This window comes from Arvicola amphibius, chromosome 5, assembly GCF_903992535.2.
Source record: "Arvicola amphibius chromosome 5, mArvAmp1.2, whole genome shotgun sequence".
NCBI classification, from domain to species: Eukaryota; Metazoa; Chordata; class Mammalia; order Rodentia; family Cricetidae; genus Arvicola; species Arvicola amphibius.
In genome coordinates this window covers 37728187-37800275 of record NC_052051.1, presented here as the reverse complement: position 1 = coordinate 37800275, position 72089 = coordinate 37728187, and the positions used below count along the sequence as shown (strand labels likewise).

At 40.0% G+C, this 72089-nt stretch overlaps 2 pseudogenes; one reads left to right on the top strand and one right to left on the bottom strand.

Annotated features, from left to right (window-relative positions):
* Window positions 1–22339: 22339 nt before the first annotated feature.
* LOC119815183 lies at window positions 22340–62554 on the bottom strand (annotated as a pseudogene).
* Window positions 62555–63159: 605 nt separating this feature from the next.
* Window positions 63160–64229, top strand: LOC119815182 (annotated as a pseudogene).
* Window positions 64230–72089: the final 7860 nt, after the last annotated feature.

The following is a 72089-nucleotide window of genomic DNA, read 5'->3' as shown; positions in this document are numbered from 1 at the left end:
ATTCTTCTTCTTCTTCTTCTTCTTCTTCTTCTTCTTCTTCTTCTTCTTCTTCTTCTTCTTCTTCTTCTTCATTTTTTTGAGACAACTTTTAATTAAACCAGTCACCACAATGTGTCTTTACACAGTGTACATAGATGCCATAACACTCCACAGCTATACCCCAATGACAATGGATGTTGGAGTTCGGATTTGACCTATTAGTCTTGGTCACAAGTGCCTTCACCTGAAGACCCATCCCACTGCCCTTGCTGTATACCATTAAATGTTAAGTGGAGTTCATATTGTCAGAGGAATTTGACAGTTTCATGGAGTTGTCTTTGGGAATCAGTAAACTGTCTTTTAGCATCTCTAACAAGAGTAAAGCCAGAGCTGTAGGATCCGGCATGGTTCTGCCTGGAGGTGAGCAGTACATGGTACCTTGCTTTGTATTACACTACTGTGCAGCTTTCATATTTCAACATTTTGATTAAAACCCCCTTTCCTTCCCTTATCCACAATATAAACCCAAATCACAGTATTTTATTTTCCAACAATGACTGTAGACATCATTGTTTGGTAAGACTGACAGATTTTCCTTATCGTTTGTTTGATTAAAGACCCAGAAACTTTCAGGCATCCTGCTGATGGCTTCTTCCCACGTCTGAATGGAAAAACAAAACAAAAGGCTCTAAGTGCCAAGGAGTAGGCAGGTGTGTTTATACTGATTCTATCTATAGCTGCTGTTTACTCTGCTCTTAGAGGACGGGCTTGTTCATGCTGTGAACTTCAAGATTTCAGAACTTTTTGATGATATTAGCTCAAAATGCTCTTTTTCTGTCTCAAGTCTTCCCGACTTTGCCTGCTTGGAACCTGAGACAATCATGTTTCTGGGAATTAAGTGTCCCATGTGGGAACAAGTTAGAGACCTGATTTTCCCTGCAGACTATGTAGTTGCTAGCAGAAGAAGGAAGCCATGCTCAAAAACAACCTCACTGGTCTGAGTCTGGCATTTGGTGTCTCAGATCTGATATTGGCTGAATCTAGCTAGCTTTCTGAGATTGGGGATGTGTTTGTTGGCAGTTGATGCCCAGCTGGGGAACCGCTTGCCTCACAGGGCCCTGCTGGGATAGCTGCTCTCCCCACATTTCTCATGAACTTCCAATGGAAGCATCACAGAGAGAGAACAAGTCACTGGTTTTTCAGGCTCTTACTTGCTTCTAAGTTGCTGTTCTTCCACTGGCCAAAACAAGAAGCACAGCCAAGACCAGGGTTTTAGTAGGTCATTACCAAAGCCATGGGAGCAGTGGGAAACCTGGACTATTATTGTGATAAGTGTATTATAAATATGAGAGTGAAAAGTGATGATTTATATGAGAGCAATAGGGGCACCATTATTCTTCTTGTCACTGATGAAAATGTGACAGCATTCTAAAAACAAAGACTGGGCACACACTCAGACTAAGCGCAGCTACACTGTGTGTGTTGGGAGGAGGTGACGTTTTTCATTCTTTTGGAGACCTTTGAAATCCCTTCCCTTAGATCTCATGGAAAGTGAAAGAGGATAATCTTAATGACACTGCCAACTGGGAAATCTTTCTGCAAATAAACACTGCTCTCATTTTCGACATCTCAAATCTGACATAAGAGCTGCCTGTATTCTGAGGTTGGAATTCATTTTTGGAAAGCTGATAATTTTTTCCCCTTTGACAGAAGCCAAGAAAAAGTATTTATTTTCAAGATATGAGTTACATACCTTCTTCTTTCCCCAATCCACGTAGGTTTTTCTTTTTTATAAATTAAAAATATTTTTTCCATAGACCCATGTTCAAACGAAAGTAAAAAATATTATATCATGAAGCAATGCTGACTTCATACATGTTCATTTTGAATACAGTTACTGAAAGTAGCTTTATATTAAAATATTAACAGAGACACTCATGGAGACGAGGACCCTCATGCCCTCATCTATAGAGCCTGTGACCCTCTGGAGTGCCTTCCTCTTGTGTCGATGATGTGTAGAAAGTGTCAGTTCCTCTTTCCCTTACCTATCCAAGGGAGTCTCCCAGGTACAAGATAATGTCAGAAGGTCTCTGATAACAACTTGGCCACTGATCTGTATTTGTATCTTACGTGGAAGAGTCTGTTTAAACCATGAGAAAGAAATTAAAAATAATTTCATGATTAAATCCCTTGGACCCTGCAAAGAATCTAACAAAATGCTGTGTTTTCTCTTTGTTGATGTACAGCCTGAATTCCTTGGAATTCTCCTTTTTCCTTAACTGCCATTCTTCAAATTAAAACTTTTGCATGAAAAGTTATACATGCTTCCAGTTTTTATTTTTGTTAACACTGGACCAAAGCCTCTCACATCCCATATAATATAGAAAACATCTTTTTTTTAAAAAAAAAAAAAATAGGGTTTCAGCCTGTAGTCCTGGCTGGCCTCAAATTCACAGAGATCTATCTGCTTCTGCTTTCCAGTGCTGGGGTTAAAGGTGTGTACTACCACACCTGGCAAGCAACTTAAATATAAAAATATAAAAATGATGAAGGCAGAAGTAAGTGAGGCTCCATGTAACTTTTTAATAGATAGTAATTAGTAGTTTAAAATATAATGATCAAAAAAGCACATTTTTTTTTCTAATGACACAGTGCCATGGACGAATTCTCTGTCCATTCTTTTAGTTATTTGTTATGTCCCTAATAAAACAACAGAATATTGAGAGTGGCAAAGCTAGCTAAAGCCACCAAATGTCAGAGCTGAGTGCAGCTGAACTTACTGAAGGAAGCTGTGCTGTATTTCTTGATGCTTACAATGAGTGTATCTCTTGGAGGGATCCCAGCAGTGTGCACTGAAGGTTAACCTTGACTCCCCCATACCTACTACATCCAGACCTTCATTTTAGCAAAACCTGGGATACTGGGATATACACATTCATCTGTGAGAAGTATTGGCATAATTATATTATGAATTTGCTAGTGTATCTAAATTTAATAAATCATTGATGTGACTGCTCTTATTTGTAGAGTACTTTAGCAATAGCCATAAGTCTGTAATCGTCTCTGAGTTTAAATGTTGATATCTATTAGTTGGGGAGATAGAACTTTCAGGCGTAATGATTAAATACTGGAGAGACAAGAGCATCTCTAGGGTAAAGTTCTTTGAAACAGAGATTGTAAGCATTAGGTCTTATTGTTTTATCAGAGAAGTGCTTGGATCTTTGTATCTCAGCTAGTACAAGTTTTCAGTAGTAAGAAAGCTATGAAGTCTCAAAACAACCTTCCCTCATGCTGCTACACACATCCAACTCTCTGTCCTCTATAAAGGCATTCAAGAGCACTGTAGCACCTACTGTACATTCTCTTTGTTGAAGGAAATACTGCATACAATCTGATCCTTCCTATTAATGGTGGCTCACCCATCACTACAAAGGCTCTTAATGACTGGTACTCACTTTCCTTTAAGATTTTTCCCCCAAATTGTGGTCCTCTCTCTGGCAGAAGTATCACCTTGCCTGGGAACCTGCTGTAGATGCAGGACGTCCAGCCTTCCTAGAAGCCTGCTCTATGCAAGGGTTTCTTTTTTGTTCCCACAAGATGCGGCGTGGATACACACGCACACGCAAGGTTTGCACAAGCAGCACACAACACACGGGATTCGAACTCGTGGACACACGCACGCACGATCGCAAGCGCCCTACACGATGAGCCACCGCGTGGCTCGCTTGCAAGGGTTTCTTAACCTAAGAAGCTGCCCTGGTTAGTTTTCCGTCAACTTGACACAAACTAGAGTTTTCTGAGAAAACAAATCTCATTTCAGAAAATAGCTCTATCAGATGGCTTGTAGGCAAGTCTGTGGAGACATGTTTTTGATTAGTGCTTGAGATGGGAGGTCCCAGACCACTGTGTGTAGGGGTGTTGCCACCGCTGGGCAGGTGATCCTGTTTGTTTAAGAAAGCAAACTGAGCAAGCAGAGGTACACTCCAGTAGGCAGCGCTCATATGCTTCAGTTTCTGCCTCCAGATTCCTACCTTGAGTTTCTGCCCTGACTTCCTTTCATAATGTAATGTGATCAGAACATGTAAGTCAAATAAAACCTTTCCTCTGCAGGTTGGTTGTGGTCTTTGTGTTTTATCACAGCAATAGAAAGCAAGCTAAGAGAACTGCACAATGGACTTCCCTGGGGAGCTTTGAAAGGTGTCAATGACAAGGATCAGTAAGCCAATTCAGTTGGTCTTTGGTTGTGGCTTTAGGAGTCTCTATTTAAAGCTCTAGTTGATACTCTGATTGGAGGTGCAAAATGAGATAGTGAATCAAAAGTTTTTATAAGTATTTGTCATTTGAAACTATCATTTGAATATGACAGGATGCTGTGGAATAATTCTTCTGTACACTGTGTGAATATATGTCACTATGACTGATTTAATAAGCAAGCTGACTGACCAATAGCTGAACAGGATAAAGTTAGGCAGGAAAGCCAACCCGAGAATGATGAGATGAGGAAGGGTGAAGTCACATGGCTTGCAAGCGAGATGGAGAATAAGTGGGACACACAAAATGGGATAGAGGTAAAAGTCACGAGTCTCAGGGCAGCACATAGATGAACAGAAATGGGTAAGTTGTAAGAGCTAGTTAGTAATATGCCTGAGTTATTGGTCGAGCATTTATAATTTATATTAAACCTCCTACAACAGAAATAATTTTAAAAGTGGTGGAAGAGCCAAGTGGACTCAGTGCAGCTGTAACTAGCAGGCTTTAGGAAGTGTTAGTCCTGAAACTCAGTGTTGTCACATGTGTTTCCGTGATAAAGAGCAAAACAACTCCTGTCTTCCCTGACACTCTGGGGAATATTGCAGGTGGTTGGTTGGTATCGCGAAAACTAAGTACTAAAGGTTAGTGAGTGCCTGGGTTCAACCAGGAAAAGCATTGTAGTAGTGAAGCATCCATTGGTCAGGTGCCCAGATAAAATCCCAGAGACCTTGCTAAATTCAAAGTTTAGATAAACAGTAGCTTCCCTGTGGTTTGATTATTTGTATTTGCTTATCTTTTAACCTTAGAGTGAGCTCTGACATTCCTTATGAGACTCAGGAGCTGAGGACCTTATGAGAACGTTAGTTTTAAATAGGCACAACTCTTGGAAAGAGTGTTCTCAGACTGAGAAAAGACGCCTGTGTACAGTGGTCCGACTCAGAGCTTCCCCTTATTATTCATTTTCTCATTTCTCTGGGTCTCTCTACCTTTCTTCCCTGCCAGCCTTTGTCTTTCCTTTGACTTTTAAAGTGAACTTGACTTTATGTTTGTGCTTTGCTCAGTGTCCTTCAGTTTCTGGAAAATCCTCTCGCTTTTAAAGTAAGTTCACATTCCCTGGTGTTTATGAAAAGGCTCTTATTTATTTATCATCTTTTAGTACTCTACAGCATTGAGGATACATCCATAAATTTACATCTCTAAAATGTTCTTATTCTTCTTTATAACCATGATAGATGGTTTCCTGGGGCAAGAAATGGAGTGAGCCCAGGGTAGTGGTGAGAAAATATGGGGGTGGAGATGAAAAACAACAGCAAAATGAAAACAAGAATTTTGTGTGGAAACCCGCCCCCACTAACTCTCTCTCCTTCTGCCTGCTACAAAGAGCCCTTTGCAGATGGTGGTGAATAGGCCGGGAGCTCCCTCAAAACCACTGAGTCTGTTTATGCATGTTATTTTCTTTTAATAGTGCCTGAACGCCTTCTGAAACATTTTTTAAGTGCTGCCTCATTCCATGCCCAAGTTTGGGTGGTCACGGAGGTATAGAAAGAGCTAAAGCCAGGCCCAGAATGGTCTCTTTTTTTTTTTGGTAGTGTCATGAGCAAGAATATAAAAGAGAGGAACAGGACAGTCCAGGATCTCAGGTTCACTTTTAGAACAGGGTCATCAATAGCTGAGACTTGTCCAAGTGTCAGGTCTCATCCCAGATGAGTAAATGGGCATCTCTGAGAAGGAGAATGTAACAAGCCTGCCAGGAGATGCCTGCCCAGGCAGAAGTCTGAGAACCGCTGGAACAACTTTACCTTCCCTCCTTCAATTAGGATGCCTTTCATCTTCTTCCCAGGGCTGCTCTTCTGGGGGACGTGGACATGTGAGTGTGTAGGCTGGACTGTCAACATGAGACGGGAGCAAGAAGTCCACTCTACCTTGAAATCTTTTACTTTGGATAGTAAAGTTGGAAATGGGATTGCTGATGAATACTCAAGTGTCCCCTGCCCCGTAACTCATGCCGATGTTGACTATTCTCCACTCCTGACTGGCTGAGTGGATCTTTGTGATTGTGGACAGTTGGATTGATTCAGATCCTGTACCATGTTATCTTGGCTGTCTAATTCCTTTAATAGCCCACTTCTGTATCTGACATAATGTTTTCTCAACTATCAGGTAAAACCTTGGGCATATATTTACTGACCACTAGTTTCTAACAACCAAATGGCTAAGACTGTCATTAGAGTGAAAATCTCTATGGGGTTTTCTCTCCTTTCCTGGAGATGCCTACCAGATGTTCTCACACATGCCTTAATTAATGATTTCCTTTGGTTTTGTGACTATAAAAGTTCATTAACCATCTTTGTGTTGGACACATGGCATTTGAGCAACCAGAATCCATACTCTCTATTCCAGATGAAGTGGATAAAGGCCATTAAAATTCAGGTAAGGGATTAGATAACATGGCACCAAAATGGATATTCAGAATGAATTGGCGAAGATGACAGATAATGATATTGGGGAGCGATGAATAAATAATCAGTGTAAGCATTATGTAACTTGTTATAGAACCATGCTAGAATGATGCCATTTTTATATGCTTTTGTATAAATGTCACTGAGAGAGGGAAGCACACTTTCACGCTGTGTATATGTAGTATGTTATGCCTGCCTGAGGCTCTGCATATCTTTTCTAATATCCTAGCCATTTGCAGCTCTCTGTCCCTGGCCCCAGAGCTCAGACCTGTCACGTGGGTCACTCCTATTTGGCAAAGAATAAACTCTTTCATATTTCCTCTGAGATGAAAACTATGATTTGAGTTGGTGGTAAAGGCAAAAGGAACAACAGCACATCAATATAACTAAGATGTGTTTTGTCAACTTCACAAAGCCGACAGTCAAACAGAGAAAATACTTTCCATCAGCTAGTCACTTCTAAATCCAGACTCCAAATTCAATTAGTGTTATTTCTAAAGGAGTCACATATATGCCCAGTAGTAGTTAGTTTACTTAGAGTGAAAATGTAACATCCATTCTTCTAAGTGTGATTCAAACTACTGCCCCCCTGACTGGGACAATACTATTCAGGTGGTATCAAGAATGATCATCACCCATGAGTATTCCTGCTAGTCCCAGTAGGTCAACTATTAACCTGGTTATGGTTAGAACCTAGGACTGGACAGAGAGCTTTAAGAACTACAAGCACTTGACTTCCAGTCCTGTGCCCTCAGAGATCCTGATATAGTAGAGGCTAGAGTAGCCCATGCTTCAAGACTAGTATGAACAACCCTGGATTCTAAGGTGGAGCCAGGACCATGAACTACTGTCTCATCTAGTTCATCACTAGCATCCTTATGCTTTGAATCTAGTGGATCGGATCTTAGTCTTGGAAGTAAACTAGAATCACCTGCGAGTTCTTCAAATCACAGCAATGCTCAGATTCTGTGGTAGCTTGGGTTATTGAGACAAAATGCCAGAAACCATAAACTGGAGAAGAGGAAAGTTTGATGAGTTTGATTTGGGGATGGTATCAGATATTTTTGTTTATGGTTGGTTACACTCACTAGCTGTGTGGAACCATACACCATGGAGAGATTATGGCGTGGTGTTGGATTACACAATTCACAGTATTCAGGAGATGAGACATGAGGGGAAGAAATGGGGTTCCCCAGTGGCCTAATATCTTCCACTAGGCTCTAGCTCTTTAAGGTTCCAGCAACTCCCAATAGCAATAAACCTTCAGTACAGGGTTCTGTGCCTCTGCAGACGTTCCAGGCCTTGACTTTAGCATGCTCCTTCTCCTGAGATTGGGACTTAATTACCTGGAGTAGCCCAAGCATCCTGTTGTTCTGGTTGTAATCAGTGTGGGTGTCTCTACCCCAACTCTAATTGCTGAGAGCTGAAGGGGTAGAAAAGCTGGATTTTACATAGGCAGGGACTCTGATGCTGTCATAACTGGGAAAATGCTAATTCAAGAATGGGGTGGGAATGCATCATGACAGGTCTCAGCCTCTTTAATTCAAACTGTTGATAATTCAAGTAAGCACCATGTGCGTTCATCCCTGTGTATGTGCTGTGTAGCAATTCATAATAAGAGGCCCAGTTCCTCCTGCTGTGAACAAAGGAAGTAATTTTTCCTTGCTTTTTGTCAGACTATTTGTCTTATAAAACTTGTCAGTATGTGTGTGTGTGTGTGTGTGTGTGTGTATTTAATCTCTCTTCTAGAAAAATCTCTTTTAAGAAACTAAATCAGTCCATTGCTACCTTTGTACTGTCTTTCTCAAAGACCATTTCTTTGAACATTAATCCTGAACTGACCATAAAAGTCTTCCTGCTGCCTAGCTTTTATAGTTTGGGGAACTAATATGCAGGCTGTTGGGGCGGGGAAAGGGGATCAATACTCTTATCCAGCACTGGACCATTCATGTAGCAATTTCAACCTGCCAGCCAGGATGTTCCCACCACTACAATAGTGGCACAACTGTTTATGGGATGACCAACTGCTCTGTTGATTGGATTTGCAGTCTGCTCCATGGCAGATGAAACTCATGCCTTGTCCTGAAAACAAAATAAAAACAAAACAAAACAAAACAAAACTGTGGCTAAAGTCGTAGGCTCCAGGCAAGAACCCACTGATGTCACTTTTCTAAATGGTCATATTGTCCAACTGTCTTCTTAATAATTATGCACATAAGCACACATTTGAGCAGCTCCCAACCTTGGTCAGAAAAGCTTCTTACCTTAGTATTTAGTGACTAATGCAGAAGCTGCATTCTTGGTCCAAGTGTTGAGAATAAACAGCTGTGAGTGCTCATCAAACCAATCAATCCTCTATGTCCACCCCTGAGCCACGAGGCTTAGAAAGCATTGCAGAAGACAGAGCAGAAAGAATGTAAAGAGATGTGTGTTGTGAAACGCTGTCCCCTGGACATGACAGAGCCGTTACACTCGTGAGCTCACATCAGCAGAGATTATCTACACAAGGCTTAGAAAGGATCGAGCCAGTTAACAACTTAAATATCGATTGTGGAGGGGTTTCCAAGGCTTCCCCCTATCCAGCTGAGGATCTGTTGGCAGTTGGTGGCTGCCGTGGAAGGGAGAATCACCTTTCTTTAGGGACATGGTCACAGGTAGGTTCTTACCTAGTGGATGATCTTACATTCCTGCTCACATGGGCAGCACTAATTGGACTCAGAGGGTTAAAATAAGTAAATGAGTTAATTAATTAAGAAGTAGGACAGGAGGTTGGGAGGGAGAGGATAAAAGGGGGTCTTTCTGGGAATTGGGACCAGAGGGAGAGACCAATATGTTCAAGATACTATGGAATTTTCAAAGGAAATATTGGGTTAAGAGTTCATATTCACCTCCTGTCTGAATAATATATACTAGCTTCCATGAATAATACTCCCAATTCCCAAATAAAGGAAGAGGAACTAACTATGCAAAGCCAGGAGTGCAGTGAAATCATCTAACCTGAGAACAAGTTATTCTTTATCTTGAAAACATGTATAAGACTTTGCATAAGTGTGATCTCTGTCTTTGCAGTCCCTAAGTGTATCGCCTTTGATGCAAAGAACATTTCAGTGTACCTGTTTTTTCTTAAATTAGAAACTCTTAGGTGAAAGTTCTAGGTCTTTGTTTTATTTGTTTTTCTACCTTCATCGGGGAAGGGGTAGAGAATTAACATACGCTTGTCCAGCATAACAACACTTTTTTTTTCTCTATTACCTATATGAAGATGATTATATCCTGTCATGCATCGTACACAGATATACACTGTATACTTGTAAGTATGTGTGTGCCTGTCCTTGTGATGAGGATAAGGTCTGAGCTTCATATTCATTTTAAAAGAATGGAATTCTGTCACTTGTAACAACATGGCTAGAACAGGGGCACATTATGAAATAAGCTAGACACAAAAAGACAACTTGGTGAATCTTTACTCATAGGTAGAAGCTAAAAAGTCTAATCATATTGAAGAGGAGAATGGAATGATGGTCTCTAAAGGTTAAGGGTATCAGGGAACAGGGCCAATAGGGAAAGTAGGGTTTAGGGTTCCAAACTTCAATTACAAAGGAATAATTAATTCTAGCAAAATAGGGCAACTTCATTCTACAGCATTTCATTTTATATTCAAAACAAGTAGATTTGAAAATTGTTCTTTTTCTGGTAACTGACCATCGTACCCAGGCCCTGTATGGGCTCGCTCTGTGCTACTCTGTTGAGCTCCATTCTTGGTGCTTTTGTTTTTGAGACAGAGTTTTGCTAAGTTATCCTGGCTGGTCTCAAAAACTGTGATCCTTTTGCCTCAGCTTCTGCCATAGTTATGATTATAGGCATGTGCAACCATGGCCAGCTGGAGCTTGTGAATTATTAACACGCTAAAAGCGTGGATGTTTGAGAAGTTACAAATGCTTACCCTGAGAATACCAGTACACATTCTTCAGTGTATCATTTTATCATCCTGTACACATTCATATGTATAAATATTATGTCCACTTAAAATAAACACACAAGAAATGAGTAAATAGTTTCTATCATCTCTACATTATATTTTTGCCCCACTATCATAACTTTTAGATCTCTTCTCTATTTTGATTTTCCTTAAAAAGATTATTTGAGAAGTGTTGCTGGTTTGTCTTTTGTTATTATTTGTTTGTTTTTTAAATAGAAATTTGAGTATCAGTGAACCTAGTTCTTTAGGGTCCTTTTTACCTAAGACAGCTTGGCAACAATGGCTCCTCTTAGGCACCTGACCTTCTTGTGGTGTCTCATATCTCAGAGTTCCATCTCTGCAATGAATGAGCTAGGAAAAGTGCTGGATCACCACCTACGGGGTCAGAAATTGTCCAGGGCTGGTGGTACATCTGTCGGGCAGGGGCAGTCACAAACTGGAGATGAAATGGAGCAATAAGGAAGCAGTGACCCAGTGGAGAAGTAGAAAATTACCCTCTTTAGAGCCATCTCAGTGTCCCCAGGCCTGTGGGACACACTGACCTGTCCTCGGCTCTGCTAGCTTTCTGCAGTCTCAGGGAAACTGATTAGAATTCCATTTCAGCTGGTGTGAACAGATGGGGCTGGAATGACCTTTTACTAAAGACAAATGACAGCGTACAGTGACCTGAGGACCTTCTTTTGGTGACCCGGGAGAGGTACAGGGTGGTTGGTAGAACCAATGGGAGCTCTCTTTTCTTTTTACATTCATCACAGCTACAATAACCTCAAGAGTTTATTTGGGATCTGTGGTGGAGTACATGAACAGACCTCCTAGATTCCTGCTCCACCCTCCACCCTCCACCCACCACCTCCACAGAGAGCTCCTTTGTACTCACTTAACCTCGGCATCGTGAATGCAGCCTTTATGTGAACTCCACTTCAGAGTGTACTGTGAGTTTCCTTAAGTGAAATGGTTTTGATGTCAACTTCTAAAACCACAAAGTAGAAGAGCTAGAAAGAATTTCTGAAATGGCCCGACCTGACTTCGTTTCTGCACTATTCCATTTGTGTGTGCGCGCACGCACGTATGCGTATGTGTGTGTGTGCATGTGTGTGTGTGTGTGTGTGTGTGTGTGTGTGTGTGTGACAGGAATGAAAATAGGACCAGAAATTTCAAGGGACTTGTCCACAATAAAGCACTTGGTCAACCATTGAAGCATTCTACTGCCTCCGAACGTGGAAACATTTTCCTATAATCTCTGCCCATTATTTTTCAACTTCATCCTGCTAAAATTCCTATGGGAAAACTAATGGGCCTATAATCCTATTAAATGCTAAATCATTTTCTCCTGCTTACATGTCAGGGGAAGTTTGAGAACTTGTCTTTAGTCCCTGCTTTCATCTTCTCAAACCGTCCTTCCAGGGAGAGGCTTCCTGTAGAATGTGTACTGGTTCAGCTGATGGCTTTCCAGCTTGAAAGGATTCTGCCTCGTTACTAATGAAGTCCATTTAAGGCTGTTGATGCAAATGCATTTGGGAGCTGGAAGCTTGCATTAATTTTATTTGGGCTCAGGGTTACTGGATTTTAGGAGCACACCTATTTTGGACTTGAATCTTAAGACTATCTAATAAACCTTTGGTCTCCAAACCGAAATATAGGATGCTTTGCTACTTAATAGCCCTCTTTGGGACAGGAAGGTTTGTTCTATTTAATGTCTATTTAGGCATTGACTTCTCTACCTGGAAGGTTCCTTCATTTCTTAATTTGACTCCCGTTTTGAGCCCAGTTAACTATTTCCTTCTCTGAGAAGACTTCCATGACCTGTCAGTAATGTTGGCTGTCAGCTCCTCTACTGCCTTCTGGGCAGGTCTGGTTATGGTGCATGCAGTGGTACCTGGTAACTGTAACAAGTGGTACCCTGATCTTGGCCCCTGAACAAGTGAAACAGGACATTGCATTCTTAGATTCAGTATTGTAAGTGGAAGACATCAAAGGAGCATAGCTATCCACTTGCTCTTTCATCCCATCACAGGGCTTTCTGGAAGAGGCGGAACCAGGACTGAAAGCAGATCATGCTGTCTTGGGACCAGAGAAAGTAGTGACTGTAATGCGACAAGAGAGAATCTTTTGTTATGATTGTAACTGCTTCTTAATAGAGATCATCACTATATTGTGTTTGTAAATATTCATGGATGCAACTATATGACAAAGAGAATAAATTTTCATTTATATAATTAATGTTTTTGAAAACACCGTTGAACAGAAATAAACAAAGACACAAAGATACTAACCCCTCAAAAACAAACAAGTAAGTAATAGAAAAATCTCAAACCAATCAAAATAAAAAAACTATTATCTAAGCCAAAACAAATGTAGCCAACCTGATTCTGAGAGCCCAGGTATTATGGCTTATAGAAATTAAATTGATTTAGCCTCAACTAATTTCTAAGTTCTTTTGAGAGTTAACATGAAAATTCATCAAAAACATCCATGAAGATTCTTTCAGTGTTTAAGAGTTTTACAGCACAGTAGCACAGTTTAATAATTAAATTATACACTAATTTGTTATCAATTTTGAAAGTATTAGAAGCATTTGGAGTTTCTTAGCACATAGAAATAGGCATTGAACAGGAACAGAAATACTAACTGATCATTACAGATTGTACACATGTGCTGGAGCCTTAGACTGTTTTCCATACACATGAAATAAATCTCAAAAGTTAAAATTAGATTTAGATGAGATATTCACAAGATCCAACTCTATCACCAGCCACAAAGGATATCCCAAGGGGATGTCTCCTTTTTTGGAAGGATGATTCAGGTTCTAATTTCACCTGTGCAAATCGGCATAGCTAACCCTAGCTGAGTGACCACCTAATCACAGGAGATTGGCTCTGCTAAGAGGGTCATGCTGTGGTGATTCTCCAGGTATTGTTCTGTTCCATGGAAAAGGCCCCTGGAAGCTAGGGATGATATATTATCCCAATGTGAAAGAACAGATGGTTGCTTAAGAGTATAGGTCCAGCAGATGTGAAGATGGGGTGAAGATCACAGAGACTGTAGTGGTGCTAGTTCCACAGTCAGGGATCAGAGGATACAACTCAGTAAGAACGTGATGCACAGAAGATGCATCCATATATTAGTGGATATGATATTTCTGACTGGTCAAGATGTACTCAAAAGCCAGACTAGACCACAATGTAGATCTGATAAAATTAATGGCAAGAGCTTGGAAAAAAAAATCCTTAAGGGCTTTTTTACCTTGCTCAGGGGGACCACTTCCTGGGGCATTGACTAAAATGCTATTATTAAGTAATGAGACTGGATTTTTAAAAATACATAACAGAAATATAGTCTTTAAAGGATGCTGCAGACCTGACTATAAACCATCTGAACCAGTGAACCATACTTAGTTGCTGTCCTAATTATAAGACTTAGATCCAGCCTGATTGAATGCTGTTTGCATGCTATAAATTTCCTAGATTTGAATTTGTCCAAATAGGATAGCTACTGGCCACATAAAGTCATATAAGTTTAAGTCTATGATATTAAAACAAAGTATAATCTGAAATTTAGTAACTGGGTTGCATTAGCCTTAAGGGCTCAATAGTCAGACGGTGAATTCTCAGGTGTTGACAGCATACATTGGTGGTATGCTACAGGTAAGACAGGATATTTTCTAGCCTAGGAGAAATCTGTTGGAGAATATTGCATTATAGATGGCATCTTCAAAACTAAATTCTATCTAAATGTCAACTGAATGAAAGCACTGAGTTCAAAAATGTGAAATTCACCTCATGGCTCAGTTTCCAGGTATCTTTTTTGGCTCCCGGGGCCATTCTGCCCTTCCTGAGTGATGGGGACTTTGCTCTCATGGTGTTTGGTGGTGAACCATTTCTGGATCATTGACAATTTCGTTTTGTCCTGCATTACAATCTGTACTTCTCCACTTTAGTAGCTTCTGATGAACTATTGGCAGACTTCTCTGGGTAGTGCATCTGAAAATCTAGAAACACTGTGAATGAATCCTTTCCCCTAAGACCCCGGTCAACTGTTAACCAGTTAGGCAGCATGACTGAGAAGGCTGCCCATTGTGACATCCTCTTCATTATCATCTGCCTCTGGTTGTTCATCTGTCTCCTCTGCAGGCTTTTACACAGCTGTGTCTGGGCCTGTATTTGCCCAGGACCTGTAATTAAAGATATGCTGCTTGCGTTATTTTTATGGGAGAGAAAGCTTTTCTTTAGTGCTGTGCTGGCAGTGTATAACAACTGGCTCTCTAGGGGAGAAAAGGCTTTGATTTGTAGTGTTAACTGAATATCATAGCATAAACACTCACCAAAGACTGATTTCAAATTTCCAGTATGATGTCTTAGAATACAGTTCTGGGAAGGTTTCCCAACACATGCACATACGCAGTATCTGAAAATAACCTCAAGACCATGGAAGGTATCAAAATATAAAATAGTTAAAGCGATGATAATCTGAGTCTTTGTTACCTTTGTGTGTGTGTGTGTGTGTGTGTGTGTGTGTGTGTGTGTGCAAGTTGTGGCTTGTGTTTAATAACTGGCAAATAGGACTTCTAGAGACTGAGGAATTGACTCTGTTTGAGGGGTTTTTTTTGGTTTTGGTTTTGGTTTTTCAAGACAGGGTTTCTCTAAAGCTTTGGGGCCTGACCCAGAACTGGCTCTTGTGGACCAGGCTGATCTCAAACTTACAGAGATCCACCTGCCTCTGCCTCCCAAGTGCTGGGATTCAAGGTGTGTGCCACCACTGCCCGCCTTTCTTTGAACGCTTATGAGCAAATTCTACCATACTTCTTTTCACTGAATAAATGCAATTAGTCTACATAAGAGTGACCTATTTCTGACTGCAACCCTGTTTTATGGATTGGAAACTTTGGGGCTGACTCTTGAAAATTTATAGGATATAGGAGTCTGTTATCCATGATTACTACAGAGACAAATCAGTGTGAGATCTGCTATCAGATATTATTAAGCATATTCAGAAATTTAGGCAACCAAAATGGAGGAAGACCTCTGCTTCCATAATCAATTTGCCTGGCTTGCACAAGCTTTGTCGAAACGAGCCAGTTTGTTACTGTTTGGAAATGTTTGTGAGGTGGGAATCACTCTCAGCTCCTTCACAGCTCCATGACCTTCTGTCACCGCCACTGCTTACGAAACCTAAGAGATTTGAACAAGGACATTTCCCGTGTTGCTTTAAGGAGCCCAGTTGTAAAACCTGAACTCCTTTGCCTTTAACAATATTGTACTTAAAAACTTCCATCTGTTCTTACCTGTGGCCGAAGAAGGTTTGTTTTGTTTTGTTTTAGCCCCATGATGAGAAACTCTTGAAAACTGGGAGTAAGTGTCTGTTTACTGTGTGGCTTTTTCAAGGCCTGCCATAGTGTCTGAGCTAGGGGGAAAGGGTTTGATCCATGCGCAGTGAATATTGGCTGCAATTTGAGAAGGATGACCAGTGCAGGGCAGGGAAAGGCAACTTTGTCTGTGCTGTTGGCTTGTTATTGCAAAATGTCAGGTGAGATTAAAATTTATCAGTACCCAAAAGAGACCTCCAAGTGTTTTCCAGCTGTTTGAGCGTCCTTTTTTACCCCCTATGGAATAGGACAGAAAGAAAGGAGAATAGATAATATGAACTTGGAAGCTGAGACTTCTGGAGATAATGTTTTCCTAGATCTTTTATTTCCTACCGACATCATCCTGAGAAGACTGTACCTCCGTTTCTACAGCTGTGATGAAATTTGGTAGTAATCATTTCCACGTCACCAAATAGTCAGAAGTAAATGAAATGATACATATGGCCTGCAAATATGAATGAATTTCTTCAATAGAATGCATTTCCAGGTCCTCGATGCTGTGTGAATGAAAGGAACTCCAAAATCCCCCTAGTCACTTGCCGCAGAATATACTGTGTGGCTACTGAGGCAGGCCAGTAGAACTAGCGTTAAAGGGATTTATTTCACTTTTCACTCCTGTGTTCAGTCAAGGTGTGTTGATAGAATCTGGGAACAAGAGGTTTGTAACTCCCCTTCATGGCCTTGGAGGAATTAATGATCAGGGAGCATGTGACATATTTAGCCATGTTATTATGAAATAATGTAAGCTGGGAGTTTTGTCCGTAGGATTGAATTCAAAAGATATACTGACCAAAATAATTTTTTAACTAGGGAACTTTGAACAGCCAGGCATCTTCTAGAACTCTCTGTCCTAAGACTTTCCTTGAGTGCTCTTGGCTTACAAAAGTCAAGTTCAGGTCTATTCCCAGGGCAAGGAGACTGAGCTGAATGACAGAGCTCGACAGCCTACCACTCGAGATCTTTGTCAGCCAAAGTGTGTAGGTAAGCTCTAGCTGCCCAAGGCTGATTTGAGTTTTGTTGTTTAGGGATAAGGCCACACTGTTTCTTTCAGACAGAGGCTCTCGTTCACAACCTGGCCTCAAATGCTCTAATTCCTTCCTCTGTTGGGACAAAAGAATCTTTCTACTGAGGTCTCCACATGTCTCTGTGGCATCTGCGGATTTGGGCCTTTTGCAGGCAGTGGACTGAGTCTTCTTTCAGGTAATTGTACTTTGCTCTTTCCTTCTTGAATGCTTTCTGGCCAGGAGGCCTCCTTTTTTCGTTTTTATGAAATGTACATTATATATTCTATAGCTGACAGCAAAGGGGATAAGGCATTCAAGGGGAGCACAGCTTCAAGAGATGAATTGAACTTTTCCTACTCCCCCTTGCCTGCCAGTGTGCTGAGCACTCAGCACCAGAGGAGCAGAGCTGAAAGTGTACACAAGGTTGGCAGTTACTTCACTGAATAGGTTGGACAGAGCAGAGCAGGTAGAAGCTCCATTTGTGAAGTCTGCCAATTCGTGGTCGTTCATATTGCTTTTGTTTATCATGGGCGATACTCAAGCATATCCCATTATAATGAAAGCGCCCTTGGAGTTCTGGTACCTCAGCAGATGTCTCCTGCTAGGGCTCATTATCTCAAGACATGGAAGACTCCAGGCTGCGAGAAGAAACTATAAAGTAGATGGTTAATCTGTTAATTGCTATCATTGTCTGAGGGAACCTATTTGCTTCCTACAGGGGATTACTTCTGTTTCGGGGTGCAGTCTCATTTTTGTGGACTGTTGCCTTCCTGTGGGTGGGGATTTTCTTTCCTCCAAGGTTTGGCTCTTCTTGAAATCCAAGGTGATTGCACATGTATGACAGTGACTTATTCCTGTCCCTTCACCCTTTACCAGGGTATGACAGGTGGACAGAGTCAAGCAGGAGTCTAAGCTAAAGTAAAGGTACAGAATGAGGGCAGAGATGCCAGGTTTGCACCCTGCTTTCAGTTACCAAGTAGGCACACACAAGTAACGAGTTCTTCGTAAAAACAATCTCTAAGTGCCTGATTCAGTAAAATGTCTTTCTTCTCCTCACATTTCCTTCCTGGAAACCCTTACAAAAGAGCAATTTTTTAAGGCAGTTCTTAGGGATAACCATATGATGTTGCAGACAGCTCCTCACTCTTCTCTTCGGTCCAGACAATGCTACTCATGACTCAGAATCACGTGCAATCTCAGCCCCTTCAAAGTTTGTTAATAGAATCAGCATCTGGATGAGTAGAGATACAAGACATAATGAAAAAATGAAGTCAATGGTGAGTCTTTAGAAGAGGATTAGCTATCAAATATCTGAAAATTCCATTTGCTTTTTTGCTATTAAGATAATGAGAGAAGAGATTTTTTTTCCATTTCTGTGGAAGTAGTCCATTTGCTTTTCTTTGAAACTGAGTAAAGCAAATTGCACTTTTGTAAATTCCATAGTGTTAGGCAGCTATGGATATTAGCAGGTCTGGTAGTCATTGCGCATGGACCTCTCCTTCACAATCAGCAGTTTGTCAAACCAATATTGAAACTGCTGGACTCTAATTGCTGATCTAAAGAGTAGGATCAGAGTCAAGTTGTCTCTATGTGGAGATATGACATTGTAAATGATCTAGAAAGGCATTAATAGATTACTACCTAAACCTTATATGCTGATCACTTAGCCAGAGGCTTTTTGGTAAAGGCTAAGCACACACCATTGCCCTACCATCAGAATTGGTCCGCCAATACCTGGACAGAACAATACCCTTTGAAAAAGATGTCCTAAAGACCTTAGAAATAGTATAACCGTGCCTAAAATGCAGGTTCTTTCTGGCCATTTTCTACTCTTGCTCGTTGAGAATACTCTGCTCCGTAATGCTCAACTTGTTTTCTACACTGAGCTACCTCTCATCTGAATTCTTTTAACAGAAGTCACAGGATTAGGGAGCTGACTGGATTCCAGAGGAGATCCTGGTGACAATAGGCTAGTGATATTAGACAAGGGTAATTTAAAATTACCATGGTAGATGTCAGAACACTTGAACCTTACTTTGGTCCTCATGACTCACTAACTGTAGGGTATTGGGTAACTGCCTTGCTTGAGTCTCAATAGCCTCTACTATAAAGTGAGATATGAGTCCCTTTCTCCATTTTAATATCTATATCTATATATATATATAGTTATATACTTATATATGTGTATATAATTATATACATTATATATTGTCATAAAAATAATATATAATATATATTTAAAATGTACATAAGAGTTATTATAACAATACCATTTATCTAATGAACCTCCCCAGAAAGTTGGTTCCTGGGATGATGTGGCCATGAATATTATTATTACCCTCTTTATTTGCTTTCAGTGGAAACATTTATATAGGGATGTTGAAGATACACAATTCTTAGCTTTCCAGGAGAGCTAATAGGGAGAGGGGTATTGAAGATCCCAGAGTCCAGGGACCATGACAGAGATGTCACACTTCTTTTAAAGATGTAGATTGATGTTTTTAGGGTTAGTGTTGCTTAAGAGGTTCATCCTTCAGAGACTTGGAAAAGGGATGGACCTACATGTTGGGAGATGTTTATACACTGTATGAAAATTATTGCTGTGATTGGTATAATAAAAACCTGAGTGACCAAGAGATAGTTAGAAGGTATAGGACAGACTTCTGGGCAGAGAGAGGTAGGAGGAGAAAATAATCAGGTACAGGGAGATACCAAAGAGACCTGGAGTTTTGGGCATACAGAATGAAAGAAGGTAAAAAGCCATGAGGCAAAACATAGATTAATATATAATGCGTTAAGTTATAAAAGCTAGTGGGATAATCCAATGCTAAGGCCAAGCTTTCATAATTAATAAGAAGTATCTATGTCAATTTTTGTAAACTGGCAGCCCAAAGGAAAATCCATATATGTTTGGTATTTGACATGCCGAATGTGCATAGAGCCTACTGCTCACAGCCTGCACAGCTTATTTAAGAGGCCTGGCTCACTTGAAGGGCCCTGGTATGTGCAGCCGACTTGCTACTACTCTGCAGCAGGAGATTAGATATAAGTGCCTGCCACAACACAGACATAGCAACTTCCTAGAGCTGGGATGGTTAGATGAAGGCAGGATGGTTAGGTAGACCTGAACTGGGTGGAGCCAGCTTTCAGTGCCATAAGTCAAAATCACACAATAAGGGCCTAGTCAAACAGTCTAAGATTTGTCCCAGGTGGTCAGAAAATGCTGCAGATGTACAAAAAGTCAGGTCCACACTGAGAAAACCCATGAACAGATATAGTATGTTTAAAAATGAACTTAGATGCTACAGAAAGAAAAGAAAATTGGTATAGACAATCATAGAAAAAATAAATAGTTCCCATCACATAGAGACTAAGCAAAAAAAAAAAGTACAATAAGTTCTCCTATTACTTGATCATTATCCCAATTCTCTCAGAGTCCTATAAAGATGGGACCACTCCTAGATAATAGGAAGAAGTCAATAGAACATGATGCTCACATTCCCAAGATGTGGGATGGAGTGAGGGGTTGGTCATTTGATGGATTATGGATGTTTCTCATCATATGCGGGGAGATTGGTTATAAGTTGTTATTGGTCTAGGTCAGAAACAAAGGAGATTAGATTCACGGTTCTCTTTCTGAAAGGGAAAAGGGAGGTGTAGTAGAAAAATGATGGAATTAAAGTAGATTGTTCAGTCTACTTTTAAACACCACTTGTCTCAAATATTTTCCATTGGTATGGAGTTTTGTATATTGATGCATATTTAAAGTTGTTTTTTAGGACATACTCTATATATGTTTCTACTCTTGGTTAGAATTTTTTTGCATAGTGATACAAATTTAAGGTTATTTTGTTATACTGTATTCATGTTTCTACTCTTGTTTAAGGTGTTGTATCTGTGCATTTCATTTAAAAATGCAATGTAAAGTTCTAGTCCTTGGAAGCTATTATTATAAACCATTTAGAATAATTAAGAAATACAGGTTAGTAGTTAGTCAGCTATAACAATCAAACTTCTACTCATATTAGGTATGTTTAAGGTCAGGCAGAGACATATTTTAAATAGATAAATCATCTTCAAACACTTCAGAGACCTACAGAATATGACATTTAAAACATTTTAATAACATAAGGCTTTTCATGACTATGAGACTTGTCTGTGCCTGGCAGCACCAATTTACTTCAAAAAACGATGATGAGAATCAAAAAAACCTTCATATGGAGTTTGCTTTCAATATAGCAAAGCTAGCTATCTGGGCAAAAAACTACCCTTGCCTTGACAGCTGACGGTATGCTATCCAAAAATGGACAAACGGGACATAAAAGGAAGCAATTGCCAAACTTTGCCAAGGCAAGGGAAAAGTTATCTTAGAGTTTTACCTTTCCTCTTTATTGAGACAAAAAAGAAAAATGTTGTGGGATATTTGTGCACTGTGTGAAATTTTATTGTGTGATAGGTGTAATAAAAAGCTGAATTCCAATAACTAGGGAGGTGGGACTTATGGGGAAAAGAGAGGAAGTAGAAGGAGATAATCAAGGTGCAGGGAGATGCCAATGTGACCTGGAGAGAGTGAACATACAGAATAATAGAAAGGTAGAAAGGCACAAGCAAAATATAGATTAATATAAATGGGTTAATTTAAGTTATACTGGATAGTGGAACAAGCCTAAGCTAAGGCTGAGCTTTTCCCATGCCTTTATTTGTGAACTGACAGTCCAAAGAATAATTTATCTACATTTACATAGCAAGATATGAACATCTTGTCTGGAAAATGGATAAGTACTTGAACCTGAAAGAACTAGTATTTAACTTTCTTTTAATAATCAAGTTAGAAAAAAGAAAGGACTAACATTCACTAATACTGTACCTACCCATCATGTGCTAGTAACAGCAAAGTATATGCTATGCTATTGTGGCATATATGTTTTGATTTTACCTATATGCTGTGGGACACTGGTCTTGTATTATTTTAATAAAATGCTGATTGGCCAGTAGACAAGCAGGAAGTATAGGCGGGGTGACCAGACAGGAAGTACAGGCAGAACGATGAGAAAAGGAAAATTATGGAAAGAGGAAAGAGTCAGTCTACAGTTGTAATCCGGACACAGAGGAAGCAAAATGAGACTGCCTCACTGTTAAAAGGTACCAAGCCACGTGGCTGACACAGACAAGAATTATGGGTTAATGTAGGATGTAACAGTTAATAGAAGCCTGAGCTAATAGGCCAAACAGTTTATGATTAAAATGTAGACCTCTGTGTGTTTCTTTGGGATTGAACGGCTGCCAACCGGCTGGGACAGAAAGTTCAGTCAAACTTAACTACACCGCACTCCTTGTACTTTCTGTTCTCCATCTTGATTTCAGAGTAAAGCACATGGCCACCTTTGTTGAATTTGCCCTTTAGCAATTTTCATGTAAAATCAAATGAGAGATTTCTCACAGTTATCTGGGAAGAAGTCTACTCTGCCAAAGGAAACTGCGAAGCTTCCTCCAAAGTTAGCCCAATCCATCTCAATGGCTTGTTCGAAAGTAGCACCTCTTGGCACTACCCATGGCCAGGCCTATTTTCTTAATGCTAGCACCCAATGTCAGGCCCATGGCAGAGGCCATAAGCTCCAGGCCTTTGACTCCCATTTCCTCTAGGCCCATGTACTCAAGACTGTTGGCTCTCATGCTATTAAGACCCATGTACTCCATGTTGTTGGTCTCCATGCTCCAGGCCAGTGGCTATTCAGTCCATCACAGACCTATACACTCTAGGCTATGCCCCATGCCTGTGAGCACCAAGTTATCCATAAGCCCAATGGCAGGGCCCATACACTCAAATAGTTTGGCTCACACAGTCAATGGCATGGCTGCAGGACCGAGTGGCACAGAAACTTCGGTCAACACCTATAGGTCTTAGATCATAATTCCTACCTGAAGGTGGCCTAGGCCTGTGTCCATGGGCTCCATGCCAGCACCACCAATGTGGTCAATGTCAGGGCCCATCCGCTCCATCCCAGGGACCATGCAGGGACCTTGTCTCCAGCTACACCTCCTCCCTGCTTTGTAGTAATCTCATTATTCAGTGCATTTCTTGGGATTTCATTTATTTTGCCTATGTTCATTCCAGATCCAAATTGTCTCATGTTTTCCATACCACCAAAAAAGAGAGCTTCTATTCCTCCAATTTTATTTATTCCAAATCCTATGTCTTCCATTCCCATTCCTGAAGGCCCTAGGTTTCCCATTCTAATGCCTTTATTCAGGTGGTTGGCATCACTAGGCTTCCCTCCATGTCCTAGCTCATGCTGATACCAATGAGTCCATGGGGAAGTTGCTAAGGACATTCAGGAGGAGAAAAAAAATTCTCCCTTTGTTAAGGCCCTCTCATTCATTTTGACATACACTGGTCTACCAAATTACACAGCTTCAGTGGCTTGCACAAAAGTCGTAGTGCCTATTCCACAACTTTGCCCATCTTAATCTTCCAGAATGTCTGCTCAGACCACCCCACCAGCCATACTAAACATTTCAGTTTTGTCCAGCCAGCTTTATCATCCAGATTTGCTACAAATGCTCTGCTTCCAAGTCTTCCATCTTGTAATGCATGGATCATCTTTTGTGGGATGTTAGGATAATTTAGGATATCTACCCCACCAGTCTTAGCTATGGCCTTTCGCATTGCTCTGCTTGTTTGACTGTCAGTTGTTTTCCACTAAGACTGTGCTTCTTTAGAACTTCATCAATCTTTTCATGCTCTCTTTCATCTTGAATTCAACAACAGACATTCCCTTGACTTCCTTCAGTGTCCATTAAGAGTTCCATGTATGTTACCTCACCAAGCTTTTCTTTAACCAGGTCTTTAAGTGACTGCCATTTCACATCCACAGGTATGTTGGTAATAAAGGTTCTGTATCTTTTAGTTGGATTAGTACATGGCTCAAAGTGATTGTCTCCTCTTTTTATGTCTTTCTCCTTGCTATTCTCATTCTGAGTAGGTCTTAGAGCTGGAGCCTTTGGGCCTGGAGCTCCATTGCCGCTCAGCAAGCAGGTGCACTGATCTCTTCCTCCATTTTGGGCTCTGTTGCTGCTACTTGGGCCTCTGCATTGACCCCTGCCACCTTTTTCTGTGAGGGCTTGGGCTGTGTGGAGGTGCTCCTTGCATGCTCATTTGACCCCACATTTCATTTTTTTATTTTTGTAATATCTTTTATAGTAAGATAACAATAACCCAAAAGAGGGTTATGAAAACCTGTTCTGTACCTTAAGAGAATCATGGGTGAAATAACCTAGAATTTATGACAGGAGTCTGAAGTGGAGGTGGCTCATGTCCCAAATAGAACAGCTAGCTGTGGGTTCTATTGTTTCAAAGAGCTATATTAGAGGACAGCCGATGCCCCTGAAGAACTCATTACCTACTTTGCGGTGGCAGGATATCTCAATGCTTTATAGGGTCACAAAAATAATCTGGTCTTTGAATAGACAGCAGTATAAACTGAGTTTGAGATTGTATTTTCTATTTGTGATCTATGCTCAGGACTTCAAGATTTTAGTCAATAGGATGAAATATGACTTAAAATGAAACATCATGATGAAAATATTCAAAAGTGCAATCTTACTAATAATTGTTTCATGACATGGATCTCTAAAGAGGGCAATGTGCAAAGTACAGATATGCAAGAATAAAATAGCCCTAGATTTATATGCTTATAATTACAAAGGAAAAGAAAAGAACACGATGCAACAGAGAGCAAATAAAATAATTTGTATAATTACACCAATTATTCAAATAAACATCAATTATTCAGATAAATATCTATCATCTGAATTCTGTCAGAATAAAAATGTTATACTATTGTGAAAATCAAAAATAAATTATCTCATGCATTGCCATACATAAAATGAAATGAAGATAAAACAGGGATAATCAAAACTATAATTACAAACATACTAAGAAATCAAGTTAAAAATAAAATTAGGGTTGAAAATATTAATGTCAAGTAAATGAATGAGGTATAGTAATAAAACCTTAAAAAGGAAAAAAAATAGATCATGGCCAAAGCTTTGTTCACTAAGGAGACAGAGCAGTTGTGTAAATTCATTGTCAAAAATCTCATCAGAGAAACACACACCAAACCAAGCAAACAAACTATAAATACAAGGAAACTGACAAAGCTCAATGGTAATTTAGCTGGTGATAAACAGCTGTATGAATTTCAAATGTCAAATACGTCAAAAGTTGGAAGCAATATGCAGTAATGAAGAATATAATCGAGAAATCCAATTTAGTACAAACATGATATGATGAAGTCCCCGGAGTGAATGTATTTCTTTTACTTTGCAAACTGTTGAGAGGCAATGTACCCTTCCCCTATTTTTCTGGACTATCTGTGAAAATCGATTACATATTTAGCCACAGAGGAAATCTCAATAAAATACATCCCAAATAGAGATTTTTTATTTTTATTTTTATTTTATTTTATTTTGTTTTTTCTATAGCTTTCTATATAGCTTTCGAACCTGTCCAGGAACTAACTCTTGCAAACCATGCTGGCTTCAAACTCACAGAGATATGCCTGCCTCTACCTGCTACATTCTCTGACTATATTTAATTAAACAAGAAATGAGGAATACAAGGTCCAGAAGGATGATTATATGGAAATGAACTTTCTCCTCTAAACAGTACTGGATCAGTAAAGAAATTAAATTAAAATTATATAGTATATCAAGTATTTGGAAAATAATGAAGAAATGATCATTTGGTATAAAGGACTGTGGATTGGTTAAAACTATATTATACAGCATTTCATTATTTCTCTTATTGTTTGAAAATACTACGAGGGCTGAGAAGCAGCTCAGTGATAGAATGCTTTCTTGGCATGCATGGGTCCTTGGCACCACAATCAACAAACAAACAAATAAGCAAAAAGTAAATGAACTTCATTTTCAAATTGAGGAATTTGGAGAGAAAATGTTGTGAACAAAGGGAGAAAAACTGGAAGAAATACAGTTGTAACCTATTTGTAATGGTTTTATTTTTTAAATATGTGTACAAGTGTCTATCTGTGCCTGCGTATGTGCAGGTGGTGTGTGCCCTGGACCCCTGGAGGCATCTATACACTCTGGTTCTTATAATATTTCTACCCCCTCTTCTACAATGATCCCTGAGACTTGTGCAATTTAGGGTTGAGCATTCTGCAGTCTCATATTCTCTATAATTGTGGGTCTCTGTGTTAATTGCCATCTACTACAAAAAGAGACCTCTTTGAAAGGAGTTGAGAGATTTGCTAATCTATGGGTATAACATTAGGTCTTTAGGAGTTGGTTTAATATCATAACTATCTAGCAGAATAATTTCAATAGGTTTTCCCCTATGACCTATGACTTATTTAAATAGGTGTGAGTTTAACATGTGAAAAACTATTAAATCAGATAAGAAAGTGATTGGTTACTCATATGATAGTAGTGCCACTATTGTTCCAGTGGGTTTGTCTTGACAGGCTGGCAATTATTGTAGCTCACAGCGTTTACAGGTATGTGAGACTTGTGATTACATTTCTCTTCTGTTACAGTGCATAGGACTTTCCAGCACTGTGAAAGCTGTCCTTATGGATGAGGCTTCCAAGTCAGTATCAGCTTCATTTCTTCATAGGACTGGAGTATGTCGTGCATTCATCAGCAGGGTCATGCTGTTAGTTTCAGAGGATGGCTAGAAGCATTGAAAATAGTCCCTTGTTTGGGGGAGGGGTATATGAGATTTCACTGGACAACAAACCCTAAAGAGATAACCTATTCTTGGTGCTGGGCTTTCTATTTGCTTGCTTGTGATGTCTAGTAGTGCATTGTCCCATTATAGAAAAACTCAATTTAAATTCTTCTTATACACATGTAAGCATATATTTTAGGAAGCTTCTATAGTAGAATGTTTCCATATAACTTTTTGAAACGTCTTTAGTGTTAGCTATCCCTCCCTGTATTGCTTTTTCTATTCTGTGTTCCCATTCCCCACCCCATTTGACTTGTCTGTTCATTATTCCTCTCCAACATTTTATATCACTATGTTCTATATTCTATCTCCCCACCCTTAAAAACACCCTCCATGACCCCTAGTTAAGTTCCCTCACTCTTGGGTTATTCCAAATAGAACACACATATCTGAAGATTATAAGCTAATATTCACAAATGAGAGAAAACATTCAGTGTTTGTTTTTCTGGATCTGAGCTCCCTTACTAAGAACAATTGCTTCCAGTATTATCATTTAGCTGAGGATTTCATAATTTTGTTACTATTCTGTTATATAAATTTATCATATTTTTGTTATTCTTTCATGAGTTGATAAACATCAAGGCTGTTTTCATTTCCTGATTATTGTAACTAGAGCAGCAATGAACATGGGTGATCAGGTTAGACCATGAAAAGTGAAGATGCATGGGATTGCATAAATATGGAAAACCAAAATCTTTATTTATAAGAGAAACAGCAAGTTAGAAATGGGAAAAATTATTAGTGACAGAAAAAGAGAATGAGTATAAAATGTGGAATAGTTCAAAAAAGACAAATTATCTCAAATATTATCCAAAGGCATAAAATAATATTTGTTTATTGAAAGAAAAACATCATATTCCTGGAAGGGAAGTCTAATATTTTAAAAGTACCAACTTATCCTAATAATATATAGATGTCATGCAATTTTAATATGAATTATACTTAGCAAAAATTCAAATTATAATGGAATACCAAGCGACTTAAAAAAATACAAGAAAATTTTGAAAAAGAATAATGACTAGGAAAAAATGTTCTTTCTTATCTCTTTCTGCCTAGTTCTTTAAGGTAAGGTTTTTGTGAATCTAGTTAATCCTGGCTAGGCTGGAAGTCGGGAAGCCTTAGTGATCTTCTTGTATCCAACTTCTAACAACTTGGATTACATGTGTGCAGGGAACGCCTGGCTTGTTACGTGTGTGCTGGCATCTGAACTCTGGTCCTCATGTTGGATAGCATGTGTTCTTAGCTACTGAGCTATGTCTTCTATGTATAACACCATTTATTACAACTTCGTATTCGAAAAGAGCTAAAGCATTGGTTTCCTGTTACTGTTGCAAGAAATTCCTACATGATCTGGGGGCTAAGGATAATTGCAATGCATTCTCTCTCTCGGGCTCTGGAAGCCAGCAGTCGGAAGGAAAGGTGTGCCGGGACACCTGGGCCTCTCTCTTCCTTGTGTCTTCCAGCCCCTGGCAGCAGTCTACTCTGCCTGAGGTTGCGTCACTGCAGTTTCTGCCGATGCAGTCATGCCTATTTCCTCCTCTGAGTCTTAACTGACGCTGTCTTCTCTCACAAGGACACTGGTGATGGGACAGATACCACACCAGTAATCCTGGGCCATTTCCTCCTGTCCACTTCCTTAATTGAATCACATTTGCAAAGGCCCTTTGACCAAGTGAGGTCAATTATGCAGAGTCCAACATTAATGCTCACACATCTCTAGCGAGGAGGCTTTTCTTCAGCCTACTGTAGTCATAATGATCAGGACATTGTGCTTGAGTGGAAGACAAATAGATTAGTGGATAGAGAGTCCTGAAAGAGACCCAAACACAAATGTGTACAAGGTTTAAGGAATGCTTCGATTTCAATTTTTTTTCCAAAAGTCACTCTATTTGATAATTTTTTAATAGAAGAAAATAGAGATTCCTGTAACTTGATCAAATGAAAGTAAGACCAAGGTATATCAACTTGCAACTGTAGAAGAAAAATGAACTTGAATTCTGAGACAATAGTAATATAAACAGTAGAAGAAAACAAATGTGGTTATAGTAACATAAATATGAGAGACTAACATTTCACAAATACCTCCTAAACATTAAGAGTCTAACATCCAGTAGCAATTATTTATCTTTTTATTTTATAATTTATTTAATATAATACTTTTATTAGTCTATTGAAAATTTTGTAAAATGAATTTTGATCATATTCCCTCCATGTCTCCTAACTTCTTACAAATCCATCTCCTGCAACCCTTTCCAACTTCATATCCTCTTTTTCTTTCTAAATAACCCACAGAGTTCGATTTGTGCTGTCTATTTGCTCCTGGGTGGATGCTGTCCAGCGGAGTGGGGTTGACTTACCAAGGGCTATATCCTTACAGGAAATTGACTCTCATTCTCTCAAAAACCCTTATTGTCATCTATTTGTCAATAGCTCCTCAGCTAGGCATGGAGCTTGTGAGCCTCTCCGGGACTTTACCTTTCTCCTTCCTGATCCTTCTGTTTTGTGTTAAAATGAACATTACTGTATGACAAAAAGTAAAATGAATAACATTTGAAGGGGGAAATTTTGTGTATTTTAGTGTTCCATAAACGTAGGTTGGAGTCCTGGCTATCACGGTATTGAATATTTATGAGGCTCACTTTCTCATCTGTGTAGAGGAAGCAGCATTTTCTTCTGTGGGCTGAAGCAATCTATGTCTACATTTCTTTTTGTAATGGAGAGTACTAAGTTCAGCACACTATTATGGAGAATGAGAGGGGCATGAGGTCACAGGTCTCGTGGTTGACCTGTGAAGGAAGAGTGATCCATCTCTATTGTTTGGATGTTCACCGATCATTCACCAAAGCTTTGATATTGGGAGCTTGTTTCTCAGTATGGTATATTAAATGGTAGGTACCTTTAACAAGTGGGCCCTATTGAGAGGATATTAGGTTATTAGGTCATTGGAGGAAAACTTCATGAAAAAGATTAATGTGATTCCTTTGGGACCCTTTTTAGTTCTTGAAAGTGAATAATTATAAAAAGAGGAAAGGGGGGGGCTGGAGAGATGGCTCAGAGGTTAAGAGTATTGCCTGTTCTTCCAAAGGTCCTGAGTTCAATTCCCAGCAACCACATGGTGGCTCACAACCATCTGTAATGAGGTCTGGTGCCTTCTGGCCTGCAGGCATACACACAGACAGAATATTGTATACATAATAAATAAATAAATAAATAGATAAATAAATAAATAAATATTTTTTTTAAAAAAAGAGGAACGGTTTCTCCTCTCACTCTCTGGTTGGCTGTCTTGCTACATGGTGTTCTCCCTGTCATACACAGGCATCTGACCTGGTGATGGTGTCTTCTCAGAAGTCCCCATTGGAGTCAGTGCTTACTCCACATCCTTGAGGGAGATGAGTGCAAATACCAAATTCGCACAGTGAGTTAAACGCAGTTATCTTGCACAGTATCCAGCTTTATGTATTTTGTTATAGCATTGGTAAATGGACCAAAATACACTCACAAATAAAAAAAAAAAAAACCCTGAGAATATATGAATCCACATTGGAGAATAGAAACACAGAGTTAAGAGACTGACTTGAAGCCCCACCTCAACTCCCTACAGACTACTGAGATCACCATGTCAGTTATATCTACTTCCAGCTAGCATGAGGATAAGAGCATGCGTCCTTTTAAAATGAGTGCTCCTAAGTTTATTGTCTAGCCCCAATGCCTTGTGAGGTTTTATACATTTCTTCCCCTTTCATTTCCTAGGTTCTGGACTTATTTTGCAGAAAATAAGATATATTTTCTGAATTCTACTAGTAAGGGATTATGGAAATTACTTAAAAGGCTTAGGTTAAGAGGCCTTTGAATTACAAAAGCACAATTTCTCAAGCCAGTATCCATCATTTAGGACATATTCAAGCTCCAGGAGATTATCATAGCCCTAACTTTGACAATTCCCATCACTGACTTGAATAGTAAATTAGCTTTACTGATAAAGGCCAGAATTAAAGAGGGAGGAATTTTCTAATTTCAGAAAGAATCCACGGCCTAAAAAAGAAGATCGTACTGTCTTTTCAGTGTTGCACAGCTTACCAGTGCCAACTGGTGACAACCCTTATGCTTTTAACTCCTGATCCGAGTTTGTGCCCGTGCTCATGTTCCCACTGCTTGGTAGAAAGCCTTTGTGACAAGAGACTACTCCTGACTGCCCCAGATGGTCTTTTGTCCCAATCGCACATCAACTTGAAAAGTTATTTTTCTTCTTTGAAGGTGGATAAAAGTACTGGACTTGTATTATCTTCCCTAACACATAACTTCAGTTTGCGCAGACAGGTACAATGAAGCCTACAGTCACTAAAGAATTCTTGTAGAACTGACTGAAGAAACTACTGGATTAAATTGCTGTTTCTGTCTAATATGCTGGTGTGCAGGGTCTGGGCTGGGGAAAGAATGTCCTTGCAAAGGTGTTCTATTTAAAATTTACTCTAAATCTGATGGGGAATAACCAACGTGTTTCTGGACACATCATGCACCTACCTGTTCTAACGGAAGGTTAACACTGTGAGTATTTATTCTTCACATATTGTGGTGGTTTGAAAGAAACTAGCCCCCAAAGGGAGTGACAAGGTGGGCAGTAGGTGTGGCCTTGTTGGAAGAAGTGTGTCACTACAGAGGTAAGCTTTGAGGTCTCATATGTACTCACACTTCACTCAGTATGACACAGAGATCACTTCCTGTTGCCTGCAAGGTATTGGACTTGCAGCTGCTTCTTTCGCACCACATCTGCCTGTATACTCCTATGTCCCACCATGATAATGACAACAGACTGAATCTCTGAACTGTAAGAGAACCATCCCAATTAAATGGTTTTCCTTATAAGCGTTGCTGTGATCGTGTTGTCTCTTCACAGAAGTAGAAACCCTGAGACACATATTATTGATAAAAATTATGAAATTAAAGCATACTGTAAAACAACCAGACAATTTCTGTCAATAAAACCTCTCTATTAAAATGTCAATCCAGACCAGTGGTTCTTAACCTATGAGTAGCAACCCCTTTGGGGGTTGTATATCAACTATCCTACATATCAAATATTTACATGAAGATTCATAACAGTAGCAAAATTACAGTTATCAAGTAGCAACATAAACAATTTTATCAATAAATTTATTTTAAAAAGAAATAATTTTATGATTGTGGGTCACCACAACACGCGGAAATGTACTAAAAGGTCACAGCATTAGAAGGTTGAGAAACACTGATATAGACTCCATTTTATAGAAGTTTTTACTTTCTACAGTTCAGTGGGCAAGCCCTCACCCCTTCTAACTATTTATTTATGTATTTAGAGCTAGATTCTCAGTACATTATTTTTCCTCAAACAAAAAAATTTCAATCATGATCAGGGCTTGGGTCTAAGCAAACTTACATTATGGAAACCTAAGTTTGAGTCTAGGTTTGAGGTGGAGATAAAAGTCCTTGTGCTCAGATTGCAGAAGCTTTAAGCATAAAGTGTTGACAGGGAAGGCAGCGAGAGAAGCTAACCCAGTGTGTGCTGACTGTAAGATACACTGTAGGGCTTGCTACCACTGGGTAACACTAGGAGGCAGAGGAGAGCACACCTCAAGTGTTGTCCTTCCTAGAGAGGAGAGTCAAGGTAATCATCCACCAAGTCTCTCTCCTCATTGGCTGGAATATGCTTCTGAAGGTATGAACTTTCCAGTCTTTCAGGCCTGCTTGTCAAGAGCAAAGAGAAAGCCCCAAGGGAACGATTGGCTGTTGCATGCAGAAGGTCACCATGACTGGGGCACCAACACCATATGCCAAAACAGCCTTATGGGAAATAAACTCACATCTTAATTTCAACAACTTTATTTCATAAATAGGCCAGGCTTCTACTGTGGCCTCACAAAATAATTTAGGCATACATTCTTAAGCACAGTAAGAAAGTAAGTTCATTTATTGACTAGAATTTAATTCGGAGGAGAAATTCAGGTTTTCATTATGATTCTAATTTTTATTATTGTTAATTACTTGAAAATATTGAGAATGGTTGGATCCTGAGCCAGAAGATAAAGACCCGTGAAGTTCACTCCAATTTTGACACTTAAGCCCGCATCATCTTGTTGGCAGGAAATGAGGTTCCTACCCACATTTGCTTCTCAAACTGACAAATAATTAGAGCTGACAGAGAAATATAAATGAAAATATTCAGTATGTTTGCGTTGAGAGTAAAAAAGAAAACACCGTAGTTGTACTTTTTGTAAAAATCCATGCAAAGGCAACAGAGACAGTCCCTTTCTCCAGTGCTCCCTGGCATGCCCACTATTCTTTTCCTTCAAGTTTTACCTTTTCAGAGACTGACTCAAATATAGGAACATTGCAATCAGTTCTATTATGCCTTGAGTATAATAGAACCTTTCACTGGCACTGATTCTTTTCTCTTAAGAAAGTCCCATTTTATTTTATTTCTTTTTTATTTTGAAGTTCTGTTTTTTGAAAATTTCATATGTTTACTTACATCCTCCATACCCCTTCTCCAACTCCTCCCATATCCTTCTATTTCCTCTAAAATTATTGACCTACTATTGTTATTCTCTCTCTTTCTCTCTTTCTGTCTGTCTCTGTCTCTGTCTCTGTCTCTCTCTCTCTCTCTCTCTCTCTCTCTCTCTCTCTCTCTCTCTGTGTGTGTGTGTAGCTCTGTGGGATTTCCTCCATGTGCACTGGCATGTAAACTGTTGGCATAGTGCAGTTCTTCTTTAGGCAACCATATTGTCAGGATTTCTTGAGTGCAACTCCCATGTCATACATAGGAGATATGGTCTTGAAGCCGATGTCCTTGTCCTCTTATAATCCTAACCCCCATAATGTTCCATGAGCCATGGGATTATGGTTGTGTTGTAGATATATCAACTGGGTCTAGAAACCATATGGTCAGCGGTTCTCTGCATCTTGACAGTGTGTCTTTGTGTAATTCTGTCCATCTACTTCAAAGGAAGCTTCTTGGTTGAAGGGAGAGCTCATTGATCTGTGGATATGAGGATAAATATTTAGATTGAAGTTGGAAATTATAGAGGTTAGAAAAAAATGGCTTAGTAGGCTCTCCTCTAGGGTTACACTAGTCATGGGTAGTTGACTAGGTTTATAATAGCAAACATTAATTTTTTCCTATTGAGCAAACCTTAAGTACAATTAAACAGTTTCTGTTTACCTCATGATAAAAGTGCCTTTATTGTACCTTGCATTTTGTCAGGCTGGTATTAGTGTGGCTCATAGTCTTTCCAACTGGATATGACTGTGAGTCGCTTTTCTCCTTTGTCAGCTTACCTAGCACCTTCAGATACTATGAGAGCTAATCCCCAGGGAAGTGGGCTTCTAGATTCGTGGAGGCATTGCCTGCTTGTGCTCAACAAGAGGAAAGTCATACCTGGTACTGGAAACCTAACCAACTATGCAGAACTAGTGAAGTCATGGATCTTGGAGAAGAACATCTAAGCGTCACTTTACTAAACTGGCATAATCCCTAACTCCATCCTAAACGTTTATCCTTGTGCCCACAGATAACTGTAATTCTTGCACCTCATCAAGAATACTTCTGTTTACAACAGGTGGAGAATATTACAAACCACAACAAGGGTTGTAGACAGTCCCAGTGGGCATCTGCAATACAGCTCCCACATCCAAGTCTCAGGGATCATTGTGGAAGAGGAGGCAGGAGGATTGCAAGAGCTGGAGGAGAAAGGAGTTTGCCACAAGATTCCATCTTCTTGTAGCATCAGAAACTAAATCCATAAAGTCTCCCCAACATTGCTGAGTAAACATAAGCTGGACAAGGAAAACAATAATAGACATCCTAGTGCAGAAGGCATAAAGCTCAGGAGACCTCAACTGTACACTAAGAACTACAGGCAACTAAGGAATGGTGAGAATGGAAAAAAAAAGTCTTTCCCAGGGAAGAACACTCCAATTGGTTATCCATTTCAGGATGGTCAGTTTTGAAAGCATACATAAAGTAACATTATATAGACTAAGTTGTACTTTATGTATGTAGGAATATACACACAACATACATAAAGGAGCATTATATAGACTGACTAAGTTACACTTAATGTATTTAGGAATATACAAGCAACATACATAAAGGAACATTATATAGACTGAGTAATTCATACTTAATGTATTTATGAATATACACATATATAATAATAATATAAATATGGATTAGAAAGAGAGCAAGGAGGGATATGTGGGAGGGTTTCAAGGGAGAAAGGGGAAGGGGGAGTGATGCAATTGTATTATAATCTCTAAAACTAAAATAAATAACTTAAAAATCATTTCTTAAGTCTGGACTTGCTCCTACATTACTAAAACTGTAACCATGTGTGTCTTGTGGCTATCCGAGGCCTTATCTTTTTTCCAAAAGGTTTCATATCCTAGTTTCTGTTGAAGGGATGAACGCAGCAATGTTATTTATGGGTAATTACAAAATCACCTTGCTATGTTTGATTTAATGGAGAAACTTCAATCATGGTTTAGAGCTCATCCCAGGAAGCCAATTATGCTGATAGTATTTAATGATTTATTGACTCAACTCTTCCTGCTTTTTGACTGGAAGTTGGTGGTGATGATTTTATGTTTCAAAAGGATGGAAGGCAAAATGGTGATGCGTGGTAGATGCTCTAACTCAGCCATGGAACCCTGTCCTTGTGTTTTTCTGCCAGTGCATGTAGATCAGAAGGGGCTCAGATATCATCAGTGGGTTCTTTAGGGGGTCTTTAGCGGAGAATCTACAGGAGATATGTGTGGTGTACCTGAAGGAGACAGGAACCCTTGGAATGACTGAGTGATGAACTTCTTGTGTAACTGCACAAAGTGAACTTTTGATATTGCTTGAGTATAGACTGAGTTAGAATGTTAAATTTATTTTTCAACTAAGCCAATAGTACACTATTTTTAAGTCTTTGCTGTAATTCAGATATGGCTTACTTTGGGTCAAGTTCATTAGAATCGCATGTGTGATTGTGTAAGTGTATATATCTACACAACAGGCATCCTTCTCAAGACAAAGAACATTTTCTTTGCCCTAGAAACTTCCTTCTCAGTATTTCCAGACAGCTCCTCCCCCATTCGGCCAGTTATTTTATGTGTTCTGTTACTTTAGAATAGTTTTCCTTGTTCTTGAGTGTCACATAAGTAGGATTATGTGAGACACACTTTTTGTATGGATCTTTTTCTACCAATATTATGCTTCATTCTTTGAAATCCAACTGTGTGATGGTTATATACATCATTTGTATTGCTGAACAGTATTCTATTGTGTAAATATAGCACGCTGTATTTCCTAACTCTCCTGTTGATGGATATTTGGTTTGTTTCCAATTCTTAGGCTATGTGAATAGAGCTGCTCTAAATATAATTGTAGAACCTTTTATGGTCATATATTTTCATTTCGTTTGAGTAAACACGAGTGGTGAAATTGCTAGAATATGGAAAGTCTATGTGTAAACTTATATTATTTTTATAGTTTGAGTGGCTTAGGGATAAATGTTAAAAGATTAAATATAATGCATTCATAGACTATTCCTAAAATTAAAATATTATATGTGTGTGTGTGTATGTACATGTGCATGTGTGTGTGTGTGTGTATTATGTAGAGGTAGGAGAAGGGACTATTTCAATTATAGGCAACATTTTACTCAGTAAAGAAAGCGTACATTATTTGCTTTATTGGCAGGTAGAGGCATGATAAAAATGTCATTTCAAGTGCATAGTCATCACCCTGGAATGGCATTTAAATTTACCTGTTCACTTGAGCACACGCCAATGGCATCAATGAACACTTGCTGAACTGTCATGGTTGCATGTTCTGTTTCTTATCTGGAAAGAGTGCACTCTAGGACCAATGATGATGACTGTTGAGGGCTACAGATTTTGTGTGTGAAAACAGCCTAAAGATCCCTAAATGACCAAAGACAATACAAGGAAAAAAATTGGAGCAAGAACTAAGAAAAAAGTCAGAGCTGTAGTATAGACAATGGTGGTAAGATTTGATGAACTAAATTAATAAGTCTATGTTAGTTTCCTTTCTTATAACATTATAATTATAACAAGTACCTGTGATAGCCAGCTTTTAAACAGAAAAGGATTATTTTTGGCCAACCATTTTGGAGGTTTCATTGCATTGACCCCACAGATTTTGGCCTGTGGTGAAGCATTGCATTGTATCAGTGGGTACACAGCAGAATACAAATAATCATCTGATAGTCTGGAAGAAAAAAGGAAGAGAGAGGGCCTGGAGTCTCTCTATCTCCTTCAAGAGCAGGCTCCACATGATTCAAAATCCCCTTGTAAATAGACCCTCCTTCTTAAAGGTTCTGCCACTTCCCAGTAAAGCCAGGCTTGGAACTAAGCATTGGATATACAGACTTTGGGTGTGATCTAAGATGCAGTCTATGTACGGCTTCTCTCTTGTTTTCCCTAGAGTGATTAGTAAAGCATTAAATAAAAAAGGATCACCCTGGAATAAGGAAGGGGATCTGCTGAAATCCACATTTCATTCTGGGTTCTGCACATAAGGGAACCAGACAGAAATTACTTCATAAGACCTTAGAAATTCATGATTAATAGTCTTACAGTGATAGGTGTCTTTTTAGCTCCTGGAGGTTCAGGTTAGGAACTGTGGTGCACAACTTGCACTCATTACTAAGAACCTCTCTCTCTCTCTCTCTCTCTCTCTCTCTCTCTCTCTCTCTCTCTCTCTCTCTCTCTCTCTCTCTGTCTCTCTCTCTCTCTCTCTCTCTCTCTCTGTGTGTGTGTGTGTTTCACTGTTGTGTTATTGTGTGACTTTAGTAAGTTCATATTTGGGGGTGTTGGCAAGTTTTCTTGAACGATTTTGCTTGCTGAGGGCAATACTAGAGGTGTTTGCTGTTAACAAGCAAGGCTGACTTCTTAATTAAATGTTGGGATCTCAATCTAGGCTGACTTCTTAATTAAATGTTGGGATCCCAATCTAGGCTCCCTATCAGCCTATGGCTCTCCCACACAAAGACTGCCTAATTTGATGATATGGGAATTTTCTTGCTGAGTCTGAGCTCCCTTTGGCAGTTCTGTGTGTAAAAGCCTTGATTGGTCGTCCTTGATGCACTGCCATCTTATGCTTGAATGGATCTCGATTTCTTCCTCTTCCTCCCTCTTGAATTTCTATCAGGTATGAAACACCACCAGACTGACATCTCAGCCCCACTAGGAAGACTTGTTAAGATTAATGTATGCCTTAATTGTTTGGAAACTGGAGGGATGTCACTATCCACTTGTGGAAATGCCAGATTGTGGTATTTCCTCAGGGACTTGGTCCCCATTTTCCATAAAAGTATTAGCACCAGGAATTCCTCTTTTCCTTTTGTGGAAATTATCATTTGTAAAACTCAATGTTGGCTTCCAAGTTTTGGCAACACTTTTTTTGTTTTTTTTTTTTGTTGTTGTTGTTGTTCTTGTTTTTTTTTTTTTTTTGGTGTTTTTTTTTTTTTAGGCAGAAATCCAATTCAGTGTGTTTCCTGATCTTTTATCACTGTGTGCCTCCTATCACCTGGTGAGAATGGAAGCAGCAGGCAATTTAATTTGCTCACAGTATAATCGCAGGACCCTTTGGGTAAGAGCTTTTAGCAGCTCTGTGCTCTAATTGTTGATTTACTACCTGCTTCTAGTTAGAGTGCCCTGCATGCCTTTGCTTAAACTCAGGTTCTCAGCATTCGCTGAAGCATTCAAGACACTACTGGTGGGAGTGGAAAGGGTCCAGGAAAGGTGGGGGACAGAGCTTATTGTTCAGGGTCTGGCTTTTTCTGACACACTTTCTCCCTTGTGCTATTGATATTGTTGTCTTCAGGAGTTTGACTAAGGAAATAAAGGCAGTGATAATAAAATGGAGGAAAACAAACCTTCGATGAGAGGCAGAGAAGGGAAAGAGATAGGGACGAAGGCAAGCACAGAGATCAGAAGAGCCCAGGACAGAATGAGTTCCCCTTTCCTCTAGGTCCTTCCCTCCCACTTCTCTGTAACTGCTGTGAATTTAGTGTCTTTCTTAATTCGGTGACATTTCCATGTATCGTGGAGACTTCTTTCTGAAATACTTACTTGTCTCAAGTTGGGCTGGATGAGACCTTAACCATGATTTAGGAACAAACATGCACAGAAGCACCTTGCTGTTGGTGGAGTCTGCCCAGGGGAGGCACACAAGCCCCTGGCAATTCCCATCTAACCTGTGAGCCATTGCTGAATTCTAGCAGCTGCAAACACATGAGGTCTATCTGGAGTAGTGTCACCCTGAAGTCTCTGGGAAACGGATTGGGATCCAGTAGTGCACTTTTCCTGTGCTACTTATTCTGTGTATTGCCTGCAGAACACAGAGAGACCACATTTACAAAAGTTCTGGTAAAAACAAATCAGTGGAAAAGGTGAACAGATATACAAACATGATTTTATGGTAAGCTTCCCAAGGGAGCTGGAAGTCCATCCCCACTACTATACAGTGGGGTTCTCCAAAGACACCCTAGTCATGGATGTCACAGCGCTGGGTGGAAGAAGTTTTGTGGCTGTCAAGACTCCAAGTGACCTGTTTTAAGGACATAAAATGTTATGATGAACAAAAACGCCTTCCAAGGCGGTGGAAAGAAATGGCCAATGGCATTTACAAACACACCCTTCCGCACCCACACAGCCCTGACCTCAGCAAGTTTGCAGCTGTATAATCTCACAGTGAGAAGATGCAGATGGCCGAGCAAGAGTCTAAGGTTCTGGGAGACTCTGCTCAGCACCTTGTAGAATCTGCTTATTTTTGAGGCAGTGGAAAATTTAAGGTCGGGATGACATCTACTCACAGCCAAGCCTGAAGACCTCTTGTCTCTGATATGACGTATGAAGAAGACATAATCTAGAGATCACCAGGTTACCCAGAGAGGTTTCAGACATCCACACTTATATTCTAGTGTGTGTACATAGTATATTCTCTGGCGATAGCTATTCAGTCTGGATAGTGAATTTAGGTTGTAGTTTTTATAACCGGCAATGCTACCATATCCTTTCTAAGTCTTATATGTTATTCTCTAGGAATGAATATGAGTGGAGCTCTTCAGAGATGTTGGGTGTCAGCAAGTAAGAAGCCTACCACAAAATTGTTCTTAAAGTAAATTGTTTGAAGAAATTGCTAGAAATCTTCCAGTGGAGAACTTTGAAGTTTGTCATGACTATGTGACTTGAGTTCAAAGAGATATAAAAGAATCAAGGGCTAATAGCACAAGTGGATTAAACATCCTTTTTTGAGAAAGGGTTGTCTTCAGAAATTTTGAACCCAAGTGACCTGCATGGACAGTAATGGAATTGAATTCCCTTAAATAAAATTTTAAATTAATTTTGAGATAATAATATAACATTTCTCCTTTCCCATTCCTCCATTCAAACACTACCATATAGCCCCCTCCTCACTCTCCTCCAAGTTCATGGCCTCCTTCTTCACTAATTGTTACTCTGTGCACACACACACACACACACACACACACACACACTCATAAACTAAACCCGTTCAGTCCAGATTATATTACTTGTATGTGACATTTTTTACTTGTATGATGTTTTTTTCTAAGAAATGAATGATCCTACTCTGGAAATTCCACCCATCCTTACTGTGTCTAACCTTACCATGCCACCTTCTCTGGAGGTGAAAAAGCACAAGCCAGATAGAGAAGGACTGAGAACTGGATAGGTTTGGAGGATCAGACTGTCATAGGACCACAAGGATGTTTGAACAGTCAGCATTAGGAGAAACACAGAACTGAATCACTGTCAGGTAAACCAGAGATGCTGATTGGACCAGGCAAAAGGATGGACTAGAGGAGAACATCTCAATCTTTCTAATGCTTTCTAAAGCCAAAACAGCTTCTTTGTTCATTAGCCAATAAAAGCAACACATAGACAGACGGAATTCCTACACCAGATATCCATTCAGATATTATCCTGGATAGTTTTATGTCAATTTATACAAGGTAGAGTTACCTGAAAGAAGGGAACTTAAATTTAAAAAATGCCTCCATAAGATCAGACTGTGTGGCATTTTCTTAATTAGTGAACAATATGCGAGGGCCTAGACCATTCTGGTTGGTGCTATCCCCAGCATAGTGGTCTTGAGTTCTATAAGCAAGCAGGTGAAGCAAATCATGGAGACCAAGTCAGTAAGTAGCACTCCTGTGTCTTCTGCATCAGCTCCTGCCTTGAGGTTCCTGCACTGTTTGAGGTCCTCTTTTGACTTTCTTTGATGATGAACAGTGATATATAAGTGTAAGCCAAGTAAACCATTTCCACACCAAGTTACCTTGGTCATGGTATTAAATCACAGTAATAGAAATCCCAAGTAAAACAGACAGAGTGAATAATATTCCCATTTTCCTTCTTGATGCTGCTCAAAGATTAGTCTAGAGGTCAGCAGATAGCTGATTCTTTAATATATTTTAAGGGGATGAGTAAGACTTGAGCATCTATTTCGTGGACTTTTGTGGGAGAAAATTGAGATTCAAAGAACTAGTTGTATTTATATACCTGTACTTCCTGCAACTGGGAGCAAAGGCAAGAGAATCACACATTCAAGGCCATCGTAAGCTGCATAGTAAAGCAAAGAAAACAAGGAGGAGGAAAAGGAGGAGGAGGACGGACAGGAGAAGAAAGAGAAACAACAGGAGGAGGAGGAAGAGGAAGAGGAGAAGACTCTCAAAACAGAGAAGGAATTCCCTTGAAATCTAGTCCTTTTGTCATAAAATGCTACACATAGAGTGCGCATTGAGAGAGAGCCCAGGCTCCCAGGATGTGCGTTGTCTAGAAGATACAGTTTTCCAGTCCATTGTACTGGGGCTGGCTAGGTTACAAGCTGAAGATATTCTTCTATATATCTATATCCGTGTGGATGCCTGATACTGTGGTGACTGAAAAGATATTTATGGCTCCAGTTCTTAAGCATGTACCTTTTTCATTACTCTTACTCATCTGCAGCTGAGGGCTAGTCCAGTTTTTTTTTTTTCCTAGCTCCTTTGCCCCTCGTCACCTATAAACAGAAATAATTATAAATTATACCACAGGCTAGTCAATAGGAAGCCTTCTGAACCCTGGCTTTAATTCATCATGGGTGATAGTTCATTCCACAATGCCCCACAAGACAGGAATAACTTATTTTAATTGGCCATCATTTATAGTCCACAGCATGGTCTACTTTAGAAATGACACTGCCACTTTATTGTAACTGTATTTCTCTGACTCATGGCTTTCCAACCGAAGGGAATAGATCAATTTTTCATAAATCATAAAAAGTACATAGGAAAATAAAATAGATTTCTGTCCCTAGCTCTTTCTGGCTCTCTCATACAATGCCAACAAATAAAATATCGTCCAGTTTGGTGACTATCCAGCTATACTTGGAATTCTCCCAAGGAATATGGCTGAGGAGGTGACAGCAGAGAGAAAAGGTCACAGCTTGGGCTTGGAAAAAGGAACAACATGAACCATTTTACAAGCTTCTTTGACTCTTTGTTGCTGAGACTGTCATGATAGTCTAGACTCCTGTAGCTACACTGAATGGCATGGCTTTGTCCTAAAGGGTCTTTATTCTTCATTAGAAACAGTTATGGGCTAGTCCTAAGGTTTTGGCATATCTATGTGATGTCATTAGGATTACTATAACTTTCAAAGGCCAAGGAAGTAGCAAAGCTACGCCTGAGGTGTGAACAAAAGAAGGTGCTAATACCTGGCCTCCTATGTAAGGGCTCCCTAACCAAATTTCCTATGTGAACAAAAGCTTGCTAACAGGAACTCAGTGGTATCCCATTTCTCTCTCTCTCTCTCTCTCTCTCTCTCTCTCTCTCTCTCTCTCTCTCTCTCTCTCTCTTTTTCTCTCTCTCCATCCATCATCCATCCATCATCCATCCATCCATCCATCCATCCATCCATCCATCCATCCATCCATCCATCCATGCATCTATCTATCTATCTATCTATCTATCTATCTATCTATCTATCTATCTATCTATCTATCTATCTATCTATCTATCTATCTATTCTCTTTCTCTCTCTGTGAGTGTGTGTGTGTGTGTGTGTGTGTGTGTGTGTGTGTGTATCTTCCTCCCCCTTCCCCTCTCCATCTTTTAACAAGGGATATTTTGGGAGAAATTGGAAAATGGAAAGAAGGCAAAACAAACTCTGTTGTCAAAAATTGCCATTGTAGTAATGATAAGATGGCAAGAGTAGACTCGTCTAAATGGAAGCAGAGGTCTAAATCAACCATGCTAACTTCACCAAGGGTCATTGTGCTGTTTCCATGGTGGATGGAGCCTGTCTTCCAGTGTATCCCATACTGCACTTGCTTTCCTTGCAGCCTGTCAGGGTACCAGTTCAAATCACTGTGGTCCCTACTTAGCAACTTGCATGCTCTCCCCATGGAAAATACACACATTTGAAGATAACATTAAAAAACATTAGCTTATATTAATTATGTAACATAATGGATGATGTTGAAGACAGACACTTATGAATAATACTACTACATCTGAAGTATAAGCTTCCAGATCATAGAAGTGGGCCCTTGAGGAGTTAGGAAGACATTTTTTTTTCCTGTCAGATGTTACACTTTTCAAGAAACACAATGAATGAGAAATTAAAGGATATGTAGGCATGCTTATGCACAAATGCTTTGCATCCTATACAGAACTTAAACTACTATTTAAACAAAAAATGTTTCAAAGATGCCTAAGAATTAAACCTACACATGTCTCCCAAGAGTTCACATTTGTGCATGTGTGTGTGTGTGTGTGTCTGTGTATTTGTGTGTCCAGAAGAGTCTCTCACTATACAAACAGAAATGATTTTTTAAGCCAGGTGTACAAATGTGGATCATGATTCTTCATGAGAGAGGTTAAAAAAAGGAAGATTTCTTGGCTTTGTCTTTCCAAATTTAGTAAGACCATGAGACAGTTGAGCTATTATGCACCTTCAGAAATATTTAATAACAATAATAATGTGTTTTTTTTTCTATTGAACTGCATATGGTAAACTTGCAGGTATTAAATATTTGGGATCCTTAGCATCACTTCTTTCTTTTTAAATATTTTTAAATTTTTCCAGCATTTCCAATCAACTGACTCTCCCAACTCCTTAGAAAGCACAAGATCCTTACTGTTTCAGTTCCCAGGTGTTGGGAAAATAATGGAAGCCATCATTTAAGTGCAAGAATTCAGTGAAACTGTTCGTTTGGGGCAGTTCTCCAGGCATTTTTATAAACTTCTTCACTAGACTATGTCATGGTTTATGTATGTACACATAATTACAGTGTGGTGACTTGAATAGGAATGGCCCTCATAGACTTATGTGTTTCAATGCTTGGCCATAGGGAGTGTCGCTGTTAGAAGGTGTGGCCTTATTGGAGGAGGTGTGGCCCTGGTGGAGGAAGTGTGTCACTGTGGGAGTGGGCTTTGAGGTCTCATATATTCCAGCTATGGTCAGTGATGCAGTCTCCTTCTGCCACCTGTAGATCAAGATATGGAACTCTTATCTCCATCTCCAGTGCCATATCTACCTGCATGCTGCCATGTCCCGCCATTATGGGCTAACCCTCTAAGCTGTAAGATAGCCCTTGTTATAAGTTTGTCTTTATCAGAATTGCTGTGGTCATGGTGCCTCTTCACAGCAATATTAACCCTAACTAAGACATACAGTTTACTTGTTATTTAAAAATACTCATCACCATAAAACTGATATATTTTTACTAATATATTCAAATAGTCAAACGTCCCTTCAGAATTATTGACTTGAAAATATTTGAACTCCTCCACTCAGTCTCTATTTTCTCTCCTCTCAAAAACTGGTACAGTTAAGTAATAAATTAGCAGGCTCCTGAAAATGTACACACATATATAGCTTCTGATTTGTTTAAGGGAGCTTTGTTTAGGGAAGCTGTGTTTGTTTGTTTGTTTATTTTGTTATTTTGTGTGCTTGTTCTGTTTTTCCTCTTCTTGTTAGTTTGATTGTTTGTCTAGGGGCAAGGCCTGTCTGTGTAGTCAGACTAGCTTGAACATAGACTCCTTCTGCTTCTACGTTCCAAGTACTGGGTTGACAGCGATGTGCCACCATGCCTAACTTACATTTGAGTTCTGAGTAAAGTTTCTTTGGCTGTGTGCTGGAGTCCCCTGTTCAAGAACAGCAACTCTAGAAAGTTACTTTAGTAATCTGAGTGTATTTGTTTTGTTAGACTACCCTACTAAAACATCCAAGGCTACACTGTGTACGTAACACGTAAGTTTGGGTCAGTTTTTACTGTGTATAAATAGCTTCTAGTGCTACAATTTCATCTCCAAATGTGCTGTAAGCATTCCATTAAAGAAGTGGACTACCAAAACATAGGGAGAAAAGGTGCCAAGGATTTAAGGAGATGTCTCTGAGCAGTTGCTGAGATGAAGATGTCTGGAAAGTTTACTGCCTTCTAATTTGCACAGTATCCCCTCCCAATCCCTATCTGTAGGTGTGAGCAGATCTTCAAGGGAGTTTGACATTTAGCTGTAGAAGGAAAACACTTTGGGGGCTCTTCTTAACAACCACAGTAAGTTTTTGTAGGTGATTTAGCAAATGTCAAAACTTTTCTTCTAACAATAGGCTTGATTTATACAGCCATGCTGGTATTTGCATCATCCAGATGACTCAGAATTTAGGTGGCTTTCACAGCATGGGAGCCCCCATCACTACTCACCTTCAGATTTCCTCTGCACCTGGAGGATGACCTGAAACTGCTCCCTCTTCCTCTTAGCATTTCCACAATACTAGATCTCTAACCTGCTCCCAAGTCTCTCTTCCTCCGAGTCACGATACCAATGGAAATGCACAGTGGCACTTTTTTTTCCTTCCTCATTTCTTCTAACCATGAAAAAAAAAAAAGCTCACTTTCAATGATGAAAGCAAAGTAAGCTAACTAAGCTCCTCATCAGTAAAATAGTACATTTATTACATATCAATCACATGCACAGTCCAGCCTTGGGGTAACAAGGAGAGTTGGCTCAGCCAACTAGCCTGGAATATGCAACTCAATGGAAAACCAAGAAAGACCCATCCTCAAAACAAGGCAAGGAGAGAACCAACTCCCCAAACTCCTGTGGCTTACACATACACACCATAGTATGGTACTTGCTCTCAGTCTTTCTGTTTCTCTCTGTGTGTATGTGTTTCTCTCTCTCCAAATAAATAAATACATATAAAATCCAGCTGTATATAATTCTTATTTATCCGCTTAGTATCAGCTTTCATATTTTCAATAACAACTCCCAGATTTATTGATGATACTTTCTTTTGCTTAGTACTGGTCATTTGGCATTCATCAAATGCCTCACAGGGTGAAAATTTGTCATGTATCCAGGCTAACCAATTACAGCCTACTATTTCCCTGGCCTCGATGATCAAATGAGCATGTGACTTCACAATGAGCAGCCAGTGCTGAGGTTCGTGGTGAATAACGACCTTATTTTTCTCATTGGGATCGAGGAAAACGCAACCTGAATGGTATATCCATGTGTAGGCTTGCCCTGCCAAATGCTGAAACTACTTCTTAAAAAACTAAAGGCAATAAGTAGAAACAAAGGTAGCTGTCTGACTGTGGAATCATCAGAAATTGCACAGTCTGCCTTTGGATTTTCTTTCATGTTTTCTCATACCAACTTGAGTTTTCTGTCATTTTTAATGGTGTGTGGTCCACTCCTCTCCTCTGAGAGCAAGTGTGGTGAGATAAAGCCACCTGGTTGTGTTTGATGGGCTTATGTTGTTCTTCTCACTCCATTGGGCCAGTTTATCCCCTTTTCTCAGGATTATGTTTTTGGATGGTTTCCAGTACTTCTCTCTACCACTTGGTTCAATTTAGCAGTTATGGTTTAGAACAGAACCTCTGCACACCAATGCTTCTAAGCCCCTTCCTCCTACCAAACCATCAGTTATGCAAAAATGTCAAACTTTTAAGTCTAAGAACATTCACATTTGGGATGGCAAAGTGAATTTCATTCCCTTCTTCTCCGTCACCTGTACTCTCCCAAGTTTTAGCTATTCTATTAATTCACAATGGTGCTATATTATCCTCTTCAGAAATTATAACCTAGAGTCATTCTAGTGCCCTTTCTCTATAAACTTTAAAACAATACATTTATTTTGTTTTACTATCTCGGTGTCATAGAGATGTTCTCTATGCTATGATCACTAATTTTATAATGTCTTAAGATTTTAGAAGACCTTATTAATTGCTTTGCTTTATGAAAATTTTACTATGAATATAGTGTATGCATGCATTATGTATCTCTATATGTAAGTTTACACATTCACACATATGTGTGCTGTGACTATGGCATGAATACTCTAGCTATGGTTTACCTGTGTCTCTCCTTTAAAAAGTCTCATGTGAGAATTCATTTCCCAAAGACATAAATGACTGATATAAAGAGGGTGAAAGCCGGATCCCACTGTGGTCTTCTTAACAGAGGACACTAGAAAGTGATTGGGTGTAAAGAAAGTCACTAGGGTTGAGTACCCATTATTGTATCTTCATAGCTTTATAAGAAAATGAAGAGACTCACACAGACAGGCATTTGCACTCTCTGTTCATTATCATGTGCAGTGGTTGATTTTGGTTGGCAACTTGGCTAAATTTGTTATCAACTAAAAGCCACACAGGTAGACATTTGAGAGAGACTTCCTTGTGTGGACCATTTATTGTAGGAGAACCACTCTAAATCTATGACAGGTTTTCTGGTGCCAGACCACAAAACAACATGGGAAAAGGAAAAGAAGGAAGTTTTTGCATTTTGCCTGCTTGCCCTTACTTTTACTGGCAAGCCCACCTACTTTGTTGCTGAGGCACTTCTTCACGGGTATTAGAACCTACATCTTCAGGGTTCCAATGTAGACCAAAGACCAGAAGCTCTCTAGGAATTATCTAGAAAAATTAGTAGCATAATGGGGCTGTTGGACATCTAATGTCATGCACTGAACAACTACCGGATTCTTTGCCTCTCCATTGGAAGACAGCCATTACCGGAGTACCCACACACAGCCTGTAAACTACTCTAATAAGTTCCCTTTTGATGCTATGTGCCACACTGGAACTCTGTCATGAAGAAGGTTATCACCAAATGAGTCCCCTAAACCTTGCACCTCTATAACTATAACCCTAAGTAAACAGCTTTTCTTTATGGAGGTGGTCTTCCTAGGGTATTTCCTTATACTGTAGAAAACCAAGAAAACACATCCATATGTATTTATGTGTTCAAGAATACTTTAATTATATGACATCATGTCTTAAATTCCTTTGTGCCTAAGTAAGACTAGATCTAAATTACTAACAACACTTTTCATAATCTAGCCCTTGAATTTCTTTTCTATTATTATCTTTTGTAAATCACCAACTTTACCAAGCTAATTACAATTACTCTTATTAAAAAAATACTGTGCTCCAAACTGAAAGGATAAATGATATTGTACACTTAGATGAGCAGTGAGGCCAGGCATCAGTCCTGTCTGGATAAGTCAAAGGTTAATAAAAAACAAACAAACAAACAAACAAACAAAAAAACCCAAATCAGTCACATATAGTCAGCATTCAAAAGACTGACTACTTGTTTCAACATGGTTGGAATTGGAATTTCCTGAGTCACAATGCTATCCAAGGAGGACCACAGCAGAGAATAACAGGGTGTGAATAATGGAGAGTTCATACAGAAGCTCGGGACATCTAACTACCTTGAGGAAGCCAAGCTACCTTTGCTGAGCCAAGCTTACATGCATAAGACTGGGACGGTCCTCTGTGAGATGAAAGGATCCCTTCAGCCGAGTTAAGTGCCCCATGTGAACATTGGAATCAAAATGTAAAATGTAGAACAGTCAGACCTGAACAAATCCTCACAAGTCACTCTTTTGCTCTTCAGTCCTGAACCTAAGGTGATCGCTCACACATCATTGCCCCATGCTATTGAGATCCTTAGCCTTAAGATGGACATGCCAGCAACATACAAGGGTTCCTCTGTCATACTCCCAAAGTCTGTTTTAATCTTTTCTTCCTCTGCCTCGTGAAGAGCCACTCACCTTTCAAAGTCCAGAGAAGTAGTCCTCCCACCTTTGTAAAGATATCACGATCTTTTTATTTTGTCCTTCACCTTACTTTTCATACCTCCCCTTCTAGAACACACTAGGAAGGACTTTACTCTGATTGTGTTTGCTCTACTTGTCTTGGCATCTCAAGGATATAGGTCTGTCTAGCACAGAATAATAGGTCCTCACAATTATTTGAAGTGAGTGAATGAGTTTAGATAGAATAAGAAAAGGTAACAGGTCCAGAGAGTGAAATATACACATGTTGTTTTTGAGATCCTATTGGGGACTTGATGGAAAATACGTTGTAGAAACAGATTAGAGACATCAGTTTTGTATGAGTAATGAAATGTTCTAAATATACGTCATGTAGAATCTGGTTGAGAAAAATGTGAAATATTTAAACAAATCCACTAATGAGTTACTATTAAGAGAGTATGTTAGAAATGTATTTCCTGGTAAAAAATATATTTCTTGTTAAAAATGTGCAGTTTAAATGTCAGTTTAAAGTGTTGACATTTGATACTACATGATATCGATTCTGGGCATGAGCTTGGTCTATGAATGAAGTTTTAGCTACTACAATAAACCCTCTAATTCAATGTTCACAATAGAGATTTGATTCTTGTTTAAGCAATGAGAATAGTTTTTGTTTGACTGTTCTGTGTTGTGACTCAGAGACACAAGTGGCTTTTACTTCCTGAGTATATAGTGTTAGAGCTTCAAAGTGGTTTTGCCACCTTCAGTTTGCCACAGGAGTTGGCAAGAGATCATTAATTAGAGTCTAGGGCCGGACTGATGGGGATTACTGTCCACATTCAGCTATGTGGCCACACTAAGTTCACAGGAGTAAAAAAAAATATCATTGGAAGACATAAAATATTTTAATGATTACACGCCACAGTTCCTTCTGCACTGTGAAAAAAAAAAGGATGGAAGAAGTAGGGAAGAAAGGAAGGAAAAGTGGGAAGGGGAGAAGAAAAGAGGAGTAATAGAGGAAAGGAAAAACATTTGAGTGTTTATTTGAAGGAAATAAAACATCAGTAGAAAATAATCTCCCCGCCCCTATTTTGCCTAACATAAGAAGTCAGCTTTAAAAGATGTCTGGACAATTATAAAAAGCCTGTGTATTATTTTTCAACTCTGTAAATGGTTGCTCTGTACTGATTCAAGTTGACAGGATGATTTAAAAGTCGTGATTCTATTCTGTCTATCACCACCACCACCAGCAACAGCTGCAGCAGCGGTGGCAGCAGCAGCAGCAGCAGCAGCAACATTATCGTCACTGTCATCATCACATCTTCATTGCACGCCTAACATGATGTATTTGTCACTGCATCATGTAATGGAGCTTCAAGGAGGCATAAAGACCTTTAGGACCTTATAACCAAGTTGGAAAGTCAGAGTAACTCCATTTCGAAGGTAAATCACAACGCAAGACTGTGTGTGCTTAGGGCTAAGTGAGCAATGGTGATAGCATAGAGAAATGGGCCTCCACAAGATAGATGTAATAGACTTCTAAGAAGCACGGATATTTGCCTGACCAGAGAATCATGGGATATAATAACCATGAAGGCCTTTAAGGGATATAGATCTCCTTCCCTTCATAAATGTGGCAGCTGGTTTATAGAGAGGACCTCATCCCTGATTATGTGGGACTCTCTCCTTGAGCCCGGGCTGTCTCTACGACTTGTCTTTCACACAGAAAATATGAACGAAGTGTGGTTGTGATTGATCAGACCCAAGCCCTATAGACCTGATGGCTTCTGTTCAAGCCCTCTTAGGATTTTTACTCCAGAAAAGGTCAGCCATCGAATAAGAAGGACGGCCATGCTGTGAAGTAGCTTATGCCAGAGACATGGCATGTCTGTTCGGACGGGGAATGCCTTGACAGCTGTTAGTCATTACAGTTCAAACACTGGGCATACGAATACAGTAGCCATCTCGGGTGTCTAGCCAAGTCACTTATTCCTGCGACTCCATCTCCTCTCACCATCTGCCTACAACAAAGCCGTGGAAACATCCTCCCTGGGTCCAGCCAGCCCAAGGAGCCATGGTTGCATTAAGTTGCTGAGTTTTGAAGTTGTATTCCAGAGCATATGGTAATCAAAACAATGAGAAACAGATGACACGGGCTACAAGGTCTTCCTGATGTCAGATGCTTTGAATCACATGCCTTCACTCCTGATGCTGTGCCCTTGAAGACAGGCCTTCTTTAAGCTTTAATTGGTCTTAGACTCACATGGTAGGGATGTTGTTCCCATTCCGATTACTGGGCTCCACTCCCCTAGTTATTCTGCTTAAGCCCCTCTGAGGCAGGACCCTTGTTTGTGAACTTCTAGCAAGCTCCCAGGTGATGGTGAGGCTGTCAGCGTGTGGATCACATCTTGGATCGTTTGCCAAGGCCCAGGCCTGAGATAATCTCAGCTCAGGTTAAGCAATTCGCATAAGGGCCATTTACCACTGTGCTTCTTCCCCGTTTCCTGTTCGCTGCATCCCTAGGTTGAGAAGCACGAAGTACAGGCATTGTTCAGAATGTGCCCAGTTGTAGCTGAGCCTGGCTCTTGCTTTCCTAGCTGTAGGTGGCAGAAGCCCATGTGCTCTGACATCTAGACATCCTTATCTAGCTCCGTTTTCTCCAGGCTTGACCGTGCTGGTTTTATAACCTGGTTACCAGAAGCAATTAGGGGCAGCATCCAGATTTTCAGATCCATTTCCCATGGAGACACATGTTAGGAATCTCCCACAGTGAATTTAATTAGCAGAAAATGTGGCTCAGCCAGTGACTTGCTGCGCAGATAAGAGCCCTGACTGCCCAGTGAGAGCAGCTCCCCTTTCTTTAAAAATGGCAAGTTCCCTAAAAGGGGTAATGGATCTCAGCCGGACTTCAGGTGGGACTCACTGTGCGGCCGGATTCTGCGTAGCCAGGCAGCTCACACGTTTCACTTCTATTCAATTGAAAGAACTTACCTCAGCAGAGACACTGGCAAGAAAGGCTGAGGCTTGAGAATGACAATGTCGGGCATCTCCCTAGAGTCCCTTGGCCTGTGCTGTCCACTGCAGATGGTTTGGGCGAGATACAGCAATCATATTTACTTTGGGAATTGCTATTGGAGGTTGTTTATTATGAGGGTTTATGCCCTACATTATTCATGGCTAGTGTGCCACAGATTTGCTTTGGGATATCTCTATGTAAAAAGGCTATGTTTATAGTCTTCGCTGCGTGAGAGTTTGAATGTGACCTTGCTAGGCGTTAATGAAAGTTACAGGCAAATATTTGTGAAGCATCGGTGAGTGAATAGGCCCCTCCTATGCAGAATAACCATGCCATCTATTACAGCGCCCATTAGACAGGATGTGAGAGACTGATAGAATATGTTCCTTCTATTATGATTCTATATGAGGATTAATGGATACATCAAGTGCCATATGGTACAATTTGACATTGACTAAGGCTATCGATAAGTGGAGAGTTTTAAGTATCCCCGAGAGTTTCTGATTTGAGATAATTGATTGATGAAGAAGAATTTAGTCAGGACGTTTGCATTAACGGGGCCCCGATGGGTTGTGGTGGGTGGCCACAGCCTTTGGGAAATATGATTTCTAAGGAAAGGAATTAGGTATAAGGGAGGAAATGTGGGCTGAGTTTGTGAATGCTTCGTATGTCCATTACAGTGCACTTCATACAATCACAAGCAGCAAAATTTGAAGAAATTTACCCTTTTTAAATTCATGATTTCCAAAGTAAAAATAGTTTTATTAAATGAATTCTCAATCCTACCCTTAAAATGAAACACGTTTTTATTTTCATATATTCAAATCCTGCTAATTTTTATCGGGCACCTACATTTCTCTGTCTTTTACTGGCCTACTCATCAGCGCTAATCTTCTATTTCCTCTCCTTTATTCAGGGGATTGATATTTTCCCCATCATTTTTCACTGGTTAAAAGGTGATTCCCTGGACAAAAGCTTGCTGAGCTGTGGGCTTTGGGGTCTTCCAGTAGCATGGCTACTGAAAGATCTCAGGACATTTAAGCCCTATAACCAGGCAAGGTGGTTTTCTAAAAGGGTTGGGAGCAAAGGCGGGTAGGTGTCCATGGATCTCACCGGTCTCCATGGGACGGTAAGTGAAAAATGTTTTTGAAGGGAGACTGGCATGCGGCTCTGTAATAGAGTTGAAGGTTTTGATCGTGCGCTGCTTTCGTTTACACCGATTTTCCAACTGCACGCATGAGAGTTTGGAGAAGGGACTGAACTTTAGTAGCTGCTGAACACAGGAAGGCTGCTAGCAACTGAGCAGAAAGTCAAGCTGCTTGCAGGTGCTTCTGAGCTATGCTGTGTCCACCCAAGTCAGGGCTAGTGAAGGTGTAGTCAGTAAACACACCGCTCTCTGACTTTAAGGGTCATTTGTTTTACTCAACCAAGTTTTTTTCCCTTTCATTAACATTTTCTGTAGAGTTTCTGGGCTGGTCAGTGTTTGAAAGGCTTAGGAATAGAGCTTGGAGGACCGTGGAAGGAAAGACATTGCCACTTACACGTGAGTGAGTGAAATTCATCGTGCCAGCTCCTGGGAAGTCACAGAAGGCTGAACTTCTACATCTTTTCGTACAAGAATGAAACTGAATTTGAATCTGGAGCCTTCTCAGGAAGGAGGGTCTTACCTTCAGTAGCCCCCACTCCCACCCGCTCCCCCAAAAAACAACCTCCTAAAATGACCAGAAAATCTAATTTAAAAAATCAAGCACTCTAATTTTCTCACATTTAGCATATTTGATTGACATGGATGGTCTGGTTATTTTAATCAAGGAAAAAACTATATTTGAGGCTTGAGTTTGCTACTACTGGGAAATTTGATTTATCTGTTTTGAGCAGCCATCTGGAGTAAGTTTATTCATATTACGTGTCAGGCATATATTTATGCTATAAGATCAAAATCCCTAAATTGCATCCTTTTGAAATTTTAGACATTATATAATGACAATTCCCAACACCACAATGAAGTGATTACATGGCTTTCAAAAATTGAAACATTGCACAACAAAAATATGACTATGGATAATGAACAAGTTCATTTATTGCAATACAAATGTGTGGAGAAGCAGGCAGTGCATACACAATGAGCTGGGATGAATCTTCTGTCATTAGAAATACAATTATGGTATACTGAAATTTCCAAGGAATAGGAAAAGTAATAGATGTGTTTTTACCCAGTCCAAACCAGACACAACTGATTTGTTAAAAGTTTTCCTTAATTATGTCATAAATAAATCAAGTAACTCATAATTGGTAAGAGCTTTGTAAAAAAATATTGGTAACATGTGTGCTCATGTATGTCTTTTTCAGTGAGAGCTGTTTGCCCTGGCCGGCCCTATGTATTATTCAAAGTCCCCCAGGTAGCTTTGAGCCTTAAAACTATCACCCACACTACACATATTGCTATGTTTCTGAAAGCATCATTGTTCCCCGTATGCCTTACAAGTCTCCCTACCAAATCCAGTCACAGAAAAAGATCAGACAGAGGGCACTCAGCCAAACAAAAGGATGATGTAATGGTAATAGAATATTAACTCTGTCTGCATGTGGCACACAAAATCCTGCTTTCTGTTTCAACTGGACCAACATGAGTTGGGCTTCTAAAACGGAAACTTACTATTTGATCTTAGGTAAATTACTTAACCTTTCTGTGAGTTCTTTTATGAAACAAAATATTCCCAACGTCTCCCTAGGGTATGCTGCATCGCTCTTGATAGAGTGTGATGCTCATGTTGGGACAATATTGTTAGTTCCTTTTTCTGCTTTCGTGTTAGTTGCTTTATTTTCCTGCAATCCAGTCTTCTTGACCAAGGCAATCATCTTCCCCGTTATGTCAAGATGCTTCCGAAATAAGCACCGAAGTCCACTCGTGGGACTATCCAAATCCAAAAACAGATGTCTCCAAAGATGTGACAGTGGCTCACTGATGTCATCAAGGATCCTTCCTTCCACCCTGCATTGTTATATTACTGGAATCTCCTTATGATTACAGGCTGGCTGCTATAGTTTCATCCATCCTGTGTAACCATGGCAACATCCAGCTGGAAAGAAGAACCATGATTCTCCCTTGACTATCTTTTCATCAAGACAAGGTTTTCTCCACCCCTTACTAGTCTCTAGCATGTTTGTGATCAGTCTCCATTAGGCAAAATTAGAAAACATCCCCATATCCTTGTTTTAAGAGAAGTTTTGGAAAGTAATTCAGTCTCATTCTTTTTTTTTTTTTTTTTTCTTTGCAAATTTTTAATGGAGGGCTGGTGAGATGGCTGGGAAAATAAAAGCACTTGCTGAGCCAGCCTGATAACATGGGTTTGCTCCCTAGATAAGTAGGAATAAGGAGAGAACTGATTCCACAAGGTTACACGGGGCGGGAGGTGAGGGGGAGAAAAATCTAAATGAAGAAGACACCTTTCTAAAAGTTCTTCCAAATTGCCAAGTAGATGGGTCTCATCTCGCCCAAGCTCATTGGAGGAGCATGTTAGAGTGTATACAAGAACTTGAGGCTTTTCTTAACCTCAGTGAAAAGTAGGAAATAGCTATCTGAGAGTTGAGAATGAAAGGGAGGGGATAATGACTGATAGAGTCACAATGAAAATTGAGTGACAGCTGGGCAGTGGTGGCACATGCTTTTAATCCCAGCACTCAGGAGGCAGAGGCAGGTGGATCTTTGTGAGTTCAAGGCCAGCCTGGTCTATAAGAACTACTTCCAGGACAGGCTACAAAGATACAGAGAAACCCTGTCTCGAAACACCAAATAAATAAATAAATAAATAAATAAATAAATAAATAAATAAATAAATAGAAAGAAAAAAGCAAAAAGAAAAAAATAGAAAAAAAGAAAATTGAGTGACAGTACACTTTTGTGATTCTGCAAACCAATAGGAAGATCTTTGGGATTTAGGGAATACAGCTAGCTGATTCTAAAGGCCAACCCCCAATGCCTGTATGCATTCACTTATTCTGCAAAGATTTGTTCCAGATATACTGGGAGCAGTCACTGGATTAGGTGCTGGGACTGATGAGGACCAGATAATCTCTGACTTCAAGAAGTTTCTGATCAACTTACAGAAACGGTTATGCATAAACCATAAACTCAGTTTATTGTTCTATTTCAGCCACCTGTTCTATGTTATAAAGTGTTGAGACTGAGATATACAGCTATGTGTGTATGCAGCAAGAGATTACCTGGATGTTTCAGTGATGATGGTGTAGAAGCTGCAGTGAGTGAAGAAGAGAGCTCGAGACTATTCCCAGACACAGAGGAGCAAGAAATCCCTTCAATGTGTACTTCACTCTGTGCTCTCCATATAATGTCTCCAATGTTTACAACAGATGGAGAAAGAGGAGACTCCAAGATCACTTTCTTGCCTTACAGATGGATTACATGAAGAATGGGCATTTACATTTATTCAAAGTCATAGTAGATGGGAAATTTGGCATGGGAATCATGATATAGTTGGTGTGGAGTTCCTGCTCTTGTAGCTACACAGCTGTCCTTCCCATTGCATCAAGGAACATTACAAGTATGAGAGCTAGCATCCAGAGTAACAGATTACACAAAATAGGAGTTCTTCATTAGAGGCTGCCATGGTGGAAGAAGCAATATTACATTTCCAATTATTTATCTATTAACCTCCAGGCTGTTCCTCACAGAGCTAAGTCTGAGCAGGTCTGGAGAAAGGAAGGTTCTTGTACATTGTTTATAAAGGCTGTGAAAAACCATACAAGTAGACTCCCTTTGTAAATTTTGGATTTTAGTGAGAGTCAAATCCCATCTAAACTTCACCATGTCAGAACCTTGATTTGCCTCTCTTGATATTCCATTGAAAACTTCTGTCTTTACAAGCAAAATGTACCTTTAATTTTCACATTTATACAATACAGCACATGTACTCAAGGTACACGTTTGAATTTTGTCTTCATAACCTTTTACTGTGGAATCCTGAATGAATTCAGTAAACTTCCAAAGCTTCAGTTTTCATTGTTGGTCACAGGGGTAGCTCTGTTTTGGAAACTTGGTCCCCAGTGCAGTAGTTCTCAGAGTAGACCCTTCACAGGTGCTTAAATTATGTAGGACATACCTTCCTGAGTAGGTATCTGCCAGGGGTGTTTACAAAAGGCAAGGGAACTCGAGGCATAGAGAAGCCCTCAGTAGATGTGGAAACATGTGAACACTTCAGGGACTGTAAAGCTAATAAATTTATTGTCACCCAGTCTTGGCATTCTGATACAGTAATGTACAACACGCTAAAAGATGGGTCTATTAAAAGCAGATTTTCAGTGATTTCTTAGCAAACTCAGATATGGTTCACTGCTGGGGAATGTACAATAGAGCATTGTGGAGGCCAAAATAATGCAGGCCCATTTCCACCTTGTCTGAGGATCAGAGAGTTTGTGGATTTGACAAGCATAGTTGTACCTCCTAACTCAGGGAGGTGATTGCTTGGTTCTTTTGAAATTAAGATAGCTCAGTGCCATCCTGACAGGTGGTCAGGATATGCAAATGTACTTCTGTTCCTTCTATTGGAACTAGGAGGTCACCTAGGGAAGGGCAGTCTTCAGCATACTGACCTGGAGCACCTTCACTACCTAGACAAGAGAATGCTAATGAGTTGATGTCTCAGAGGTGACTGTGTGAGTTACCCTTTGTATCATGTTAATAAAATCTTTTGTTATCTTCTCCCCAGTTTATGTTGCCTTAAAAGCTGTGGAAAAAGAAACGTGGGCAAATTTCAGAATTTTAGTCACTGGAATGCCTTCCCCATACTTTATGTTTTCTGTCTTATTATTTTATACATCTTCATATTCTTATATTTCCTCAATTCCCATGCCCCTACCTGGTAAGGAATATTTTTTTGTTGAGGCCCATCCTCAACAGAGCACCCATTTAAGATGGAGGATACTTCCTTCCTCTTTCAATGCCATCAACATAAAATGGAGGAGAGAGCTGAAGGAGACACTATCGGATTCTGGGGTACAATTAATTGGATGCAGATATAAGGAATGGGATGCACTTCTTGGATAGCTGTGGTTATTTAAAGGAGGATAGTGGGTGAGGACGCCTTATTTCTAGCCTGCAATGGTGCTTCTTCAACCCATGCTGGAGAATGCTTAGTTATGAACACAGAGCCTTCCAGCCTCACAGGATGTAAACCTTTCCAAGAAGATGGTGTATGATGAGGCAGCAGTTCTCCTCAGTACCAGAGATGCTCCTGATGCTGCTGTGATGTGGCCACAAGCAGTGCCCTTTGGTCCTCGCTGCCTGCTTATAAGCCCCATCTTTAAGACAACTCCTCCCTTCTGGTTCAAAATGTTACCTCTCTGACATAAATATTGGAATGGTTTGGATTTTGAGGACTTGCTTCCTAAGTTGAAGGCCATACTTCCTTTCTTTAGGGTTCCTTTCTCTCTGTAGTTCCCAGCATGGCAACTAAAGTCCAGATGTGTACCTGTACCCTGTAAGGAAGGGATCCAGTAAGAATTTCTTTTGGACCTCCTGTCTTCTCCTTGAGGATTGTGGAACTACTTCTGTTCATACCTTCTCTGGTCATTGGCCATGTGCCCCATTATCCTCTGAACAAGTCTGTAGCCCTAAATATGAATTCTAGGTATGATGTCTGCTGTCTCCCTTCTTCAATGTTGGAGATGAAGTTTGATTGCTGTTGGGGTTGAGAAATCTTAAAGATCTTCCTGGAGCAGGGGAGATAGTTCAGTATTAAGAAAACTTGCTGCTCTCACAGTCAGACTCAGATTTGGTTCCTAGCACTACATGGAGACCTTACAATGACCCATACTTCCAGTTCCAGATGATCCTCCGCTCTCTTCTGACTTCTTGCAGCATCAGGAACTTACATACTCATGCACACACATGTACACACATGCAGGCACCGATATATACATATGAAATAAAAATAAATAAAAAGCAAAAACAACAAGGCCAAAACATTCCTGTGTGCCATAGGTTGGAATCTTGACTAAGGCTGAAGTAGGAGCTCCTAAATATTTCTGTCAATACAGGGCCTAGCTGTTTTAAGTAGAAATCCCAGTGCTTGCTTAAAACATCCTTCTCAGAGCTTCAAATAGGAAGTTGTCTGTTTCTCTCCCTTGATGACGTATTTCCTGGGTTTCTCCTCTTTTTTTCAACTACTCAAAGATATCCAGAAGCAAAATACACAGGTGGTTTCTCTTCTTTTGTTTTCTTTTCAAGTTATTTTAAAAAAGAAAACAGTCTTTTTTTTTTTTATTTTACATACCAATCCCAATTCCTACTCCCTCTCCTCCTCCCCTTTTCTCTACCTATTCCCCCGCCCCCAATCCACTCCTCAGAGAGGGTAAGGTACATTGCTTTGGGAAAGGTCCAAGGCCTTCCCTACTATATCTAGGATGAGGAAGGTTTCCATCCAAAGAGAGTAAGTTCCAAAAAAAATCAGGAGAAATAGTAGGGATAAATCCTGGTGCCACTGCCAGTGGCCTCATAGTCTGCCCCAGTCATACAACTGTCACCCACATTCAGAGGGACTAGTTTGGACCTATGCTGTTTCCTCCCTGTCCAGCTGGAGTTGGTGAGCTCCCATTAGCTCAGGTAAATTGTTTCAGTGAGTGTCCCCATCATGGTCTTGACCTCTTTGCTCATATTTTCACTCTTCCCACTCTTCATCTGGACATTGGGAGCTCAGCCCAGTGCTCCGATGCAGGTCTCCACCTCTGATTCCATCAGTTTCTGAATGAAGGTTCTATGGTGATATTTAAGATATTCATCAGTCTGACTACAGGGCAATGCCAGTTCAGGCACCCTCTCCTCTATTGCTTAGTGCCTTAGCTGGGGTCATCTTTGTGAATTCCTGGGAATTTCTCTAGTGCCAGGTTTCTTGCTAGCCCCATAATGGCTCCCTCCATCAAAATATCTTTTTCCTTGCTCTCGTTTCTGTTCTTCCTCCATTTCAAATCTCCTATTCTCTTAAGTTCTCCTCTCCCCTTTCCATTTCCCCTTGTCTTCCCCTTCCATCCTCCCTATTCCCCCCACCTTGATGCTCCCAATTTTGTCAGACAATTTTGTCTGCTTCCCCTTTCCAGGTGGATCTATATATGTTTTTCTTAGGGTTCACCTTGTTACTTAGCTTCTCTAGGATCATAAACTATAATCTCAATATCCTTTGCTTTACAGCTAATATCCATTAGTATCCATGAGTACATACCATGTTTATCTTTCTGGGTCTGGGTTACCTCACTCAGGATTTTTTTCTAGTTCCATCCATTTGCATGCAAATTTCAAGATGTTATATTTTTTTTTACCACTGAGTAGTATGCCATTGTATAAATGTACCACATTTTCTTTACCCATTCTTCGGTTGAGGGACATCTAGGTTGCTTCCAGGGGATGTGGGGTAAGGGGAACACTCCTCCATTGCTGGTGGGAATGCAAACTTGTACAGTCACATTGGAAATCAGTATGGTGGTTTCATAGAAAGTTGGGAATCAACTTACCTCAGGATCCAACAATACCACTCTTGGGCATATACCCAAAGGATGCCCAATCATACCGCAAGGACATTTGTTCATCTGTGTTCATAGCAGTATTATTTGGGCTTCTTCTCATTAACCTAAGCTCAGGAAGGCTCATTTCCATCCCTTTGATTCAGGAAATGCCCAGGAAGTCACATCCTTTTCTCTCTCAAATCCTCCAGATTCCCCAGCATTTGGTAAGCAAAACAAACAAAAGCAAAATTAGTTCACTCTCTCTGTTGAGTCCTCTAAACTTTACAAACCAATAAACAACAGGAAAAGAAAAAAAACATTTCTGGTTTTACAGATGGAGTTTATCTACTCATTTTTTTTTTATCAGAAATGGGCCTCTGGGTATATTTTGGAATTAGGGTCCGAGTGTCCAGTTCTCCACCCCACCCTTGTTTAGGTGCACACACACCAGTCCCCAGTACTTGTGCTTCATTGGGAAGGAAGTTGGTGGGAGGAGATAATGCGGATCACCAGGAGGAAAAAGATGTGCTATCAGGTCAGGTCTCATGTGAGAGCCCATGCTCTCTACGCCCAGGGATCTAAAATAGTCAGAAGCACAACCCCATACTGTCCATTTTTCCCTGCCCCCCTCTTTTCCCTGCCCCCTCACTTCTCTCTCTTCTATTCTATTTCTCTGAGTTACTACAGCTCCAGCAGGAGGGGCAACTGTATGAGAAACTTACAATGAAGTAGAAGATATTTGATTTAATCTGCTTCTTCCAAATTCAAAGGAATGGCATCCCCCAAAAAGCCTGAAATGCGTTTTTTTTTTCCTCAGTAGGATCTAAAAGTTCTTTGCTTTTTTTCTCTTTCCTTTTTATTTTTTAAAGCTCAAGATAAAGTAAAAACTAAAAGGTTTACATTTTCAAACTATTTCTCTTAGATATGGCTTTAGATGAAGAAGTTGTGAGATTTATCTTGGGATGCTGATAGAGTCTTTTTATGTCGAAAGCCAGTGGAGAGGTTCAGGGACAGTGTGCATGCATTGGAAATACCTCTGGAATTTAGCATAGACATATGTTTCAAAGACAACGGTACAGGAGAAAAGAAAATCTGTCTGCTTCAGTCTGCCGACTGCCATTCCCAATGCACATGCAGTCAGTCTGTATTGAAAAATGTTTCCACCAGGCAGGCAGGAAAAAGTGCTGTGAATTTGAGAAGAAAACTGTAAAAGTGAAAGTAGCCACAGCACAGTGGGGCTTCACAGGGAGGCTTTGTGAAAGCAACAGAAGCAATAGGCATTAGGACACGAGCTGACTCTAAATAGGGTATTATTGCATTGGGGCATCTTATAGGTGATCGATTAATGTAGGCATCACAGGATACTAGAAACTGGGGAGTTTCAATGTGAAGATTATCTCAGTTCATCTATTCTACTTTTCCCACTCAGAATGCTCGCTTTTGTTTCTTAACTTGATTTTTATTACTTTTTTTTGTTACTTTTGTTGTTATTATTTTTAGTGAGAAGCCAAACTTCTACCCAAAAAGTTTCTTGTTTACTTTTAACAGATACATTCGTTTTTATTAGCATTTATTAATTCTACAGAGAAATGGGTTACAACATGGCACTTCTATATGTGCATATAATATTCTTTTTGATCATTTTTACTCCATTTATTGCCTTTTCTTATAATCCACATTCTGCTTCTGCTTTAATATATCTGCAAGCCCCCTGCACTTTATGTCTTCCATACCCCAACAGGAGAGAAAGCATTTGCGAATTGGCTTGGTGAGACTTTACTTAACATTATGATCTCTAATTCCATCTATTCTCCTGCCAAAGATGTAAATCTGTTCTGACTTATGGCTGAATAAAGCCACATTATATGTTTTATGTGTGTGTATGTACCTACATCTGTAGATGTACAGAGGTCAGAGGACAACTTCCCAGAGTCAGTATTCTCTTTCCACATCTGTGTTCCAAGGATTTAAGTCAGGACCTTAGGTTTGGCAGCAAGGGCCTCTCCATGCTGAGCTTTCTCACAGGTCCCAGTGTGTGCTTTTGCTGGAATCTCCATGGCAGTGTCAATAATGGCTAGACTGATTCCCATTCCCAGAGTGTAAGGGTTCCCTTCTTCCACACGCACCAGCATCTTCTATCACATTTCCTGTGTAGATCCAAAGATAACGATATCTATGATCAGAAGCTCGGGATGCTGCCTGGCAGGTTCTAATTGCTCGTGCTGATGTTAATCATGGAAGTTGTTGTTTGTGTAAACTTTAGTGTATCATTTTTATCTACCTGTGCATTCTATTTCAACAAAAGATGAAACTTTCAAAGTTTAGCAAAAAGGATGTACATGTCACTAAAAATCTCATTCATTTGATTAAGATGTAAGATCATTTTATGATGAATTTCAGAGGAATGCATCATGGAATCAGACAAGGAACAGTATATGGGTACATAGACTATTTGAGATAAAAAAGAACCTAAGTACATTTGATGTGGGATTCCCCTCTGTATGCTGTGAATATGTTTTATTACCATTGGTTAATAAGGAAACTGCTTTGGCCTTTGGCAGGGCAGAATATAGCAAGGTGGGAAACTCAAGCAGAGATAGAGGAGGTAAAAAGGCATAGTCAGAGAGATGCCATGTAGCTTCCCAAGAAGCAAGAGGTAACAAATTACAAGCCTCATGGTAAAATATAAAATAATAGAAATGTGTTAATTTAAGATGTAAGAGTTAATTAGTTCAAAATGGCGGTAAAACTGCTGCCCGATTGCCCACAGCCTGACTCAGGCCATCACGGCTGTGGGTGGGAGGAGGAGGGCCGTTATCCAAAGGAACAAGAGCAGTTGAGGAAACTGTTTATTGGTGGTCTGAGCTTTGAAACCACAGATGATAGCTTAAGAGAACATTTTGAGAAATGGGGCACACTTACAGACTGTGTGGTAATGAGAGATCCCCAAACAAAACATTCCAGGGGCTTTGGTTGAAGAGGTGGATGCTGCGCATGTGCTCGGCCACACAAAGTTGATGGGCGTGAGGTGGAACCAAAGAGAACCATTTTCAGAGAGGAATCTGTAGAGCCTGGTGCCCATTTAACAGTGAAGAAAATCTCTGTTGGTGGTATTAAAAAGGATACAGAAGAGTATAACCTGAGAGACTACATTGAAAAAGGATGGCAAGACTGAAACCCTAGATGTTATGGAAGCCAGGCAGAGTGGGAAAGAGAGGATTTGCTTTTGTAACTTCTGATGACCATGACACAGTTGATAAAATTGTTGCTCAGAACACCACACTATTAATGGGCATAACTGTGAAGTGAAAAAGGCCCTTTCGAAACAAGAGATGCAGTCTGCTGGATCACAGAGAGGCCGTGGAGGAAACTTCGGAGGTGGTGGAGGTAATTTTGGTCGTGGTGGAAACTTTGGTGGAAGAGGCGGCTATGGTGGTGGAGGTGGTGGCAGCAGAGGTGGTTCTGGAGGTGGTGGATATAATTAATGGATTTGGAGGTGACGGTGGCCACTATGGTGGTGGTTCTGCTTATAGCAGCAGAGGAGGCTATGGTGGTGGTGGCCCAGGCTATGGAAACCAAAGTGGTGGTGGAAAAAGATATGATGTTTACAACGAAGGAGGAAATTTCGGTGGAGGCAGCTATGGTGGTGGGAACTATAATGACTTTGGAAATTATAGTGGGCAACAGCACTCAAATTATGGACCCATGAAAGGGGGCCGTTTTGGTGGAAGAAGCTCAGGCAGTCTCCGTGGTGGTGGCTATGGATCTGGTCGTGGGAGTGGTGGATATGGAAGCAGAAGGTTATAAAAAGCAGCAGAAATGGCCTACAGTTCTTAGTAGGAGAGAGAGCGAGAAATTGTCAGGAAAGCTGCAGGTTCCTTTGAGACAGCCGTCCGAAATGAATTAGAGGAACTGTAAAAAATCCGCCACAGAAGGAACGATGATCCACAGTGAGGAAAGTTACTGCAGCTGAAACAGGAAACCCTTCTTGTTCAGGGCTGCAATAGCCACAGTCTGCAGAACGTGCAGCTGTTGATTAATGCAATGCATTGTCAATTAGATGTGCATCCCTGGGGTCTTTCATCTGTTGTAGCTTTTTCTTTTTCTTTTCATTACATCCGGTGTGTTGCCCTGTAAATTGTGGTAGTGGTACCAGAAATAAAAACATGAAGAAAATTTTAACCTTAAAAAAAAAAAGAGTTAGTTAATGTTGTAATTGATATAGTTTCTGTGTGATTATTTGGGTCTTGGTGGCCAGGAATGTAAGTGCAGTCTCCGTTTCCATACATTATAACCTACTATCCTTGCTTTAGTAAGAAAAGTGGGAGAGTGGAGAGTTTAGTGATTTAATCAAGGTAGCCTGGTTGAGACATTGGAAATGCCATTGAGGATAGGCCATCTGAATATTTCACTATTTGTGTAGTGCCATGAAGGACATCTACTATATAGTGATGAGAGCCAATAGTCATTGGTCACTATATCCTATAAATACTATGGTCTGTAGAAGATAGTATTCAGCCATAAGCTCCTCTTCTCAGGCTTTCTTACTCAGTTCTGAGCATACTGTTTTTCCTTAGGTTGGAGAGCCAGGCTTCTCTGTATGACAATCAGGATTTCACCAAACCTTAGTACAATAGTAAGACAGTAGACACAGAAACTGCAAAAAAAAAAAAAAACAAACAACAAAGAAAAACTTGTTCATCAAACAAAGACCGCTCAGTCTTGAAACTGAATGTGCAGGTCTTTGTGTGGAGTGGACATAAAGAGAGGTATCCTCTTGACAGCGTGTCCCTAACGTCCATCAGCTGGGAGAAACAAATAGAGTTTCCAGGTTGCTAGCCAGTGCCTTACATGAAGCTAGACGCTTCTAGCTAGAATTATAAGCCTAGCTCAGTGTTCTGTGGAAATAGGCACTTTCCAGACCATTCTGTGATCATTCTGATGATGGAGTTTACACTAAATGCTGTCATTACTGAGCTATAATATGTGGAAGTAATTTTCTTTCGGCGTTGGGGACCAGAAAGAACTTGTTTTGTGCCTGTTATTAGTCTACATTCGAGAGAAATTCATTTGCTGGAGGAAAGTTATTAAAACAACCTAATGCAATATTCGTGTGAGAAATAATAAAATTGATAAATTAGAGGTGAGCAAGGCCAGAGTTCTTCTGTATTTCCTTCTGGGACCCACTGTAGATTTCCAATATTTATTGTGTTGCAGCTTCTCAGATGAATGATTTGTCTATTTGGTCTGTTTGGTATGGAATTAAAGATACATGCTCTTGGCAGGGAAGCCAAAACACAACTGAAAGATCTGCCACTGCTAGACAAGACTCTTATCATTTGTCAGGCCCCCATTCATGCTCATGTGTGTGTGTGTGTGTGTGTGTGTGTGTGTGTGTGTGCGTGTGTATATACGTGTGCGTGTGTGTGTGTGTGTGTGCATGTGTGTGTGACCTCGAAGTGAACAGTCTCAATTTTTGGTTCACCAACAAGAGGTCTTTTCTGGGACTTCTGACTCTATATCTTCACACAGTATTCAACACTCTCTCAAAGAGTCTAAGATAAGTGCACAAGTAATTTTATCTATTCTTGATTCTTATGATAAAATGCACTATATTTTTCTTTAAAAGTCCTTTGGGAATTTTTTGTTATATTGTTTGATTTTGAGGCCTGCAAAGGAATTCTCCATTATGCCAATATGTTTTCCTTTGGGGATATATACTTTCTTTTAAAAATAATACTTTTTAATCAATATTTGACAATTGTGTCTTGTGTCATTTGATCCTCCCCAAGCCCAGCTCATCCTACACATACCCTTTCCATCTTTACCTGCCAGCCTAACCATCTTGAGTTGTTTTCCTCTTTTTTCACTTTCTCAATGAGTCCCGTATATGTTGCCCAGCTATTCTTGGGAGTGGAGTCTGCTCTGAAGCATGGTAGACCCATGATGAGTCACATCATTAAAGAACATTGATTCCCCCTCTCCTCGCAGCTATTGAAAGGCAATAGCTGCTCAGCTGGTGGTGGGATTTCAGGCTGCCTTACCCTATTTATGCTGGGATGTTATCTGTCTTAACTTTGTGCAAGTTGTACACATGCTGTCACAATTGCTGTGAAGTCCGGTGTGCAACCATCCTGTTATTAATGATTTTGGCAGCTTCCTAACTCACTGTTTCCCAAACTTCAGAGCACATAGAATCACCTGAAAACTATCCAGATACGCTGTGGGCTTCATCTCAGATTCTAAGTCAGTAGCTCAGGTGGGCTGCAAGAAAGGGCACTTCTTTCTTACAGTCTTTCAGATGGGGCTGCTGTTCTGTGGCTGTACTCAGAATTGTACCGTGGAATTCAGAAGCTTAAATTTGGTTATATAACACCAAGTCCTAGGTCTTTCTTAAAATTCTTCGGAAAGGCTTATTGGCCAGCTTCTAAGGGTTTCAAGTATAGGATGACCCTTTCTATCGTCCCCCCTCCCCTTGCTTCTTCCCCATGCCTCATACCTATGCCTCTTTGCTTATCCAAGCTTTAGGGCTTGGTGTCCACTTGCCTGACCGTCTCATCTTTAGCGTTTGTTCATTAATCAGATCCATCACAGATCATTTTTACAATGGCCCTCTGCCTCCCAGTTTATCACATACTCTGTAGTTCTGAAGGCCTGTTCCCACACCTGCCTTGTTTGTACTGTCCGTAAGAGCAACCCCTATTGTTTAAATGTCTTTGATCTAAGGACATTTTAGACCAAAAATGTCTTTTAAACGTATATTTAGCTTGTGCCATCTGTGTCCCTTTTCACTTGTGACACAGCTAAAAATCTCTCATAGTTCATAGGGGGATAGAGAGCTAGGTTACATCATATTAAACCTCTGGCCACTCAGATTTCTAGAGAAAACTTAAAATAATCAAGTCTTTAGATAGGAAATTCTTAAGGTAATTGGAGGTAAATATAAGTTTCTTTTGTCTTAGCTCCATTCCTCTGTTTCTGAGACTCATTTTCAGCCAGCCTCATCTGAATAATAGTAAAACACATCTCACTTGCTAATATTAGTCTTATATTTTACCCCTTGCCCATAGCATCGGTTGAGAACTGAGCTGTTCTTAATGGTACAGAGATGACCTTTACATTGGCTGAATAAACTGTGTTAATTATAGGCTTTTACATTTAATAAGGAGAAAGAAAAAGATGGCATTACAATATTAGAATAAAACCATAATATTAACTACCAATTTCTATTGCTGTTTGCTTTCTGTATTGACAAACTTAACTTGCCAAGGGCTAAAAATTGATTTGTCCTGCCTCATTTCCGTTCCAGCTAAAGTCATTAGGTGGAACAAAAGCAGCTTTTACCAAAGAGGGAAAATGTATCTATCTTCACAATTAACTAGGAGACTGGCATTTAAGCATTTCACACCACTGTGTCCTTACTGTAGAGAATATAATTGTTAAAGATGAGATACTATGAAATGGCACGTCCCGAATACTTAGTTAACCTTTTCTGTGCTCTGACACCGAGGTTAGATTGTATTTCCTTTGCGCTGGGAAGCCTAAATATAACTTTCGACTTTTCCTTCTAGTTCATTCGTCAATACACATCTTTTGCATGTGTTGTTATGGAATATAGGTTATGTGGAAGACATAGTTTCTTATTCTTAAAGATTTACTATTTATTTAGGGCAAAAAGACACATGGATAAAACAAGAAGTAAAGGAGAGTATCGTGCATAAAGATGGCATGTAAGCACTCCTGCTCATAAGGGCAGGGAAACATAAAGGTGATGCTAAGAGAAGGAAGTGAAAAAAAAGATCAGTGTGTGTTGGAGGAAGAAGTGGGGTGGGTGTCCTGGTGTAAAAAAAGTGGTCTGTTTTGAACTTGAGTGCTTTCCAGAAAGTTCACTAGGGGTCTGCCTAAGATGCAGGTCACTTGGGATGTGTGATATAAGAAGGGATAGAGGCAGAGGAACCTTTATGAATGCAGTGTCCCAGTGATGCCTGGGTTTTGAAAAGGTGAAGTTTGTAGGGTAGAACTAAAGCGAAGGAGAACCGTGTCCCCCCTGGAGCCAGTGAGAAAGAAGGTATAAGGACAGAGTGCTGTGGGGGCAGCTTGGGGTGGACTATCACTGGCTTTTCAGGAAGCCTTTGTTAGGCTGTGTGTCCTAAAACCTGAATGTAAGGTGGGAGTCTAGAGTAACGGATTTACCAAGCTAGGACTTCAGGGAAGGAAGAGGCAGAGTGGGGCAAGGGAGGAGGGCAGGGGACAAAAAGGTTCTACAAAGATGGAGCCTGGTTCTGTGGGTACTCTAAAATTTGCGTCAAGCCAAAAGTTTGTCCTGGATTGAGAAAAATGGGTCAGGCTTTGAGTCTATTAGACACTTGTCAGTGACAGCTTGCCTGCAGGTGGAGCGTAAGGGATAACCACCCAGGTGTTTCATAGCAGGTGGCTTCTGCCTGCTGGAGGTGATTTCCAGAAACTGGGCAAGTGTGAGATGTGGCAGCCAATACTCCCAGCAGCTTGGGGAGGAGAATACACTCATCCAGTGGCTGGGGCATTGCAGGATCTGCTCCACAGATCTTCCACTCCAATAAAAAGCTATTTTGACGCTTCTTCCTCCCCACTAGGTTACAGTCTCCCTCACCAACTATGACACATACTTAATTAGAAAGCAAAAACAGTGTAATATTCTTCATGTCTCTCTTCTGCCTCCTCCTCAAAAGAGCTACTACTTTCATATAGTTTCATGCCAAACCTCAAATGTAAATATGAAGCCAAAATGTGGATCTGTTTGAGCTAGCATCCACAGCAGGGGCAGCAAGAGACCTCACCTCCCTCATAAGCTGTAGTCCTGCATGTTTGCACTAAGGGCAGAAATTATTGTCTTATTGCCGGAAAAGACCATTGGAGAGACGTTTTGCATGTTAGGAAACAGGTTCTTATGCTTTTCATGATCTGTGTACAAAAGCAAGCATACCTTAGCATTATCTAGATATAAGTTAGCAAATACCCCACCTGGAATTCTAAAGAGTCAGAACAGGGCTTAAAGGTTAAGAAATTTCTAATCTTGGCTGTACTTAAAAATCACCTGGGAAACAAACAAAATAAAATGATCCCCAGACAGATCAGACAAGGATCTTAGGATAGGAAGGAAGCAGAACAGAAATCAGAATATTCTAAGCCCCCAGAAACTGGGCATGGTGGTGTGTGGCTGTAATTCCAGCATTAAGGAAACCTACATAGAATGATCGTGACTTGAAGACCAACCTGGGCTATATAGTTAGGCCCTAAAGCCCCAGGAGACAATAATGTATAGCTCGAGTATGCTCTGAGTCAATTAGTTGTTATGCAAAAAAAAAAAAACAAAACAAAACAAGACAAAACATAAAAATCTGAAATGTAATGGACCAAAGTGCCAGCATTTATTCTTCTTCTCTGTGTATCTTCAAGCTGGCTGGCTGGTATTGCTCTAGCTAGGTTTGCTCATGTACTTAGGATCAGTGACTAGGTCATTCAGGCTTGCTAATCTTGGCAACATTCTCACAGCAAGCTGTTCAGTGATCTAAGGTAAGACAATGGGCTCTGCTCCATATGGTGGCTCATCCCGAGGTTAGCTGAACATCTTCACGGGATAGCTTAGAAGTATTCCTGGCAGGAGTTAGAGCAGCAACTCACAGTCTCTATTTCTAAGCTAAAAAAGTTTGCAGGTGTTCACTTTTCTCTTAGTCTGTTCACACCCAGTCAAAGGATTAACAATGGGACAGAGAAGAAAGGAACCCTGAAGTTAGGAAGCTAAGAGAATCAATTGGGGAAGGCGAATAAGGAAGGCCTATAGTTCAGTTTAACATTTTGATAAACTTTTGGCTCTATGATCATCAGTGTGCTTAATTTAGATCCTGAATGTTTCATTCACAAAGTAACTGACAGCTTCCTCCTCCTACACTTACTCCTTCATGACTAGTATATTTGAATTTGAGTTATAACTATGATATAGACAAAATACATAAAATATTCAAATATCTATACTTTTTGAAGCAAATGTATTTTAATATGCTTGTACTCTGGTTTTAGTTCACAGAGAACACATCCACTGATAGACAAGCAAAGAGAAATACACACTCGAAATTCATTTTTTGATGTATTACTTATGGACTATTCGTGTGACCTGTTGGCCGCTGGAGTATGTTCTGAGAAAATGATTATAGACACCTAATCCCTCACATCTGACAACCTATGTCGTAAAAGCCTCACTATATTTCAATCCTCCAGAGGTGTTGCTCGGCGAAGGAGGGAGGGTCATGAAGGAGAAAGTCCCTGGCAAGTCTTCAGACTATGTGTTAGGAAGTTGGAAGGGCCCTCAGGTGCACAGTGCCCATTATTCACCTGGCAGTTACTTTTCAGAGTGAAGATTAAAGGTCTTATTCTGTCTTTATAGGCATCTCCACAACTAATAATATTCACCATCTGACTATCTAGCTTTCCTATTTGCCTTCTTTAGCCTAAACTGTTGCTTAGTTGGAGTCGTCAATCCTCGTCCTTCAAGCATGCCTTTGTGACCATCTCCTTTCCTCTTGTCTGTGTCAAAGCTTACCATATTCTCAAGAAACTGTCCAGAATGTCTGGGATCCTACACTTCACCTATTCTGAGCAATTATAACTCACTATCAGACTTGCATTTGACTTCTTAGTCATAAAAATTTGCCTCGGTTTTTGATCTTCAAGTCTGGTGGATGAGCTATCGCAACGGTGAATAGACCACTTGGTTATGTTGGTCTCTAACAAGAGGCCAAGTGGCTCACCTGCTTGACTGCTCTATCCTCAATGAACAGGCAGCCCAGAGAGACGCCCAGTGGCACCTGCAGAGTGGACAAAGAAGAGATAACCAGTAATTAATTAATATGCCAGGATTTTAGAAATAAGAAACAAAAAGTGAACATTTTATGTGTTTAGAATCCAACATTTCTCCATTTAGCAAGTTTAAATGAGTCTCTGCTTTTATGAAGACACCTTCTAAGTATTTGAAATTTAAGAGAAGGCCTCATTCACTAAAACCTTATAGGTCCATATGGGCAGACCACTGTTATTGAGTGGCTTTTTTAGGTCAGGTGCCGACATTTGTGATGTTGGAATAACTGTTCCATCTTATCAGGATCTACAGTAAACAATATTAAGCTCTAGGATATAAGCTGTACCATTTTTGCTTCTTGCAGAGCCTTGTGTAAATCATATAATTTTTCTTGAGTTCTGTGTTCTCATCCATAAAGAGAGAAAACAACTCAAAGAATCACTTTAGTCCTGACAGTTTTTCACCAGGTTCTTTAAGAAAAGCTTGGCATCGCTCTGATAGGATGAGACGGCTTTGAAATCTAGGCAAACAAATTCAACACTTAAAAGGAAATCATTATTCTCTCCCTTGTTCAGTGTGCCTTTCAGGGCCAGGATGACTTTCCTTCATTGCAATGTAGTTGAGAAGCTAATTCTCAATGGAAACACGTATATCATGCACCAGAAAGGTTCTCAGCAAATTCTCCATGCTATCTACGGTCCTGAGATTGTTAAAACAGTTGAGAGCGGAAGGGCTTATATCTTTCCGACTGGGTTTGATCAAAAGGATGTTTCTCAAATTCTGTTGTAAATATACTTGCCCAAAGGTTCCCCTTAGTTCTCCCTGGGGACACAACC